Genomic DNA, 72089 nt, shown 5'->3' on the forward strand with positions numbered 1-72089 from the left:
ATGTTTTTCCTGGATTGGGAGAAAGGGAGGAAGGGAGTGAGTGTGGGGCCTGCTGATAATATGCTGTATGTGGGGGCGCGGGGGTGGGTGGCGGAATGAAGGGGTTTTCTGTGGGGGTCTGTCCACAGTGTTTTCCATCTACAGTGTTATTAATATAGGGGGTATACTGGAGGTGAGAGAAGTAGAGAGAGACAGAGAGAGGGAAGATGCTGCATGCAGTCGTGAGAGCGCTGGAGCATGAACCTTGTTCGGGGGTCGGTGCTATAACAAATATACAGTGACTGTGAGGGAACAGAGAGAATACACTGACCCTTATCCTGACAGGTTGGGAAAGGTTATTGATGTTTGTCCTTTATTGCTGGATATTTCTTCAGACTGCAGATACTGCACTGAGCTGGGTGGTGAACTCAGACCATGCTTGTTGGATCTAGTGGTGTGGCCCACTCTGGGAAGAAAATGGTCCTTCTCTGTGCTAGCCTACCCACCAGGACCTCAGTGCACCTGTCTCCAAACCGTGGGGTAATTGCCCCTTATCTGCCATGCTCTGTGTGAACTGTGCAGGGCAACTACAAACTGAGAAGGCTCAACCGTGTGCCCAACGGCCTTTTAAAGATGGCACCAGTGCCAGGGATCACGTAATATCCATGGGCATCTGGACGATGGTTGGTAGAATCGGGCTGGCATTGAATGAGAGGGACACCATGGGGTGGGTAGTTAATGAGGTGAGTTCAATAAGATAGCACCAGGAATCTAGCTCAGCCTCTTGTAGTCGATCCCTCTGTCACACTGAACGAAAATGACACAGATAAATTATTCTTAAATTCAGCCCAATGGGTCGAAGTCTGTGCTGACCCTACTCCAGTTACAAAGTTGCAGAACAAATGTTAATCTAAAGTTCTCCTGAAATCACACCATATCCTATTCACCCATCATTCCTGAAAGCACTGGCTCATGTTACAGGATACTGTCGAAATGTCGACTATTCAGCATTCTGGAACCTGTGATCACATCCTTCCATGACATTGTCTTTCATTCACGTCCTCTCTGTCTCCGCCACATGCCTCTCCCATGTATTGGTATTTAAACTGATTCCCCCGTCATCTCTTTTCACAGTGATTTTCACACCCACTGCACCCCTTGTCATGGCACAAGGGAGATATGGAGCTGTAAATAGATGGGAAACGCACATCCTGTCACTTTCGGCATAGGTTGCAAGTTTCCCCACACTGGGCAGGGATGCAATACAATGTTACTGAGAAATGCACTGGGGTGGTGGACACAGTTCCATACCCTGGTCACATATATCATCTGGGGTTATAGATCAATGCACTTCTGTGGTCTGCATATCTTTCCACTCTGGGTAGATTGGGAATTGTATTGTACAGTACACCAGTTCGTTCTGCATAGTACTCCCTGATGAACACATATCTCATCTGGGTTTATATATCAATGCACTACTGAGGTCAGCACAGTGTTCCACTCTGGACCGATTGCAGGGTTGTGTTCAGCAATACACGAGCCTGGTTTGCGTACTGCTCCATGCCGAATAGACATCTCGTCTGGGTTAATGTTGTCTTGGCTGGTTCTCTGAGGTGGATTGAGAATGTGATATCACGAATGATTTCAATTGATATGGGAATGGCTTTATTTTTGTTCTCAATTTTGTTATTGGACCCTCCAAATTCTGAATCCTCCAGCCAGTCCCATTCTTCAGTCGAACTACATAATTCAGTAACTTGAGTAATTGTGCAGTTCTAATGTGAGTAAAACTGTTCTGTCTATTTCCCTGGCCTTTACCATAGCTCACCCTGGAGCATCGAGATTCACCGTATTAAACGTAAGGTCACTCCGCAGACTCAGCACTCCAGGGAATATAGCCCCAGCCTATTCATATTCTCCGTGTAGCTCAACATCACCCCCTCCTATCATCAGCAGTATACTTGGAAAAACTTCCTGCACTCTTTCAAGTTTAAAAGCATCTTTCCTATAGCAGGCAGAACAGAATTCAAGGCGGTATTACAGAAGTCGCTGAATCTAGTGCGTAGGTGGAAATGACTATTGCAGATACTGAAGAATAGTGTCAATAATGTGGTGCTGGAAAAGCACAGTAGGTCAGGCAGTATCCGAGGAGCAGCAAAATCGATTTTTCAGGCAAAAGCGATTTTGGACGCTTTTCCAGCACCACATTCTGAACCCAGTGTTTATTCTAGATGGCCTTCTTCTTCAAAGACTGCAATTTCCCCTCCCACTTGGTTGACGATGCCCTCCAGTGCATCTTATCTACTTCCCGCACCTCTGTCCTTGAATCCCACCGCTCCAAACACAACAGATAAAGAACTCCCTGTTCCGCATCTTCCACATCACCAAACTTCCAGATATAATGCATTATTCTCCCCCATCTGTGCCATCTACAAACACACCCCACCACCAAAAATGTATTCCCCCCACCCCAATCTGTGCTCCATAAAGAACATTCCGAAAGCGACTCCCTTGTCAGGTCCATGCCACCCATCAACTAACCTTCCACTCCCAGCACCTTCCCCTGCCACGCAGGAGTTGTAAAACCTGCACCTTCACCTCCCCCTCACCTCCGTCCAAGACGCCAGAAGAACCTTCCACATCCATCGTATTTTTTCCTACACTTTCACACATGACACCTACTGTATCCATTGCTCCCGATTTAGTCTCCTCTACACTGGGGAGACAGGACGTCAACTTGTGGAACATTCCAGATATCATCTGTGGGACACCCGCACGAACCAATGGCTGAAAACTTTAACACCACCCCCCCCTCCCACTCAGCCAAGGACATGCAGGTCCTGGGCTTCCTCCATCACCACTCCCTAACCACCTGACGACTGAAGGAAGAAAGCTTCATCTTCCGCCTTGTGAGCCTGCAAGCACACGGGATCAATGTGGATTTCACCAGTTTTCTCATTTCCCGTCCCCCACGTAATTATAAATCTCACCTACCAACTATGCACAGCCCTGTTGATGTGTCCTACTCGTCCATCATCCTTCCCACCAATCCTTTGCACCCTCCTCTCCGACATATCACCTTCACACCTAATGTCATCTCGCTATCACATTCTCAGCTACCTTCCCCCAACCCCATCCAAACCCCATTTATCTCTCAGCCACCTGGGGCCACAAGCCTCATTCCTGATGAAGGGTATATGCACGAAATGTTGATTCTCCTGCTTCTCGGATGCTGCCTGACTGGCTGTGCTTGTCTAGCACCACATTCCCGACTCTGATCTCCATCATCTGCAGTCCTCACTTTCTCCCTTGAGTTAGTGTATCCAAAATTTTCCCCACCAGATATTTACACAGTTAGTCTGATATTTTCTCCCTGTCTCCTTTTATGAACAGAGTGAGACATATACGACCCTTCAGTTCTCTTACAATAACCACACATTCACGGAAAATTGTTTAAAAATTGGAAGACTTATAGTCCATGCATCAGTAGCCCTCATCCATTCTATCCATGCTGAGTAAATATTCCCTTTTATTGCGATATGAAATGTGATGTAAGGAAGTGGTTAACTGAACCTGTTTGTTCAGGGACTGTGATTAATGTCAGTCTCCATGGGTTGTAATTATCCAAGGGAGCGTTTCCATCGTTTAATCATAAATTGGTTCCGTTCAATGTGTCTTCACACAGTATCAGTGGGAGCATCACCAACAGCACGAACAGGGATCAGTGGCTCCAGAGAGAGGGTGAGGATAGATCAGAATCTGATAGCATTAGACTGGAAAGTTCCAGCAATGGATCAGAATCTGAGAATATTAGACGGGAATGTTCCAACAATGGACAGGGGCTTTCCCAATTTTGTTTTGTATCTTCCAACATTTTATGAACGGTTGCCATTATCACAGCAGATCTATTATGCACTTCGCATCATTCAATATTTTTATTATCCTTTCCTGGCTATCGTTGGTGTCCCTGGTAAGTCTCACTTTCCAGTTAAATTTTTTCAATAAACCAGTTACGACTTCGTTTCTGTTCCTTGATTTGGAGTACACCTCTTGCCACCAATAGTGTTCCTGTTGAGACTTTGAGTACAGTTCAATTCCTGTCTCCCTCCTTGCATCTGGCTGTATTACTTATGGGTCTCTATGTTGATCTACTCAGTTGCAGATGTGAACCATTTTTTCTCTATCCTTCTTATTTAAAAATTGGGAGCTTGGAGGTCATTGTCGTCCATTATGTTTACAAACTCCATTTCCTTCCTGGGATTCCATTCAATCCCTGGCCAATATATTTTATTTCCATTCATATCTGGGACTTGGGCATGGCTGGCTGGCCAGCATTGATAGCCCATCCCTATTTACTCTTGAGAAGGTGGTGGTGAGCTGCCATCTTAAATTACTGCAGTTCACATGCTGTTCGTTGACTCATAATGCCGGTCGGGAGGGAATTCCTCAATTTTGACCCAACGACTGTGAAGAACAGCAGTACATTTCCAAGGCACGGTAGTGAGTGGCTTGGAGGCGAACTTGCAGGTGGTGCTTGAAACAGACGAATTACAACTTTGCTGATCCCTTTGGCCATGAGCTGATTCCTGACACCATGCTCTGACAATTATTAACTTTAACTACTCACTGCTCCAGAATACCAATTTATGAGAGCGGTGAGGATAGAAGGAGAGGTGAAGCGTGCACTACCGGGAAGGGTATGTTTTCCCGCATTTAACGGGACTTACGTCGGGATACCGACCTCCATTTGCCGAGGGGTGCGGGAGAGGAGCGAAGGACTTCTGGGAAGTCATATATTTGTGTGGTTGCGTTACCCGAAACACTTTGGAAAATACCAGGAACTTGTCAGAGTAATTTGCCACATTGGAGAAGATGTCAGAATTGGAACTGCAATGAAACAGCTTCCTCAGGGACCCGGCTTGTTGTACATTGCCTTAATCGTATCTACTGTGTTCAGATATTTCTCCATGTCACATAGAGTGAATCAGATTGTTTGAAAACTGCCATTTGTGGTTCTGTGAGCATCCTGACGAATTGAAGATGATGATAGACTCAACACTTAAGGCTGAGTATGGTGTAGATATTACATCCTTGTCTTTTCCACTGATGTGCAGGTTTGTTCATTATTTAGGATGGGGACATGTGCATGACACTCTCCTGCAGTGAGTTGTTTAATCCATTTATGACTGAATGTGGCAGGACTGCATAGCTTCGAACTGATCTGTTGGTCTTGGGATCATTGCACCCTCTCTGTCAGATGTTAGTTCTGCAGTTTGGAATGTAACCAGTCACGTGCGGTAGCTTTGTGGTTTGCCATCAGTTTTAGGTTCTGACCCTGGCATGTTTACCCACACTCGTCATTGAACCACAGATCAGTTTACTGAAAATGGTACACAGAGGGATTATCCCGGGCAAGAAGTTGCATTTTACAGTTAAATATAATTCTGTTTCTGTTGTTGCTGTGGGTTACAGCACCACATGGAATACACAGTTTGAGCTACAATATCTCCAATACGGTTCTGCTGCCTGTCCCTCAGTTCACACCAAGTCAAATTCACCGATCAGCAGTGTACTCAGTGGCCCACTTTGGTTTCTGATGTGATACACGTCCAATTTTATATTCTCATTCCACTGAGGGGATCTATTTGGTGTCACAATTATCATTTGTCTCACTCCTCAACACCTTTAACATATTCATCTGAATCCTTTCCTTTCCAGCATGTGCTACCTTCTGTGTTTAGAGCGAATAACTTTCGCTCTGTTTCTCTCCCTGACTAAGAATAAGTGCTCTGTAGTGTCAGCTATACCAGCCTTATGTCATTTCAGAACCACGGAAACTGTGCATCTTGTGTTATCTTTCATTTCCCGGTATATGGCGCTCCAGGTTGGATTAGAGGTTTTAGCAACGTTGACATATGCTTTAGAAACGTGTTGCAAAACAGAAGATGCTGGAGAAGTTAAGCACGTCTGGCAACATCAGTGGAGTGAAAGTAGAATTAATCATTTGGGTGCAGTCATTATTCTTCAAGGTTCAGTTTCTTTTTTTGTTCTGTTTTCAGGTTTCCAGTATCCTCGGTTATTTGTTTAATTGAAAATGTGTTTTGTTCATTTCTGGAGAAATATAGCAGATCTGGCAGCATCTGCGGAGAAAGCGTTTCAAGTTCCATGTGGCACTTCTACAAAACATTAAAGGATTGTAAAATAAGCTTTTTAATCCCTTGACAGAGGTAGAGGAGGGGTGACGGGAAACAGACGGTGTGGAGGCGCAATGCCACTGACGAATGGACTTTTGGTTGTAGTAAAAGAGAAGCTAATGTAAAATGAGCATGAATTAGATTGTGAAGGGGGAATGGGTTCCTGAATTGAGATCAAGACCAGCGATTCACAAACAAGTCAAGTTCATTGGGATTCCAGGAGAAAGAATGCATGAAGATTGGAGAACAGCCATAATGGCATCAGGCTGTAAAGTTATGGAATTGAATATTAACTCCTTCAGGCTGGAACGCACCAAAATGTAAAATGATGTGTTACTCGAGCTTGGGTTGTGCTTCATTGGAACATTGCAGCAGCCCAGGACTGAAATGTTAGCATGTGAGCAAGTTAGGTTATTGAAATGGGAAGCAATGAGAGGATCAGGATCATTCCTACAGACAGAGTGGGAGTGTTGCTTAATTCCGTCTCTGTTTGGTCTCCCCACTGTAAACGAGACTGCATTGTGAACAGCAATGAAAATAGTTTGGATTGAAAGAGTACAAGTGAAATGCTGCTTCATCTGGAAGGTGTATGTTAGGTTGTTAAGAAATGGGGAATGAGTCCGCAATGGTTTCAAATGTCCAAATTTATTTCTTTTTATGTCTAGACTACACCGTTCCACAACTTGGAGGGAGTAAGTACTATAGGTGCGGGAGGACAGAGTTAATAAATTTGGAGCTGGATAAACACAGCAGACCAAACAGACTCAGAGGAGAAACAAAGGCAATATTTTGATCTTGGACCTTTCGTCAGGACTGGCGAGGGGGAGGGGAGACGAGAAATGGAGGGGATGGAATATGGAAGGGTGAAGGGTAGGTATGGTGGTGGTAGGTGCATGCAGGTATGAGGTTACTGTGATTGGACAGTGGGAAGGGTGGAACGGATATGATAGTGAGAAGATGGACAGGTGAGTCTGGTCTGGGAGTACGGAAATGGGTTAAGGCTGCAGATGGAGGGATTTTGAAGCTGCCCTTGTCAATATTGAGGCGATTGAGCTTTCAGCTCCAAAGGTACACGCTCAGGTGGTGTTCTTCTGACAGTGGACAGGCTTCGGATGGGGATGTCACCAGATGGGTTGGAGGAGAAATTAAAATGGATAGTAACTGGAATGTCGGTTTGGTTGTTGCGTGCAGAGCACTGATGTTCCGTACAGGAACTGATCCTAACCCCCCCCCCCCACCCCCACCACCACAACCACCCCCCCACCCCCCCGCCAGGCACGTTAAAACTGCCAATGTGGTCTCCTCTCTATCAGGTAGACCAAAGAGACACTAAGGGAAATATTCATGGAGCATCTGCTCTCTGCACGCATTACCCAACACAACATTCCAGTTGCCATTCATTTCAAATAACTCCCTCACCCGTCCCGTGCTCATCCGGTGATAGGTCCATCGTTGGCCTCCTCTACTGTCAGTGGGAGGCGAAACAGAAACTGGGCAACGCAACATGGTATTTCAGCTGGAGCGATGACAGCTCAATGGTCTCAATATTGACTTCAATGGTTTCAAAGTCTCTTCACCCACAGCCTTATCCTATGTCTACCTTCCCCGACTTAACAAATCTGACCATCTTCTCATTTGCATATCCGCTTCAACCTTCCCACTGACCAATCACAACATCCCCCTACTTTCATTCCCTCTCGCCATCACACCAACTCTTCCCCCAGCCCCACGCCCCTCCCTCTATTTACTTCCTTGCTCCCCTTTCCCAGCTCCATTCCTGATTAAGTCTTTCAGCCTAAAACGTTAATTTTCCTGTTCGTAGGATGCAGTCTGACCAGCAATGCTTTATCATATGTATTGGCTGCATCGTTGCATGTTGAGACCTCCGGAGCAACAGATTTTATTGTGCTTTCTGTGTATATTTTAGTCTGTTTGCTGACAAGTTCGTCTCAACATTCTCACTACAGGGTCAACGAAACAATATCTCTGTCACTAATGTTCCTGTCTGATTTGAACTGATTTCCTTTGTTTCAACCTTACTTTCAAGTCTGCTGTTCGCAATAGCATTGCAAATTTAACTCTCGTTATGCTGTAGCTTAATCACGCCATGCCCAATATACTTCACAACTTCCTTGTTCTTATACTCCACACATCTATTCATAAACCCAAGGATCCATTAAGTACTTCTACAACAGTAAGTACAACAGTTTCAACTTGCCCGACCATTTATAATTTCCTGTCTTCTCTCTCCTTAAAAGGGGTGGTTAAATTTACCAGTCCTCCCCCACTCCATAGTTTCCTGAAAGATCACCAGCAATGCCTCCACAATCACCTTGGGTATCACTTTAGAATGACGAGGTGTAGTCCAAGTGGTCTCGGTGATTGATCCAACTTCACCTTTGCCAGCACTTTCTTACTGAGGTCAGTATACTCACCTCTATACCCTGTCTCTCTTGAAGTTCGAACATTTTGCTGCTGTCTTCCACCGTGAAGACTGATGCAAAGTACCTATTCAATTCCTCTTTTCTTCCCATAAGTATTCAAGCCTCATTTGACAACAGTCCTTTATTTGTCTTCATTCCTTGTCTTCCTCTTGTTAGAAATCTAAAAAATCTCTTGCAACATTCTTTGACATGATTAACAAGCATAATATCATATTTCACCCTTTCCTCCCATTTGCTGCTTTAGTTATCCATAGTGGAATTTGTAGGTTTCGTCATCGTCTGGGTTTCCAAAATCTTCACCACATTGAGTGCATTTACTTTTGGTTTTATGCTGTCCCTGAATTTGTTATCACTCACAGCTGCCTTGTCTACCACTGAAAATCTTTCTTCTTACTTGGGATGAATTTCTGATGTGCTGCTGAATTATCTCCAGAAACTCCTGTCATTGCTGCTTCACCATCTTCCCGTGCTCAGCTCCCCTTCCAACAAACTCTGGCCAACTCCTGCCTCATATCGTTTTCGTCACATTACTCAATTACAAGCTATGTCCTCCAAAAGTGAGCAATAGATGGAAACTGAAGGAGGGAGGTTTGAGACATGGGACACGAATAATTATTGGAGCATTTATTAATTAGATGGAAAGACAGAGAGAGAGAGAGAATATAGACGTGGAGATGTAAAATTGGAGAGGTCTACTTAATTGATAGAATGAGATGTGCTTCTGTATTTGGTTTGACAATTCCTGTGTGCTGTGGTCCTTTGTACAATGTATGCGCAACAGATTAATATGTTGAAATGTTGGATCTGATGCCAAAACGTTTATCTCCATCAATATGACAAGCACCATCTGTTGACAGGACCCAGCAGGTCAATGTATATGTTTCCTGCATATGGAACACCAGAAGCAGGAATTTTTAACATACATCCCAATAAGAATGAGAGATTAGAGTAGGAAATGTCAGAAAGGGGCAGGAGGTAGAGGGTGCGTTGAGAGAAGGGGAACATAACATCTCAGCTGAAGAGTAAATAACATATTAATGTTTTATAAATTTTGTAATTCGCATGCATCATTTTTGTTAACTATGTCTCTCCTGTTCATTCTGAAGATGGTGCGCACATACGAACAATCTTACCAATCTGCGCACACACACATGTGTCAATCATTGTTCTACTATTCCATTTCAAATTATCCTGTTTTGCTTACACTATCACTTGCCATTCCTTCTTCCTAATATATTGTGTTTATTTCTCTACATTTTATTTTATTTTGTCTGTCAAAAAACACTAGGGACTGGGGGGATTTCACTTTACGCCTCATCAGTCTCTCCAGCCACTGTCTTCTATTCCTTTCAATTTTTAACCCTTGAAAAATACATATTGTGTCTGACCGTGAATCCTAATAAACAGGTCAATTTGGAAGAGAACAATTACTTTTGGGCGAAGGCTACAAAAAATGTTAAAAAGACAAGGCATACAAACTGTGCAATAAGATGTTTGCATCTTTACAAAAAAATTATTGAATTGCATTGTCTCAACGGTAAACAATTGACAGAAAGTGCTGTGAGAGTAAAATCCAGATAACTCCTTATTTTTTGTGTATGTTCAGGGCTGTTGTGCGCAGAGATAGTTTTTATATGGGAAGTTGTTGTGGTGGACGAGGCTTCAATATAGTAACAACATCTCGATTACTTCTGTGTACTGATGATTATTCAGGCAGGTGACTACCCCATCCTCGCTATTTTTGGTGCTCCTCGTGAGCCTCTCTCTGCCCATTTACTAATTCTCTAAAACGCTGTGAATGTCATCGCTTTCTCTGTCATGTATATTTGTCAAAGATCCAAACTATTGTCTTCGGTGTCAATCACAAAATCCATTTCCATTCCATGAATTTCATATCCTTCACTTGCAAACATCCGAGGATAAACAAGAGTGTTCATAACCACGATTACCATTTCGTCCTGACCTCATTTCTATCTCAATATTCCGTCGACCACAAAACCTGTCCTCTACCACCTTGGCAATATCCCCAAGTCTTTACTTTTGCCTCAACGCTGTTTCCGAATAAACCATTATTCACACCTTTCCAGTTGCAATTCTCTTCTGACACCTCTTCCCATTTCAGATATTTTGATCGCAAACGTTTTCTTACATCGTCCTGCACCCGGTGCAAAGTGTGAAGTCAGTTGGATTCTAAAATGAGGTGGTCACAGCTTTGTGTCAACTGTTTCAGCATAACCTGTAACCTCGCACAAGGGAGATGACTATGCTGTTAGTGACCAGGAAGTGAAAGTTTCATTGAACTCTTTTGATTCTAGAACTCTCTGAGCAGGAGTTGGTGTCACGTCCATCATCCCCCAATTGCAGTGCTCCAGTGTATTCACACAGTGATGGAATCCATATCAGTATCCTGCTTAGGGTAATACCTTCACGCTGTCTCCACAATGGAAGGTACCAAAAATCTTCCAGAAGTACTATGCGACAGACTGACTGGTGTAAATAAGAAACTATGCATGATTAGAATTAATAAAGAGAACTTACTCAAAAAATCTAATTGAATTGAAGGTTGGCAATTACTGCACCAAATGAGCTCCATCCCAGAGTTTTCAGGGAAGTGGCAATACAGCTCGTGAAAGTCTTTGTAGAGTCACATAGGACAGAAACAGACACTTCGGTCCAACCAAATATAGAGTCATAGAGATGTACAGCACAGAAAGAGACCCTTCAGTCCAACCCATCCATTCCGACCAGATCTCCCAACCCAATCTAGTCCAACCTGCCAGCACCCGGCCCATATCCCTCCAAACCTTTCCTATTCAGATACCCATCCAAATGCCTCTTAAATGTTGCAATTGTACCAGCCTCCAACACTTCCTCTAACAGCTCATTTCATACATGTATCACCTTGTGCATGAAAAGGTTGGGCCTTAGGTCTCTTTTATATCTTTCCCCTCTCACCCTAAATCTATGTCCTCTGGTTCTGGACATCCCGACTCTAGGGAAAAGATTTTGCCTATTTACCTATCCAAGCACCTCATAATTTTGTAAACCTCTATAAGGTCACCCTTCAGCCTCCGACGCTCCAGGGAAAACAGATCCAGCCTGTTCAACTTCTCCCTGTAGCTCAGATCCTCCAACCCCGGCAACATCTTTGCAAATCTTTTCTGATCCCTTTCATGTTTCACAACATCTTTCCGATAGGAAGAAGACCGGATTTGCATGCAATATTCCAACAGTGGCCTAACCAATGTCCTGTACAGCCGCAACATGACCTCCCAACTCCTGTACTCAATACCCTGACCAATAAAGGAAATCATACCAAACGCCTTCTTCACTATCCTATCTACCTGCGACTCCACTTTCAAGGAGCTATGAACCTGCACACTAAGGTCTCTTTGTTCAGCAACACTCCCTAGGATCTTACCATTAAACGTATAATTCCTACTGAGATTTCCTTTCAAAAAATGCAGTACCTTGCATTTATTTGAACCATATTCCATCTACCACTTCATAGCCCATTGGCACATCTGGTCCTGATCCTATTGTAATCTGAGGTAACCCTCTTCGCTATCCATTACTCCTCCAATTTTGGAGTCATTTGCAAACTTACCAACTGTACATCTTATGCTCGGATTGAAATCATTTATGTAAATGACAAAACGTAGAGGACCCAGCACTGATCCTTGTGGCACTCCACTGATCACAGTCTTCTAATCTGAAAAACAACCCGCCACCACCAGCCTCTGTCTTCTACCTTTGAGCCAGTTCTGTATCCAAGTGTCTTGTTCTCCCTGTATTCAGTGAGATCTGATCAATGAGGACTCAATGAGCTGAATTACCTGTTTCCAGGCATTCAAGGATGACAAATTGGAGATGCCTGGGCTGATGAATGTACACAAATGTTCTCCTGCAGTGATGTCCCACGGCTGGGATTATTGATGCACAGCGATGATAAACAACTTCCCTTGTGTTTTGAATGACTCCAACTAGTGGAGAGGTCATAATTGATTCTTATTAAGTGCAATTTTGCTTTGGCTCATTGATGTCATCCTCAGTCAAATATTGCCTTGAGTTCAGGAGCAGTCCCTCTGACCTGTGCACTGCGTTCCCTCTATTTTCATATCAATGGATGGTGCACAAGCAGAGAATGTTTTCTTCAAACAGAGTGTAATGAATGTCACGAACTCTCTTAAACAGAGCCTTGGGAGATCTAGATCACTGAAAGGGACCAGTGGTGTCCAACAGGGTTCGGTTCTGGGGCCTTTTTAAAATTTTTATAACTAATTTGGATGAGGAAATTAAAGAGTATGTTAGTAAGTTTGCCGATGACACGAAAGTTGGTGGAGTGGTAGATAGTGGGAAAGGTTGTTTTCGGTTACAAATCGACATTCATAGGATGAACAGCTGGGCTGAGAATTGCCAGATGGAGTTCAACCTGGAAAAGTGTGAAGTGATTCATTTTTCAAGCTCGAATGTGAATGCAGAATACAGAATTAATTGGAGGACTCTTGGCAACGTGGAGGAACAGAGGGATCTTTGGGTCCATGTCCAAAGATTCCTCAAGGTTACTATCCAAATTTGTAGGATTGTTAAAAATGGTGTGTTAGCTTTCATTAGCAGGGCGATTGGGGTAAAGAATCACGAGTTCCTGCTGCACCACCATAGAGTCCTGGTTAGACCGCACTTGGTATACACCCATTATAGGATCATGTGGAATGTTTAGAAAGGGTACAAAAAAAATTACCAAGATGGTGCCTGGACTGGTGGGCAGAGCTTATGAGGAAAGGTTAAGGGAACTAAAACTTTTATCATTAGAGCGAAGAAAGATTGGAGATGATTTAGTGGAGGTATGCAAAATGATGAGAGAACAGAGAGAGAGTGAATAGTCAAAGAATGTTTTACCCAAGGCAGAAATGGCAATCTCGAGAGGGCGTAAAATTCAGGTGATTGGAGGAAGGTTTAGGGGAGATGTCAGAGGCAGGTTCCTTACATAGAGAGTGCTAAGTGTGTGGAATACGCTGCCAGCAATGGTAGTCGAGTCAGATATGTGAGGGACATCTAAGCGACACTTGGATAAGCAAATGGGAGATTATGCGCAGAAATATGGACGTTTTCTGATCTCAGAGTAGTTTAAAATATGGGCACAACATTGAGGGGCGAAGGGCCTGTACTGTACTGTTCTATGTCCTATGCTCTATGTTCTAAGAAAGTATTTAGAGAGGCGGTAGATGTATTTTGACTTGTCATAGAGTTGAGGTCTATGACAATTGGAACATGAAAGAGGACTTGAGTCCTAGAGCAGACCAGCAATCATATTACTGAATGGCAAGTCATGCTTTGGTGGGGAGAGGGGCAGGTGAACGACCTGCCCTATTTCTGATGGTCTCACATTCTTTTATTGGAAATTTAGTGGACCTTATTTTCCTGGAAGGTGTTTTTATTGAATGTTGCAGTCAGAGTGTCCACAGGATTTTATGAGCCATCTTTGGGTGATGTTTGGGGGTTGTATTCACAGTGCATACGGGTCTACAACATGACCAACAAATGAAGTACAAGTTGCAGCGAGGGGTAGCCCTGTAAAGAGGGTTCTCTTTCATATCCAGCCTTGGTTTTAAATTAAATTTTTGAAATCTCATGAACAATGTGTGACAGTCTTGAGGGGCTGAATGGTCTCCTCTGTTTCTGTGCACCAGGTGATAGCAGTAAGTGACGTCTAGCAGGTTTGTGGTGTTGAAACTAACATAGGAACATGGGACTGAGGGACAAGAGTGGGTCATTAGATACATTGAGCAATCTCCACGAGGCACTAAGATTGTGTCTGATCAGGTTGTGGTCTCAGCCCTACTTTCCTGTCTGTATCCCATTACCCGTGACTCACTTCTGTGTCAAATATTTAACTAACTCAGCATTGAATACATGCACAGAGAGACACTGCAAACTTCTGGGGAAGAGAATTTCCACTCGCAAGGTTCCTTTAGAATTTCTCCTCACCCCTCTTTTGGCATCAGAGAGTCATATAAAATGGAAACAGACCATTTTGTCCAAATTGACCATGCCACCCAAACATCCTAATCTGTTCTAGACCCATTTGCCATCATTTGGGCCATATCCCTTTGAACCATTCCTATTTATGTACACATCCAGATATGTATTAACCCTGTAAGTGTACCCAATTTCACTACTTCCTCTGACAGCACTTTCCATACACGCATCAGCCTCTGCATGAAGAGATTGCCCCTAAGTCCCCTTCTAAAATTTTCTGCTCTCAACTTCAACCTATTCTGTCTCGTCTCAACTCCCAACCCTGGGAAAAAGACCTTGGGCATTCAGACTATCCATGCCCCTCAGGATTTTATAAACTTCTGCCATGTCACTCTCACCCAACGACAGTCAGGGGGAAAAGCCTCAACCAAGTCTCATTCTCCCTGTAGGCGAAACCCTCCAGTTGCAGAAAGTCCTTGTAAATTCTTTTTGCATATTCTCAACCTTAACAACATTCATCCTTCAGTCGAGCCAAATGACGTGGCATTACCAGCATCCTGTACAGGTGCAATTTGCCACCCTGACTCCAATATTCAATACTCTGAACGATTCAGGCAAGCACACTGTTCACCACCCTGACGACCTGCGGCTCCACTTTCAATAAACTATGAGCCTGCACCCGTATGTCTCTTTGTTCGGCAACATTCACCAGGGTACTGCTCTGCTTTAACTTACCAAAGTGCAAAACCTCACAAAGATCTACATTAAACATAATCTTCCAGTCGTTCGCCCTTTGATGGTCAATGGTGCCGTTGCAGTCTGAGATAATCTTCTTCACTCTCCGCTGCACCACTCTGTTGATGTTATCTGTAAACCTGCTAAGCTTGCCTCCAATATTCGCATCTAATTCGTATATATATATATATATATATATATATATATGAAAAGCCGTGAGCTCAACACTGATTCTTTCAGCACACCACCGGCCACAGTCCTCCAGTCTGGAAAACCGTCCGTTACCTTCAAGCCAATTTTGTAAGCAAATGGTTCGCTTTCCCTGGATTCCATGTGACATAACTTTCGTAATCTGTCTACGATGAGGAAACTTATCAAAAGTCTTGCTGAATTATGTGTAAACAATGCATATCACAGTGCTCTTCGTCAATCCTTTTTGTCACCTCTTCAAAATACTCAATCACATTAATGAGACATGATTTCCATCACACATAACCATGTTGATTATCCCTAATTAATCCTTGTCTTTCGAAATGCATGCAAATACTATCCCTCGGAATCCCCTCCAACAACCTACCCTACACTGACTTTAAGCTCAATGAGTCTATAATTCCCTATGTTTTTTGGCTCACTCTTCCCTTTTTCTACTCCCACTCCTCTACTGGCCACAAAAACAAAATAACGAGGTTGGAGTTATGTCCAATGATATAATTCTCAGAATGTGTCAGAGTAGGTGTTAGGAAAAAGACAGGCAGATTTCTTTAGTCTGCTAAAACAACACGTTTCTGACCAAAATAAAGTTACTCAAACCATGATGGAAAGAAGAATGATGAGAGGACATTGCAAACATGTACATTGATATTTCCCTTTGAAAAATACTGAGGAACACACACACACAGATTCATACACACGCAAATGCGTGCATACACGCGCGCACACAGACACACACAGACACGTAGGTTTGAAAACAGACTGAAAAGCAAAATCGCTGCTGTGATCAAATATTATTTGAACACACCACAAAAGGAAAAAAAAAATCAGAGTTTGGCTCAAGTATTGTTCTACTTAGAGAGGCATAGAGACCTGCAGGGTGGAAACAGTCCTTTTGGCCTAAATTGGTTTATGCTGATCAAAACACGCATCTACACTTACCACACTATCCTGCACTTGGCCGATATCTTTCTAAACCTTTCTGATCGCAAGATCTTGTCCAAATGCCATTTATACTTTATTAATGTACCTGCTTCAACCACTTCTGCTGTTAGCTCATTCCATATGCATAACACACTCTGTGTAAAAAAGCTGCCCCTGAGGTTCCATATTATTCCTTGCCCACTCACCCTAAACTGCTGTCCTGTAGTCTTCGATCGACCAACTCTGCGAAATAGACTGAGTCCATTCACCCTATTCAGACAATTGATTTGTGGCAACATCCTTGTCAATTTCGTTGCTCCCTTTCCAGTTTAATAACTTTCTTCCTAAAGCAAAGTGATCAAAACTGAACACAACACAGTTTGCTGCCTCACTAAATCATGTATAACAACAACATGACTTCCCAACTCTATACTCAATTCCCTGATTGATGAAGGCCAGTGTGCCAATAGCCTTCTTCACTGCCCTGTCAACCTGTGACTCCACTTTCAGAGAACCATGATCCTGAAATCAAGGGTCCCTCCCTTCCACTGCACCCCTTAAGGACCTGCCATTCACCATGAAGCTTCTACCTTGATTTGACGTTCCAAAATGCAAGACCACGCACTTACCTATATTAAACTCCATTTTCCATTTCTCGTCCCAGTTCCCCAACAGATCAAGGTCCTGCTTCAATTTCTAAGATCCTTCCTCACTGTCCACGATAACGCATATTTTAGTTTCATCAGCAAACTTACGAATCATGCCTTGGACATTCTCATCCAATTCATTGATATCGACTCCATACAGCAATGGTCCCAGCACGGACCCCTGAGGCACTTCACTTGGCCCCCGTCCAACAATCATTCTTCGACTATTACTCTGCTTCTTACCATGAAGCCAATTGTACATCTAATTTGTTGGTTCGCCTGAATTGCATGCGATTTAACGTTTCAAAGTAGCCTACCATGTGGAAACTTACCAAAGACCTTACCAAATCCGTACAGATACATCTACCAACCTGCACTCGCCAACCTTCCCGGCCACTTCATCAAAGCACTCTTAACAAATTTATGAGGTATGATCTCCCATTCGCCATGTTGACTATTCCAATTCAAATCCTGTCTTTCCAAATGCATATATATCTTATCGCTCAGAAACTTCTCAAGTTACCTATCTACAACAGATGTTAGGCTGACTGGTCGACAGAAACGAGGCTTTTCTTTACTTCCCTTCTTGAATAAGGGCACAGCATTCGCTCCCTGCCCAGCTTCTCGGACCTCACCAGTCGGAAATGGAGTTTAACTTGGATACATGTGAGGTATTGTATTTTAGAAAAACATACAAAGGCAGGGTTTATCCATTTACCGATAGTACGTTGGAAGCGTTATAGAAAAGAGGGAACCGGGATGCAAATATCACTCTTTGACATTGTGGCACACAGAGACAGGGTGTTTAAGGTGCCTTCATTGCTCACACTTTTGAGTTTAGAAGTTGGGACGTCATGCTGAGATTGTGCAGGACATTGATAAAGCCACATCTGAAGTATTGTGTGCAGTCCTGTTATTAGAAGGATATTATTAAGCTGGAGAGGGTTCAAAAGAGATTTACCAGGATGTTGCTGAGAACAACACATCTTCCGCCTCAGGACCCTACAAACACACGGCATGAACATTGGATTCAGCAGTTTTCAAATCTCCCCACGTCCACCCAGATCCCAGATCCAACCCTCTGAATCGGATCCACCCTCTTGAGGGAACCTACCTGTCCATCTTCCTTCGTACCTATCCGCTCCACTCTCCCCACTGACCCATCACTATCACCTCCCACCTTCACCCATCTGTCGCCTACTTTTTCCACAGACCCACCCCCACTACCTATTTATTTCTCATCCACCTTCCCCCTCCTCAGTTCTGAACAAGTGTCTTGTCTGAAACGTTGACTCGCTTGCTCCTCGGATGCCGCCTGTCCTACACTGCCCTTTCCACCAAAACACTTTATCCAAACTGAATTCTTCATCATTTGCAGTCCCCATTGTCTCTGAGGTACAATTACCTGTTAACATATCCACGCTGTCTGTCTGTGATAACCTTAAGCTGTCTGCGGCACATTCTCTCTTCAGATCATGGACTGTAACAAGTCTCTCAATGTCTTTTGATATTGTAATGCCTGAGCAGTATTCACAAGATGTATGTTTCAATTTTTAAACAGGGAAGCACACTTACGTTCCAATAAACTCTAGCATTACTCCCATATCCAAGGCAGAATGAAAGGTTTCACACAACAGATCTCCCAGCTCCAACATTCGTTCCCTCAGGCAGCCTCACATATCCCATCCAGGATGCATAACTCTTAATCATTATTTTGAATTTTAATCAAACAGTGTTCAATTGAAAGATGTTGGCTGGGGTTATTTGTTCAGGAACTGTGATTACTATTACTTTCCATGGATTGTAATTATACCAGTGGAAGGTTTCCATCTGTTAATGATAAATGGGCTCTGTTCATTACGTTATCCCATAGTATGGGCAGGAGTATCACGGACAGCACTAACAGGGATCAGCAAATCCAAAGAGAGGGGGAGAAGTGATCAGAAAATGAGGACATTAGACTGGACTGATCCAACAATCGATCAGGATCTGCGAACAATAGATTGAAATGTTCCAACAATGGATCAGAACCTTAGAACATTAGACTGGAATGTCCCAGCAATGAATCAGAATCTGACAACATTAGACTAGAATGTTCTAACAATGGACAGGGCTTTATCCCATGGTCTTCACTGGTTTTCCCAGCCTTGGAAATCATTAGCTTGGCGGATCTACAATGTACTGCTGGTTATTCAAGCTTGTTACTATTCCATCTCGCTGTAGTTGGTATTCCTGGTGAATAATTCTAAATGTCTATTAAAGAAGTTCTACCTGAATTGCTCAACATTTTATTTAAAATTTGGAAAGTTGGAAGTCAACGTTTTCAGTTCCAATCAATAATTGCAATCCAGAGAAATTGTAATTAGCAAATTACTATTTACGACATACTGATCAATATCTGTGTAGAACACAGACCATTCTACAACTCTATAATCCATCTAACCCTTCACAGATTTACATTTCAATATCCTCCCCCAATCACTAATCTTGTCCAATACCACCATCATGACATCCCAGTTTCCTACTCAGCCTCAGTGTAACTTCCGAGTAAACCATCATTTGTGCCTTTGTTAAGTCTGGGTTCACCTGCTTCAAGTCCCTTCCAAGCATGTGCCCAGTAACAAATAATTGCACTTGAGATGTTTAAAATGTTCTCTGCACAGAGTCTGACAGAAGAGAAGACAGTGCATGGTGCTCAAGTCATTCACTCATAATCTAGAGCCACAGAATAATAATCAGTGGAGTCTCATGAAGAAAATTGGTGGCAATGATCTGAAACCATCATCGTTATTTATAGAAATCCCATCAGCTTGCCTCATGTTCTTCAGAGAAAGCAATGGGTCATCCTTCCCTCGTCAGTTCTCTCTGTGGGACTGCGAACCCACAGCGATGAGTTTTACTCTTTACTGTCCTGTGGAACATCTGAACCAGCCACTCAGTTCAAGATCGGCATAACATGCTGCCCTGGCCAGGGCTGTACACGTCCAGTGAAGGAAGAGCAAAAGTAAAGATAGCTCCCGTTATCTGTCTGTTTCCCATATTCCTTCAGCTCATTTCCATTCAGGTAGGTGTCTATTCCTTATTTCGAGTACTTTCTTTCTTAGGCCCTCCCTAAGAATGATGTTCATCTCCATTGGCACCTCTGGTATCGGCTTTATTGATGCTGACATAAAAATGTAAAGAACTTCAAACTTCCACATCACACGCAGTTTTTTTTAGAAAAGGAATGACTTTTTATAGCACAAAAAAGAAACGGAGATGTCTCGTGAGGGAAAATGATTATTGTGATCAACTCTGAGAGTGTTGTTGAGGCAGTATGTCGGGTACTGGGGACAACATTTCTCTCCTTTATAAGGAATGATCTGCTTTCCACAGAGAGAATGCAATGGAATTTCACCAGACTAATCCCAGGGATGATGGGACCACGAAGAGTGAGTGAAGATTAATCTGTAGGGCTGGGACAGAAGAAACGTTTATTGCATTGAGGAGGATGGATAGCCACTCATGTTGTTCTCAACAGACACTGATACGGTGGTAAATTCCATGGCTTGCTTTTTCTTAACTCAGGTTACATGATTCTAGATAGTTTAAGAGCCTCTGAGGACACTTCCCTACCGAATCGACACTCCCCATGTCGATTTAAAGAGAGAGAGTACCAGTCTTTGAATAAACTCTCCCAACATTATTACAGTGCATTTGATGTGTGATCATCCTCTGAACGTCATGATATGTACAATCCCAACAGGAGCCATAATACCTCCATTCCAAAACAGTTAACTATTCCCACCAGCTTCTGCATTCTATGGAGAACATGCGGTTGTCTTCTCAGAGATGGAAATGCATCTTTGCGACTTGACACAAAACATTTGGATGTCTTTCTCACTGTCAGCAAACCACGTTAAAGTGTCATGTGCCCCACAGGCAATGGAGCCACGAACAACATCGTGTAGCCGTCTATGAGTGCAGTCTCTCCACGGTTGATTTTTCAGGTTAGAGCAACAATATCAACCTGCTGTTCATGTATAAGTGCCTCGAGGGGACGAATGGCCTCCTCCACGTCCTATGGAACAGGTTCAAGGGTCTGATTTAGCTCTGTATGTTCCTGTTTAACAGTTTGATATACTGACCAGACCCCACCTCTTCCTGTGAAACATGCAGGAGAATTGAATGGGCTGTCCCTCTTCTTGTTCCATAGTTTCCATGGGCTGAATGGTTTTGATATATCACAGTGTAACCAGGTTGAGATGCTGAATGAGCTCCTCTTTTAACTGTGGAAATGTGCAGTAACAGACAGCACTGTTACATGAACGTTACTGACACTTTCACAGCACAAACCGGAATACTGTCCTGGTCTTGCTGCACATGGACCCAGAATGGTTCAGGAGCTGATGTGGGACCAAATGTTCTGAACATTGTGTGATCTTCAGTCATCATCCCCACTTCAGATCTTATGATGGGGAAAGACATTGATGGAGAAGCTGAATATATTTGTGCTGAGGAAGCTATTCTGAGGATCTCCTGAAGAGATGTCCCGGGACTGAGAATATTGTCAGTCACCGACTACAAAGTATTTTTCTTTATGCTCTGAAAGACCCAGACAGGTTACACCTGATTCCCATTCAGCTCAAATAAGTAGGTGGTCCCAAAGAGATTCTCAGTCAATTACTGCTTTGATATCAAGGCGATCCACTCTGTCCTGAGCTCCTGTGTTCATCTCTTGTTCATATCAATTTGTGATGGTGTCTGTATAGGGAGTGTTTTCCTCTCACAGAGGGGAATCAATGTCAGGAATTATCTGGTCTGGAGAGTTCGGAGAGCTAGATCACTGAAAGTATTGAAGAAGGAGTTAGATGGATATTTGACTTGTCAGAGAGTTTCACAACTGGTAAAGAAGACCCAAGGTTTTTTTGATCTACGACTTTGCTATCGGGTGGAACAAAGTAGAGAGGGGGTTCAATCAACTGCTGCTTCTCAGGCAGGGAACATTTTTCTTCCACTTTGTGTTGGAGCGTAAGATAATGTCAATTGAACATCAAACTGTACCATGAGCGCTCTCCATGAACATTCTCTGAAATGGATGATTCTAGACTATATGCAGGGGCATCATTGCTGTGGTTGTACATAGCACCTTTCATGAACAAAAAAAAGTCCCAGCTTTATAATTTGATGATATGCTTATATGCGTCTGTGTAATTTGCAAATATTGATCGATGTCCGTTCTAATATGTGTGTTATTATCAATGCATTTCATTCTTAAAATATATTACCTAGCTTTACTCTCCTTAACAAGAGAAAACATGCATTCAGCTGATACACTTTTCAGAAAGTCATGGATGGTTCAATAAGATTTCTCATCCAAGATCAAAACAGATAAACCCCCATAACAGATCCAGGAATGAATAGAGGGAAACACCTTTAAAAATATCCTAAAAGAATTTTGTTTTAGTTTAGAGGATCAGAACTGCACACAGTGTATCAGATGTGGTATCAGCAATATCACCTGTACAGATGCAGTAAAACATTCCTGCGATTAAACCGGATACCCTTTGCTAGAAACAGCATCATTCCACTAACCTTCAAAATCACTTGTTGCATCTGCAGACTGACTTCATATGATTCATGTCCCAGGAGCATGAAAACCGCCTGTATCACAGAGTTCTGACATCTCTCTCCATTTAAGTTGATTACCATTGTTTTATCATCCTGCCAAAAATAGACAACTTAAATTATGTTATTTCTGCTGATGACTTGCTCACTAAACTTCCCAGTCTATATCACAATGCAGATTCACTACCTCCAGTTGATGACATATTGAAAGACCATCTTGGTGATGAGCTAGTTGAGCTTCAAGCCATTCAGTCCCCTTTCTCCAAATCTTTGATACAGAGTATTGATCATTGATGACCCCACAGGGATCTCTGAGGCACTACAATAGTTACCGCTTTGAAACTTGAAAATAAACGTTTATATCTATCCTCTATTCCCTGTTAGCCACAATTTCCCTGTTCCTGTGTAGAAACTCAGGCAGGTTGAATGGCCTCCTATTGGGCTGTTAAATGTACTCAACGAGATCAATGACTTAATCCTATATTCCCGAGTAACTCCTTCGAATGGCAGAATGATCTTCTCCTGTCTCATTGTTCCGGTCCTGTGTGTCAAGATGGGATGCTTCCCTACCCTGTAAAAGCCTCGCGAGGTGTATTGAGGGAACAGCACGTGCGATACGGTCAGAAGTAAATCTCTGTAACAGCCTTGAGGGTGTATTGAAGCAACACATGGGGTAGGGGCAGCAGTATATCGCTGCAACAGCCTGGGGGGTGGGGGTTGAGGTATAACACATGGGGTAGAGGTAATAGTACATCTCTGTAACAGCATTGTGGGTGAATTGAGGCACAGTAGATGTTGTAGGGGCAGCAGTTGGCCTTTTGGCTGCATCATTCAGAATGCTCATGGCTGATCCTCGTGTGTCTGACCATCCTTCTCCTGTCTGTTCCCAATAAGCGTTGAATCTCCTGTCGAGCAATGATCAGTCAAGTTCAGGCTTGAATATCTTCAATAACCGAGTCTTCACTGCTCCCTGATGATGAGGACACCGGAGATAGCACAACATTAAAGTGAAAGGGACATCCTTATTTCATTGTGCGACCCGTTATTTTAAACCGTGTTAACCTAACATCAAATCACCACTTCTTTTCAGACATAAGGATACAATAATTAGGAATAAACATAAACCATTCCATCCTCCAACCCTGTCCCACATTCCCACTGACTCTTTCCAATCTCGTATGTTTCAAACCCAGTCTTTGCCGCTGCCTCATGAAGAGAATACCTGAGAGCGTTGCACCACAAAAACATTTAAAAAGGAGCAAAATTAGGCCATTCGGTCCATCCAGTCTGAAATGCAATTCAATAATTTCTTACATGTTCCTCAACCTCATTGTCCTGCTTTCAGCCGAGAATCCTTGTTGGTATATATGGTTGTTTAACAATACTTCTTTGTATTTCTATGCCTGAATCTCTGTGCAATGGAGTATCTGTTATTTTGGGAGTGAGAGAGCTGATGTTGAGATTGACAATGGGTTTAAAGTGAGAATTGTCCTTCACTGATCATTGTTCCTTCCTCGGTTGGTGGGATGTCGATGTTTCAGAATCTCCACACGAGGCGTCCCGGTCCTCTCCTGCTTGTACCAGGATCCACCCCACATGGCAGGTGATGGGGGTGAGTGAACGGTTACCGGGCACTCCACCACCCGGCATTGCCCTTTCTGTCCTATTCCAGGCTGTTTCTCTTGGAATGGCAGAAAGGGAGGGTGCAGGGAGTGGGTGTTCCTGCTGTTAGCGCTGGTGTAGATGGGGGGCAGTGTGAAGTGTCTAAAGGGAGTTTGTCCACAGAGTTGTATCCGTAAGGTGTGAACTGTTTGTGAATTATTGCGTCGGTGACAGAAAAATAAAGAGGGGAAGGAAGGTGCTGAACTCAAAAGTGAGAGAGATAGTTGTTGAGCGTTATTTGGAGATAGAACGTGAGCTTTGTTCGGGGTATTAACTATATTTAGTGAGTGTGAGGCAGCAGAGAGAATATGGTGACTCTTATCCTGAGAGAGCAGGGAATCTAGTGATGCTTCTCCTGTATTGCTGGCCATTTCTACAGATCATCTTAGCGTCGAGGTGAGCCTCCCTGAACGTCTTGACCAAGTCTATCACTAATAACGCCACAGACCCTGTCACTCAGATTCCACAGAATCAGTTTTGGTGGATCTTGTAATTAACAAGGAGAAGCAAACAGTGGTGTGTTTCACACCTGAACCAAACCTGGCGTGCAAATATTTTGCATCATATGCTCTTGAAATTAGATATGCAGGTATATGCAAGGGAAAACAATGGCTCGTGGTATTATCCCTGGACTCTTAACCCAGAGACACATGTAATATTCCGGGGCCCAAGGTTCAAATCCTGCAATGGCAAAAATTGGAATTTGATTTCAGTAAGTATCTGGAATCAAGGGTTTATAGATGACCAGGAATCCATTATCGATTGTTGGAAAAACACATTTGGTTTACTAATATCCTTTAGGGAAGGAAAACTGCTGTCCTTACCTGGTCTGGCCCTCCTGTGACTCCAGACCTCGAACAAAGCTGTTAACTCTAAATTTCCGTCTGGCAGCGGTGGTAAATGCTGGCTATCCAACGACGCCCTCAGCCTGTGAATAAGTGACAAATAATCGTGGGTTCTCCAGCAATAATGGATGGTCTCAAGTTGCATCGAAACTGCATTCATTAAGTGACTATGAATGTTGTGAAAATAATTTCTATACCTGCATATCAGGTAGATAGAAGGGCATGTTGTGAACCAAACTAGAGAGCAGGTTATTTCGGATGTGGTGTCGTGTGGTCAGCAGGACTAATTAGTAACCTTGTTCTGAAGCAGTTTTTGAAATATAGTGACTTTAATATGTTGCATTTTACATGGTGTCTGCATGCAATATCGACTGTTTGAACACTCTGGTCAGACATCATGGAAGCCCGGCGGCTCGAGGATCAGGTTCACTCCAATTAATGGGAATCTACAATATTACATTCAGTGGGAGATAAGCAGTGGTTCTTAGAGTCTAGAGTCCTGCAGCACAGAGAGAGGCCCTTCTGCCAAAACTGGTCCATTCCGCCAAAATGTCCATCCACGCTCGCCCCAATCCCTTGCCATTGTCACTTAATCTTCGAATCATTTCCTATCCGTGTATATGTCCAAATTCCTTCTAAATCTTGTGAATGTAGCCAACTCAACCATTTCCTTCGACAGCTCATTCCATACCGGTACCACCCTCTATGTAAAAAAAAAGCGCCTCAAGATCCCTTTTATTCTTTGCCCTTTGATCTTAAACTGATGCTCTCTCGGCCGGGATTGCCCAACGCCCTTCAGCAAGATCACATTCCCCCCCCCCCCCCCCGCCCCCAGTCTCATACATGCTAAAGTAAAAAGTCCTAGTTTGTTTAACCTCTCCCTATAACTCAGACCATTGAGTCCAGGCAACATCCTTGCAAATTTCTTCTGCACCCTTTCCAGTTTAATAACATCCTTCCTATAGCAAAGTCAACAAAACTGAACGTAGTACTTGAACGTGCCGCTGCATGGAGTATTGCTAAGTCTGAAGAAACAGATGTACTTCATATCAAAATGTCAGAAATAAATGAGCAACATAAGTGTTAATTGCACTGTCGATGTCTGTGTTTTATTTTCCTTCACATTCTGCAGGGACTGGAAGCAATTGTAGATAAATGGAAGGTAGTAAACTTTATCCAAACATTGTAGATGAATGGATTGGATCTAAGTATCCATAAAAGGAAAAAGAGATAGTGTGGAGAACTGCAGATCAATTAACTTAACATCTATAAGGAAACTGTTGGAATCTATTACATAGGGTGTGATATTGGATATTTAGAAATTAACAGCAGCATTTGTGAGAATCAGTTTGAATTTCTGAAAGGGAAATCATACTTCATAAATTTGGGAATGGTTTGAAGGTTATTTGAAGGAATATATGTAAGTGGAAAGTTAAAGTTCGATTTGCTTTCATTAAATGGAATCAGAATATAGATGGAAGGGCATGTTGAAGCAGTTTCACTGCATGTACATGAGACTGTATCTGGAATATTGCATACAGTTTTGGTGAGACTGTACCTGGAGAATTGTGTACAGCTTTGATGACCCAATATGAGAAAGAATATACTGACCACAGAGGATGTGCAATGGACATTGTGCAGATTCATCCATCAAATGGCGAGATTGCCTGTTGAGAAAACGCGGCCTGTGTTCTCCAAAGTTTCAAAGAATGAGAGGTGGGCCACCGTGAAATTTAGAAAATTCAGTAAACATATAACAAGATGGAAATAAACAGGATGTTTCTCTGGCTGTTTACCCTACATTTAAGGCAAATACTGGCAGGATTTGGGACAGGACATTTCAGACCGCAGTAAGGAGGAATTCTTCACTTGAAGGGGACTGACGAACACAGGGGCATGGAAAACTGCTGATAGGGCAAGGTTAGGGAGAATCCTCAAATATTCTGCAAGTGTGGAAAACAGGAAAGAATAACTAGGACCTAATGGTGACTTGCCAAGTTGCATCCAAATCAACTTTAGTGGTTGGAGACAGAGGCTGGTTGTGTGACTTTTTATTTGTGATTCGGAGGTGCTGGTGATGGATTGGGGTTGACAAAGTTAAAATTCACACAACACCAGGGTATAGTCCACCAGGTCAATTCGGAGGCACAAGCTTTCAAATCGTACAACCACCTGATGAACAAGCAGCACTTCGAAAGATGTAACTTGGAATAAATCTGTTGGACTATAACCTGGTTCTATGTGATTTTTAACATTATCATTTGTAGTATTCATAAACTATGTAGATGTGAATGTGGAGGGAATGAGGGGGGAATGTGATAAGTAAATTTGTGTTGGACACAAAAAATGGCCGGGTGGTTAACAGTAATGAGGAAGACCCAATGCTACAGGAAGATACAGATGGAATGATCAGATAGTCAGATTAAAGGCAGAAGGAATGTAACCCGGACAAATATGAGGTGATGAACTTTGGAAGAAGGAACCAGACAGCGGAGGACTCGATGAATGACAGCACACTAGGAAGGTTAGAGGGTGTTTCTCCACACATCCCTGAAAGTGACTGGACAGGGAAATGCACAAATTCACAAAGCATAGCGTCTGTAAACATAGTCTTTATTAATCGAGGCACATATTATAAGAGCTATGTGGAACTTTGGTTAGGCCAAAATGGTTTATTGACGTTCCGGGAGCCACAATGCAGGAAGGATGTCATTTCACTGGGCAAGGTGCAGAGGAGATTCCCCAGGATGTTCCCTGGAATGGAGTTTTTTCAGCTGTGGAGAGCGGCTGGACAATATCGGGTTGTTTACTTTGGAGCAGAGGAGGCTGATGGGGATGTAATTCAGAAGGACAATATTAGGAGGAGCATGGACATGGGTGGATAGGCAGCAGTTGTTCCTTTTACTCAGAGGGCCAAACACAAGGGAGCACACTTTTAAAGTGAAGGTTTTGAGGATTAAAGAGGAGCTTAGGATTGTTCTTCACCCAGAGGGTGTTGGGGTCTAGAATGTAGTTCCTGAGAAGGGAGTTGCCACCGGTAACCTCGCAGCCATTACAAAGTACTTGGACGAGCAGTTGAAGTGTCATGACATACACGGTTATGGGCCTAATGTCAGAAAGTGGGACTAATGTAGACCATGGTGCATTTCTGCCAGTACAGAGTCTATGCTTCTGTGATTGTACGGCTGTGGAAGGTCAATCACTGAGCACCTTCAGACAAGCATTGACGTGTTTCATAACTGTATATTCACAAGGGTTATAAAAGTGAACTTCTGTGACAGCTTCAAAAAGTATGTCAATGGCAAATTTAAGGGGAAAAGGGAGAGAATGGAGAATGGAGAACAGGGAAAAGGCAGAATAATGGAGCAAATATTTCAGTTATGTCTTCACAGAAGAAAGCAAAACCAAAAAGCAATCTTCCCAGCAATACTGGAAAACTTTAGTCTGGTGCAGAAAAAGGGAATAGAATGAAAGTAGTAAATAAACGTTTCAGAGAAAGTGTTGGTACTGAAAGTAATGGGCATGGACAAAATCAACTGAGATTTATGAAATGGGAATCATATTTGAGAAACGAACTTTTAGCAAAATTATGGAGAAGCAATCAATGCAATACAATTTTTGTAAATCCCCAAGCCTGGTATGCAAATTCGAATCTTATGGGACTGGGCTTAATATATGGTCATAGTTTTAGAATGGGAGAGCTGGCAGGTAACAGTGAGTAGGAATAAAACCATGTTTTTTAGAGTGGAAGGCTTGGGGGTTATTGCAGGAATCGGGGCCTGGGACCGATCTGCTCCAAATGGAATCAAATGCAGCATCTCCGAGCCTGCGGATGGCACTGAACAAAGTGAGATTGTGAGTGGGTGAGCAAGATGTGACAAAGCTCCAAAATGCCGGAGGCAAGTGGAGTGTCTGGACAAATACGTGGCAATGAAGAGCAATGTGGGTAGATGTGACGTTGTGCCCATGGATGGGAAAAAGGCAACGGCAGCCTACCTTTCGAAAAAGTTGGAAACTGATACTCTATCATGGGAATTCTCCTCCTTTTCCTTGTTTCCTTCTGCACATCCCTCCGGGATGCATGCTGGGGAGTGAGTTCTGAATCCAGGAGTCAATAATGGGAATAGCATTGACACGCTGCCCAGTGTACATAGGCCCACCAAATGGGGAGCTGTAACATTGAAAAGTATCTGAGATGTCCCTATACACCAGTCACTGAAGGCACTATTGAGAGTATGGAAACTAGTTAGAACGATAAATGAGATGTTGACCTTCATTTGAGGGGGATTTGAGTCCAGGAGTAAGGGTGCCTTACTGCAGATGTACCGGGCCTTGGTGAGACCCCGCCTCGAACATTGTGCAGTATTCTGTGCAGTTTTAGTCTCCTTACCTAATAAAGGGCAAACCTGACATTGAGGGAGAGCAGCGAAGGATGACCATACTGATCTCTGGGATGACAGGCCTTTTTGTGGGAGCAGATTTTGTGGTGACTGGGCCTGAATTCCATGGGATTTAGGAAAATGAGGGGAGATCTCAGTGAAATATATAAAACACTTACAGGACGAGACAGATTAGTAGCAGGAATGATACTTCCCTTGACTGGGATGTCTAAAACAAGGGGCCTCAGTATTAGTTACAGACAGATCACTCTGCTTTGAGATGGATAGGTGTCTGAATTCCGAGACTGGTGGAGCTGGGGAATTCTCTCCCACATAATGTCATGGAAGTCAAGGTGGTGACAGGTAGTTCTCCAATAATGTGGTAGCCGTGATCCTGTGGAATACAGTTGTTCAAAATCGTACAATATCAATTATGTGCCCTGTAGGAAAAAAATGTCAGAGGCAAACCACCAACAATATAAGTAAAAGTCAAACCAAAAATATTAGTTAGTCAAATACAAATCATAGCACAGGCTAAGTAAATCTTTAAATCATATATATTGTAATGAAATAGTGCAGGAAAACTAACATCTCAACACTACAATCACTGACTACAGCACTGTGGTGTTACTCAGTTTAGGTTGTGCTTCATTGGAACAGTTGTACAGCCCAGGACTGCAATGTTAGCATGGGAGCAAAGTTAGTTATTGAAATGGGAAGCAACGAGAAAGTCAGGGTTATTCCTGCAGACAGAGTGGCAGTGTTCCTCAATGCAGTCTCTGGTTGTTCTCGCCAATGTGAAGGAGACTGCATTGTGAGCAGCAATGACAGGAGACTGGATTGAAAGAGTATAAGTGAAATGTTGCTTCACCGGAAACCCAATACAGTTAGAAATAAGGAAGTTTTTCTATGGTTTAAAGATTAATGGTGAAACCACATTTACTTTATAAACGTGTCTCCTTGTTACTGAGCCTTTGAGTAAGGGGAAGGGCTGTTCCCTGATCACCCTGTACAGAACCTCCCCCCACCCCCACTATGCTGTTCAACACCTCCATCAGGAAAACCTCTCAACCTTCTTTGATTAAAAGTGAAATAAAGCAAATGTAACCTCTCTTCAGTTTGAGTTCTTTCTTGTCTTGTTACTTCTGAAATGTATCACCTTTATCGGTGTTAAATTTCATAAGAGATTGATATGTCCACCTGAACAACCGGTTTATACCCTCCTATGCAATCATATGTTCTTTCTCACTGTGAACCACCAGCTTATCTTTGTGTCATCCACAACATTGTTTATCACTTCCCCCCCAAACTCCATCCCTCCAATTCTCATCGTCCTCATTTATGTAGTTCACAACTAAGCCTTGATTTTCTTCCTGTTCTTTAAATGCTATTCACAAGGAAAGTATTGAGAATCCCAGTCTCTTGTTTTTCCTGTTTCGATGAATTTACGGCGTGATACAGTTGAGATCATTTTATGAAGGAAGAACAGATTTTATTTTAGACAACAAGCTGAATTCTCCTTTTATACTAGCTCCTCTGTATGTTTTATTCATTGGGCTTGGACAAATTTACTATTGGATTCGGTTTAGGTGGCTGTCACCGCAATATTTGTGTTTTACGTGGTCCCTGGATCATGTTCCTCTGTAATGTGGATATTTTGAAAGGTGTCATCATCTATTTCCCGACATGTTATATCTTCCAAATCCTTTTCCACAGTAAATACTGATGCAAAATACTCGTTTAGTATCTCCCCATACTTCCTGTGCCAGGAAATATATTCTGTTGTGTTGGATTTCTGAAAACACCCGCAGGTCTGTTGGGTGGTCGTAAGCTCGTCATGGAGAATATCCCTTTGGACTTTCTCACCAGTATGGTGCACCAAAAAGCAGAGATTTATATAAGATATGACAGCCTTTTTGGATTAGCGCGATGCAGGCTTATCTGCCACTCTAAAAAGGGCTTTTATATAGCCATGACGATATTGTCTAATGAATCAAATATGAAGAATTGTGAACATATTAATGCGTATCAGTTAATGCTCCCGAAGAACAAGAGCTATCGTTTTGATATTCTGAGCTGTATTATTTATTGTTTATTTTGTTTTTCATCTCACCGTTAAAAGACTTTAACTTGCTTTGTATGTACATGGAGGAGAAAGTGTTGACTGCAGATGCTGGCGATCAGAGCTGAAAATCAGAGCTGATGCCCAAAACGTCGATTCTCCTGCTCCTTGGATGTTGTATATACATGCACATTTGTTTAATTTTGTTCAGTTATTTGTTCGTGTTTTGTTATTGGTTTAATATAATAATAAAAATCTATTTTGCAATTTGTTATAAAAATTAAAATGCTAACATTGATAGAATAGAGTCCCAAAGACCTCTCATTAGATAGACCACTCATGGTGGTTTATGTTGAATATCACCACACTTCGGGTGATGGGGTGAGGTTGAGAGAACATCACCTTCTTGGTATTCTCTGTCAATGTGGGGAATTGAACATGCACTAGTGGCCTCCCTCAGCATCACAAACCAACCACCCAGCCAACTGAGTGGGAGACTGTGTAACTGTTACACACAGAATCAGTCACAGACAAAGGGCAAGAGAAACATTCATGACAAGGTAAAGGGTATATTTGAGATAACGGTCCTGATAACGGCTGAGGATAAAAACGTTCTCTGCTGGGATTGCGATAGGTAGATGAAGGTGGGGTTGAAAGTGATAGGTGACGAAGGGAGACAGAATGCCACATTTACTGCATCCATTAAACCAATGTGGTCTTCTCTACATTGGCGAGGCAGGAGGTCAACTTGTGGATCATTTCAGAGAACATCTCTCGAGAACTGCTAATACGATTCCACTGCACAGTAAGGGTGGAAGAGATAGACCAGGCAACATTTCTAACAATATTGGAAAAACAAGTCTGGTGTGGGTAAATGATGTAGTACATGGAACATAGAACTTAGAAAGTAAGTGGTTTAGGATAAATTATTGGGACTGAAAGCAATGGTCAAAGACAACTAACAGATTTATGAAATGGGAATTATGATTCAGAAACAGACTGGGAGACAAACGAAAGAGAAGCAATGGATGTAATACATTTGCATTTTCAGAAAAACATTGGTAAAACTCCAAGCCTAGTTTGCAAAATCAAATCTTTGTGGATTAATTCGAATATATGGCCATGTTTCTAGAATGGGGCAGCGGGCAGGAAACAGTGATTAGAAATAAACAGACGCATCAAGCAACAGCCAGACATTGTCTGTAAGGTATGATTCTGTGAGTATGAGTATGTTCCAGACACCCCATCACTTTCCCCAGATATCTCCTGTCTCACCAACGGGACAAACACAGCAGAAGTGGCTGAACAGTGGGATACAATTGGAAGTAAATTGCTCTGGGAGTCCTCAAAAGTGACTCCGTATCCCATGAAGTCTCATGGCGTTAGTTAACACATGGGAAAGGAAATCTCCTGCAGATTGTCATGTACCAGCCTCTCTTAACCAATGAATCAGTACTCCTCCATGCTGAACAACACTTGGAGGAAGCACTGAGGGTGACTGGGATGCAAAATGTCGTCTGGGTGGGGGATTTCAATGTCCACCACCAAGAGTAGCTCAGCTGCAGTATTACTGACTGAACTAGTCGGGTCCTAATGGATATAACTGCTAGGCTGGTTCTGTGGCATGTGGGAAAGGAGACAACAAGAAGAAAATTCATAAATGACCACATCCTCACTAATTTGCAATGTGCAGAAGTGTCTGCCCACACCAGTATCGGTAAGAGTAACCACTACACAGTCATTATGGAGACAAAGTCCCACCTTCACATTGAGAATAATCTCCATCATTTTGAGTGTTACTATTACTGTGCTAAATCAGACCAACTTCAAACACATATAGCAGCTCAAGTTTGGGTTTTTATAAGGTGCTGTGGGTCAACAGAAGCAGCAGAATTGTACTCCACTGCAACCTCATGGCCTGGCATATCCCCCTCACAGCAATTACCGTCAAGGAAAAGGATCAACCTTGGATCAATGGAGTGTGCAGGATGGCAGGATCAGCACCGGATATACCTGACAATGAGGTGTCAGTCTGGTGAAACTACCAAACAGGAGAATGTGTGCGCCAAACAGCTTAAGCAGTAAGTCGTAGACAGAGCTTAGTAATCCCACAAGCAACGGTTCAGATCTAAGCTCTACAGTCCATCCACTTCTAGTCGAGAACAGTTATGGAAAACTAAACAAGTCATTGGAGGAGGAGATTCCAAAAGTATCCACATCCTTAATGATGGAATAGCCCAGCACTTTAGTGCAAAATATAAGTTTGATGCATTCTTCAGTCAAAAGAACATCTTCAGTCAGAAGTGCTGAGTGGATGATCTATCTCATCCTCCTTCAGTGATCCTCAGTAGTTCAGTTACCAGACATAAACCAATTCGATTCAGTACACGTGATATCCAGAAACAGTTTGAGACACTGGATACTCCAAAGGGTACATACCCTGACAATATTCTGTTAATAGTACTGAAATTTGTATTGCCGAAGTTGTCACTGACCTAGCTAAACTGTTCCAGTATCGTTGCAACAACATTTCCCTGATTACGTGGAAAGTTACCCAACTATCTCCTATACATAAAAAGCAGAGCAAATCCAATCCGACCAATTACCACCCCATCAGTCTACTCTCTAACATCAGTAAAGTGATGGAAGGTGTCAGTGCTTTCAAGCAACACTTGCTCAGCAATAACCTGGTCAATTACGCTCAGTTTGGGCTCCACCAGGGCCACTCAGCCTCTGGTTTCATTACCTTGTTTCAAACATGGACAAAAGAGCTTACTTCCAGAGGTGGGGTGAGAGTGACAGCCCTTTAAATCAACGCTGTCTTTGACCAAGTGAGGTATCAGGGTGTGTTAATAAAACTGGAATCAAAAGGTATCAGGGGCAAACTCCCCGTTGGTTAGAATCATAACTGACACATAGGAAGATTGTCATGGTTGATAAAAGTCAGTCAACCCAGCTCCAGGACAAGTCTGAAGGAATCCCTCGGGCAGTGGCCTAGGCCAAAACATCTTCAGGCCTGCTTGGTCAATGATCTTGCCTCTATTATAATGTCAGAAGTGGGGATGGTCGCCAATTATTTCACCATGTTCAGCAACATTAGTGGCTCCTCAGATACTGAAGCAGTCCATGTCCAAATGCGACAATTTCTGGACAGTATCCAGGCTGACAAATGGCAAGTAATATTGATGCCAGACCGTGACCATCATCACTAAAATACAATCTAAACACAGCCCCTTGGCATTCAATGGTGTTACCGTCACTTAATCCACAGTGAACTGCAGCAGTTCAACAAGGGGCAACCAGGGACAGGCAATAAACGCTGGCCTAGCCAGTCACATCCAGATTCAGGAATTTAAATATTATTTAACAAAAAATAACAGAGGAAGGTTGCTGAGATATCACAGAGATCGGTGCTCATGCCTCAACTGTTCACTATACCCATTAAACATTTGGTTGTGGGAATCAAATGCAATGTGGGTGGCACGGTGGCACAATGGTTAGCACTGCTGCCTCAAAGTGCCAGAGACCCGGGTTCAATTCCCGACTCAGGCGACTGACTGTGTGGAGTTGCACATTCTCCCCGTGTCTGCGTTGGTTTCCTCCCATAGTCGATGATTTTCATCGAAAGATGTGCAGGTTAGGTGAATTGACCATGTTAAATTGCCCATAGTGTTAGGTGAAGGAGTAAATATATGGATGGGTTGCGGGTCGGTGTGGACTTGTTTGGCCGAAGAGCCTGTTCCCACACTGTAAGTTATCTAATGATAAATATATCCCAACCTGCTGACTGAACTAAAGGATGTTGGTTTATGAGTGGGTGAGGAGATTGCACAAAAGCAAGGGGAGTGAATGGGCAAATATGTGGCAAACGAAGAGCAAGGTGACAATGTGCCCTTTGTTTGGAACAATAGATTGGAAGCCTTTCATTGGAAAAGGGATTGTTTCAAACGTGTTGATCGACAAAGGGTCACATGCTCCTTTTTGTTGTTTCCTTCTGTGCAGCCCTCCGATGTCCCTGCAGCGCAGTGAGTTCTGATCCCAGAAGGCAATACAGGGAATGGCATTGGCACGCTGCCCAGTGTACATAGACCCACGAAGTAGGGAGCTGTAACATTGCAAAGGATCTGGATTTCCCTGGAGACCAGTCACTGAAATTAATGTTGCAGGAGCAGAAAGCAGTTCGGAAGGTAAATGGGGTGTTGACCTGCATTTCAGGGGGACTTGTGTCCAGGAGTAAGGGTGTCTTACTGCAGATGTACAGGGCTTTAGTGAGACCCCATCTTGAACATTGTGCAATACTGTGTGCAGTTTTGGTCTCTGGACCTAACAGAGGACAAACCTGATATTGAGGGAGAGCAGGGAAGGATGACCAGACCGATCTTTGTGATGACAGGCTTGTTGTGGGAGCAGAGTTTGGGGCGAGAGGGCCTGCATTCCATGGGATTTAGAAAAACGGGTGGAGATCTCAGTGAGATATATAAAACTCTGTCAGGGTGAGACAGATTGGAAGCAGGGATGATAATTCCCCCGGCTGTGGTGTTTAAAACAACGGGTCCCAGTATTAGGCACACACAGGCAATTCTACATTGAGATGGTAATAAATGTCTGCCCTCAGAGACTGGGGAACCTGGAGGATGAACTTGAATCTGGAAGCCAAGACATTGATGTAAATAAGGATTTAGAGACAGTAAAGTGATGGTGGGAGAGCAGGAGAACGATTTGAAAGTAAAGGGCAAGCCAGCATTATATTGAATTGTGTAGCAAACTCGATGGACCAAAGGGACTACTGTACTTCCTAATTTATAGCTTCCCAAGGGTACTCACATTAAGGGATATATTGACTGTGTGGGATAAGTGCATTGCGGAGATGTTTGAACATGAACGACAATGAGGAAGGCTCAATGCATTTGTATGGCCCATTCCATTCCTGTTGTTTCTGTGCAGTCTGTGGGAAAACTCTGTAAGTGCTGTCACAAGCTCTCAGATGTTAGGAAGGAGGTCTCTGCAGGGTCAACAGAACTGTGTTTCCCGTTCCCTTTTTCCGATACAGAGGCTGGGGCCGGATGTTCTGTCTGGGTTTGTCCTTTAAGACGTCGGAGCAGTTTCATACAATAGAGTGTCTTGCTTGAACGATTCAGAGACCATTGAAAAGTTTTATCACATGTCTATGTATCTGCAGTCATAGACAATCATAGATAATCATAGATAACAGCCTCCAGTCTGACAAGGATCCTTCCACTAAACGTCTGCTTCCTACCATCAAGCCAACTGTGTATCCAATTGGCCTGTTCCCCCAGCATTTCACGTGATGTAACCTTCCAGATCAGCCTGCCATGTGGAACCTTATCAAATGCCTTACTGAAATCCATGGAGACTACGTTTACCACTCTGTACTCGTCAAACTTCCTGATCACTTCATCAAAGAGCTCTAACAAATTTGGGAAGCATGATCGCCCACTCACATTGACAGCTCCGAATCAAACCCTTTGTAAATAATGGGTGCAGACAATGGTATGCTGCCCTTTATGTAAGATGATTGGAGGACATAAGTAAAGCCATCTTCCTGCTGTTGTAGAGCCTTGCTGAGAGAACATTAAGGCTACTCTGTACAGATCTGATCTCTTTTTTAAGGAGTGATCACGGGTGATGGTAACATGAGGATACAGTGAAGAAATTGAGTGTTTAATCTGTGGAGCTGTGAGAGACGAAGAAATGATGACGCTGAAACACGAGAAGTGGCAGCGATCACTTATTCCCAAAAGAGACATTGATAGGGTGAGAAATTCCATTCTTTACCCAGGATTGATTCGTTTGATTTATTGCCACATGTACCTCAGTAAAGGGAAGCACTTTCTTTATGTGCAGTTGAGGAAGATCATAGTAATCATGGCCAGACAGTTCATAGGGTAGAAATAGACTTGGACAGAGTAAGGCATACAGGGTACACTGAGCAGCACAGGTTACACTGAGACTTCACACAAGACATATGGCTTCCCTCCTCACCGCGAGAAAATCACGTTGAAGTCCCACGTGTGTATCATAAGCAATGGAGCCAGGAGGAACAAAGTGGAGCAGTCTGTCTGTGCAGCCACTGCTCTACTTGTTCATCATATTAGAGCATCGATTAGGGAGACAGTGAGGACTGCCGATGTTGGAGATCAGAGTAGAGAGTCGATTGCTGGAAAATCACAGCAGGTCAGGCAGCATCCTTGAAGCAGGAGAATCGACGTTCTGGACATAAGACATTCATCAGGAATCAGCATCAATTACCTCATTCTGCCCCCGTGTAAGTGCAATGAAATGGGAATGGCCTCTTACTGTTCCTGTATAAGTGACTCAAGGGACTGACTGGCTTCTTCCGCGTCCGATTGGACAGAGCCAAGGGCCTGATTGGGTTACTCCTGGTTGCTGTTTGACAGGTCGATGTGCTGATAAGTGTGGCGATGCTGCAGTTTTAAGAGGTTATTTTGTCCTGGTTTATCTTAACAGAGGGATTGAATGATCGTTACCAAGCTGGCTAGTTAAGACCACTTGAGTAAACAGCTCGGGAAGCCTTCTGTTTATTTTAATGCAGCCCTAATGGGTGTAGCCAGGTTTCAAAAATTAGGATCTTTAGGTTTTGGTTTCTCAGTAACATCAAAAACTATAGGGGTCTCCACAGAGTTGGAAGAATCAGTGGATGTCTCCTGGCTGCCACCGTCTCTGAAATTTCTCTTGTTGCTGTTTGCAATTCCTGGAGTGGACATTCGGTGACACTAGTGACATTCTGTGTCTGAATTTTCCTTTTTGCCAAGGGTTGTGTTTATGGGAGAGTCCTATGTTGGAATATTTCATTAATAATAACTCCTAGTTCCATTATTCTGTACAATCGAATTATGTCATTCTAAATTCCTCTTTCTTTGGTTTTGTTTCATCTTTCGTGTTGAAATAAATGGTGTTTTGCTTCACACCAAGTAGTTTGACCAGTCACATTGCATCTGGAGAAGACATTTTACATTTCCTTTAAAATAAGAAAACATTGGAGTCTCGGCTACTGCCTTCAAAAGACTTCGAGGCGCTCTGGTGTGGACCATCACACTAGACTCCCTCTCTTCCTGAGAACTAGGCTGGAGGCACTGAATGGGCTGTCCCTGTACTTCTCCAATAGTGTCAATGGGCTGAATGGCTTCCTTATATTCCTATGAAACCAGCGTGAGGTGCTGAATGAACTCTTGCTTTACTGTGGCATTGTGCAGTGTCAGGCAGTGCTGTAACATAAATGTTACGGACCATTTAACAGCACACGCCTGAATGGAGACCGGGTCTTGCTGCACAAGGACATAGACCAGTTCAGGAGCTAAGGGGGGACAAAACTGTGGAATCTTCAGTGACCAACCCCACTTCTGATCTTATGGTGGGGAGGGTGGATCGGAGAGACATTGATGAAGCAGCTGAAGATGTTTGTGAAGAGGAAGCTACCCTGAGGATCTCCCACAGAGGTGACCCTGGACTGAGATGATGAACAACTTTCTTTGTGCCATCTTTGACCCCAAACACTGGAGAGGTTACTCTGATTCCCATTAATTCCAGCTTTGTTAAGCTCCTTGATGTCAACAGAAGGCAACCACTGTTTGATATCAGGGCCAGACATTTTTACCTGAACCCTTGTGTCAATCTCTTTTGTTCATATCAATAGGCCATGACATCGGAGCAGCAAGTGATTTCTTCAAACAGATGGTACTGAATGTCAGGGTTTCTCTTCTCAAGAGTGTTCGGGAAGCTCGATGACTGAAAGTATTTGAACAGGGGGTAGATGGATATTGACCTTTCAGAGAGTTGAGGGCTATGAAGAATTGGGTATGAAAGAGGATTTGAGATCAAGAGCACATCAGACATGATCTTAGTAGAGGGCAAGGCAGGCTTGGGGAGTGAACGACCTGCCCCTGTTTCTGATGTTCTCACATTCTGTTATTGGAAAGTTAGTGGATGTTATTTTCATGGTTGTTCTGTTATTGAATGTTGCAGTCAGGGAGACCAGAGAATTCTGTGAGGCATCTCTGGGTGAAGTATGGGCTGTATTCACAGTGACTCTGGGTCTACAACATGACCAACAAATGGAACACAAGTTGCAGAGAGGGGAAGCTCTGTAAAGAGAGATGAAGGACTTCTTTCATACCCAGCCTGGGTTTTCCGATTATATTTCCCAAATCACCTCAAAGCGTGTGGGACAGTCTTGAAAGGCCTGCTCTGTTTCTGTGCACCAGGTTATACTAGTAAGTGGCCTCCAACTGTTCCTGTCTAGTAGGTTTGAGGGGCTGAATGGAACACAGGAACATGGGACTGAGGAGCGGGAGTGGGTCATCAGCTACTTTTAGCCTTCTCCACCAGGCACTAAGATTGTGGCTGATCAGGTTGTGGACTCAGCCCCACTTCCCTGTCTATATCCCATTATGCATGACTCACTTCTCTGTCAAATATTTACCTCACGCAGCTTTCAATCAATGTGACCAGAGAGGCACGATAAACATCCAGTGAAGAGAATTCTGACTTGAAAGGTCGTTTCAGAATTTTTCATCATCCCTCTTATAGAATCAGAGAGTCATGCAGAATGGAAACTGACCCGTTAGTCCAATCTGTTCACTCTGATCAGATATCAAATCTGATCCAGTCCCATTTGCCAGCATTTGGCCAATATCCCTCCTCTTTCCGATACTTTTTAAATGTGCGATTGTAACCACCTTCACCACGTCCTCTGACAGCAGTTTCTGTACACACACCACTTTCTGTGTGAAACATTTATCTTCAGGTCCTTCTAAATCATTCGCCCTCTCCCCTTCAAACTATGCCCTCTTTTTCTGGACTCCCATATCCTGGGGATCAGAGCGTGACTGTTCAAAATAACCATGCCCCGATGGTTTTTTAAACCTCTATAAAGTCACCCCTCAACCTCTGAAACGCCAGGGGGAAACACTTGAACCTAGTCAGCCTCTCCGTAAAGCTCAAACCTCCTGACCTGGAACATCTGTGTAAGTCATTACTGCAGAAAACCGAGTTGTACACAGTACTCTTAAAGTGGCCTCACCAACATCCTGTACAGATGCAACATGACTATTCAGTAAAATTAGGAAGGGTGGTAAAAAAGGAGGGGGGATGTTGGCGATGCTAATTCAAAATGGTATAACGGTTGCAGAAAGGCACATCGAGGGGGATCAGCCTTTGGAGTTGGAAGTCAGAAATAGGAAAGGAGCAGTCACCTTGATGGGTGTTTACTATAGAACCCCCAATAGCAGCAGAGATATGGAGAAACAGATTGGGAAACAGATTTTGGAAAGGTGCAGAAGCCACAGGGTAGTAGTCAGGGAGATTTCATCTTCCCAAATATTGATTGGAAGCTCTTTAGATCAAGTAGATTGGACGGGGCGGTGGGGTTTGTGCAGTGTGTCCAGGAAGCTTTTCTAACTCAGTATGTAGATTGTCCGACCAGAGGGGAGGCCATATTGGACCTGGTACTTGGTAACGAACCGGGAAAAGTGATGGGCTTGTTAGTGGGTGAGCATTTTGGTGATGGTGACCACAATTCTGTGATTTTCACTTTGGTTATTGAGAGAGATAGGTGCGTGCAACAGGGTAGGTTTTACATTTGGGTGAAGGGTAAATATGATGCTGTAAGACAGGATCTGAGGAGCATAAGTGGGGACCATAGGCTTTCAGAGAAGGATGTCATTGAAATGTGGAACTTTTTCAAACAACAGATGCGATGTGTCCTTGATATGTATGTACCTGTCAGGCAGGAAAGAGATGGTCGTGTGAGGGCACGTTGGTTGACGAGGGAGGTTGAAAGTCTTGTAAAGAGGAAGAAGGAGGCTTACATAAGGTCGAGGAAACAAGGTTCAGACAGAGCGTTGGAGGGATACAGGATAGCCAGAAGTGAGCTGAAGAAACGGATTAGGAGAGCTAAGAGAGGGCATGAAAAATCTTTGGCGGGTAGGATCAAGGATAACCACAAGGCATTTTTGGGAATGTTAGAAACATGAGAATGACGAGAACGAGGGTAGGTCCGATCAAGGAGAGGATTGGCAGACTGTGTATTGAGTCGGTAGAGATGGGAGAGTTCTTGAATGAGTTCTTTTCTTCAGTATTTACAAATGGGAGGGATCGTATTGTTGAAGAGGAGAGTATGAAACTGACTGGTAAGCTTGAGAAGATACTTGTTAGGAAGGAAGATGTGTTGGGCATTTTGAAAAACTTGAGGATAGACAAGTCCCCCGGGCCTGACTGGATATATCCTAGGATTATGTGGGAAGCAAGAGAAGAAATTGCAGAGCCGTTGGCAATTATCTTTTCGTCTCCACTGTCAAACGGGGTGGTTCCAGAGGACTGGAGAGTAGCAAATGATGTGCCCCTTTTCAAAAAAGGGAATTGGGATAACCCCAAGAATTACAGGCCAGTTAGTCTTACTTCGGTGTTAGGCAAAGCAATGGAAAGGGTACTGAGGGATAGGATTTATGAGTATCTGGAAAGACACTGCTTGATTAGGGACAGCCAGCACAGATTTATGAGGGGTAGGTCTTGCCTTACAAGTCTTATTGAATTGTTTGAGGAGGTGACCAAGCATGTGGATGAGGGTAGAGCAGTGGATGCAGTGCATATGGATTTTAGTAAGGCATTTGATAAGGTTCCCCATGATAGGCTTATGCGGAACCTCAGGAGGCATGGGATCGTGGGTAATTTGGCCGGTTTGAAAGAGAACTGGCTCACCAGTCGAAGTCAGAGAGTGGTGGTAGATGGTAAATATTCAGCCTGGAGTCCAGTTACAAGTGGAGTTCTGCAGGGATCAGTTCTGGGTCCTCTGCTGTTGTAATTTTTATTAATAACTTGGAAGAGGGAGGCGAAGTGTGGTCAGTAAATTTGCAGACGATACGAAGGTTGGTGAAGTTGTGGATAGTGAGGAGGGCATTTGTCGTTTGCAAATGGACTTAGATATGATGCAGAGCTGGGCTGAGGAGTGGCAGATAGAGTTCAACCCTGTCAAGTGTGAGGTTGTCCATTTTGGAAGGACAGAAAAGAATGCGGAATACAGGGTTCACGGTAGGGTTCTTAGTAAGGTGGAGGAGCAGAGGGATCTTGGGGTCTATGTTCATAGATCTTTGAAAGTTGCCACTCGGATGGATAGATCTTGTAAGAAGGCCTATGGCGTATTAGTGTTCATTAGCAGAGGGATTGAATTCAAGAGTCGTGAGGTGATGTTGCAGCTGTACAGGACTTGGTAAGGCCACATTTGGAGAATTGTGTGCAGTTCTGGTCGCCTCACTTTAGAAAAGATGTGGAAGCTTTGTAGAGGGTGCAGAGGAGATTTACCAGGATGTTGACTGGAATGGAGAATAGGTCGTACGAGGATAGGTTGAGAGTGCTCGGCCTTTTCTCATTTGAACAGCAAAGGATGAGAGGTGACTTGATACAGGTTTATAAGATGGTCAGGGGAATAGATAGAGTAGACAGTCAGAGACTTTTTCCCCGGGTACAACAGAGTGTTACAAGGGGACATAAATTTAAGGTGAAGGGTGGAAGGTATAGGGGGGATGTCAGGGGTTGGTTCTTTACCCAGAGTGTGGTGGGGGCATGGAATGCGCTGCCTGGGGGAGTGGCAGAGTCAGAATCATTGGTGACCTTTAAGCAGCAATTGGATACGTACATGGATAGGTACTTAAGCTAGAACAAATTTTCGACACAAGATCGTGGGCCGAAGGGCCTGTTCTGTGCTGTATTGTTCTATGTTCTATGTTCTATGTTATATGTTCTATGTTCTATGCCACCACAATTCCTATACTCAATGCTCTGACTGATTCAGGCAAGTGCGCCAAATGTATTCTGTCCCATACTGTTTACCTGCGACTCCACATTCAAGGAACAATGCACCTGCAGCTCTATGTCCCTTTGTTCCACAACACTCCCCAGGACCTTTCCATTAAGTGTACAATTTCTGCGCTGATTTGCCTTCCCAGAATACAAAACCTCGTATTTATCTAAACTAAACTTCTTCTGTCACTCCTTGCTCCTTTGTCCCATCTATTTGTTGTCTCGTTGTACTCTGAGATAATCTACTACACCACCTTTCTGATGTAATCTGTAAACTTACTAAGTATGACCCCAATATTCACATTTAAATCATTTACATAAATGATGAAGTGCATTGAACTCAGTACTGATTCTTACAACACACTGCTACTCACAAGCCTCCAGTCAGAAAAATACCCCTCTTTCTTCCAGCCAATTGTGACTAGCTTCTTCTGTATCCATGTGACCGAAACTTCCTAATTGGTCTACCAATCTGAATGAAATACTAGCTATGAAGAGAGGCTGAGTAGGTTAGGTTTATTTTCACTAGAAATAAGGAGATTGAGGGGGCAAGTGTTTGAGGTTTGCAAAATCATGAAGGGTATATACAGGGTGGACAGAGACAAGCATTTCCCAGGGTGTAGAATTCAATAACGAGAGGTCGTGTTTTCAAAGTGAGAGGTGGAATGCTTAAGGGGATACACGCGGTAAGTATGGCACACAGAGGGTGGTGGGCGTTTGGAATTCGTTGCTGGCAGAGGTGGTCGAGGCAGGCACATTAGATTCATTTAAGATGCATATGCACAGATGCATGAGTAGGTTAGGGACCAGAGGGATACAGATGCTTAGGAATTGACCGACAGATTTATAAAGTACATTTGGATCGGCTCAGGCTTGGAGGGCGAAGCGCCTGTTCCTGGGTTGTAAATGTTCTTTGCTGTTTCTTCTGGAAATGAACACCTTTCTTGAAGTCCATATACATAATGTCTACCAAACTGCCTTCATCAATCTTCTGTGTCACCTCTTCAAAAAAACTCAACCAAATTAATGAGACATGATTTCCCATGCAGAAAGCCATGCTGTCTACCCCGATCAGCCCTTGCCTTCCCAAATGTATGTAATGTATGCTATCCCTCAGAATCCCCTCTAACAACTTATCCACCACTGACATCTGGCTCACTGGTCTATAGTTTCCCGGCTTTTTGGGTAACTGTCTCCTTTTCTAGTCCCACTCCTCCACTGCTCACAACAAATATTAAATGTAACCAGGTCTGTGATATGGCCGATGATATCAGTCTCAGACTGGGTCAGGGTCAGCTTTAGGAACAAGTCAGTCTAATTTGTTTAATCTGCTGAAACAAGATGTTTAAGATCCAGAGCAGTGTTATCCCAACTATGGTGGAAAGATGAATGGCAAACTATTTGGGTATTGTAAATATATAATCAATATTTCCCTATCTAAACACACACACACACACACACACACACACACACACACAGTCTCTCTCTCTCTCTCTCCGATAAAGGAAATCTTTGCAATCTTAACTTGAAAGAACTTTGTCCAGGTATTATTGGAACGCATGACAAAAGGAAAAATTGCGATGTTGTCCAAAAGGTTATTCTGCTTCTGAAGATGTTGCATTCACACAGCTGCTAGCAATGGGATTTCATCCTGGGAGAGTTGGATTTGGCTGAATTCCCTTTGCTTTAGGCAGTGAGGAGATTCCAATGAATTCTAGTCAGGGATCACCCAAAGGGTAGCACGGTGGTTAGCACTGCTGCCTCACAGCAACAGGGGCCTGGGTTCGCTTCCAGTCTTGGGTGACTGTCTGTGTGGAGCTTGCACATTCTCCCCCTGTCTGTGTGAGCTTCTAATGGGTGATCCAGTTTCCTACCACAGCTCAAACTGTGTAAGTTCGGTGGATTGTTCACGCTAACTTGTCGTGATTCAGACATCCCATTCCTGAAGAAGGGCTCATGCCCGAAACGTCGATTCTCCTGCTCCTTGGATGCTGCCTGACCTGCTGCGCTTTTCCAGCAGCACATTTTCAGCTCTGATCTCCAGCATCTGCAGTCCTCACTTTCTCCACGCTAAATTGTCAGTAGTATTGAGGGATGTCTAGGTTAGGTGAATTAGTCAGGGGTGAATATAGTGGAATGGTTGGGAAGGTTGGTATGGACTTGTTGGGCCGAAGGGCCTGTTTCAACACTGCAGGGATTCTATAAAAATAAGAATGGTAACGACGACTGTAGCTTTGTTTTTAGCTCGCACACATTGCTGTGATGAGTAACAATGAATGAGAGAGAGAGAGCAATAGGCCATTCCTTCCCTGGCAGTTTACATTTTCTCCCTGTTTGAGCTGAATCACACAGTAATGTCATCCTCTCCCAAACTGGACCATGTGAGGTCTCCTTGTACATTGTCCAAACTATGTCTCCATCACATTCCCTGTTCCATGTAGGTGCATCATTGCCGCTGTCATGCACAGAGCCAGACCCTGAGCAGAAAATGGTCTTGGTCGATTTGAAGATATGTTTACATGCCCCTGCGTCATTAAAAATAAAATGTTTAATTATTCAGAATACCTGTGTTAATATGAATGCACTTTTTAAAGAAATACAGAAATTGCTGGAAAAGCTCGACAGGTCTGTAAGCATCCAGATGCCTTTTACATGCTGTAGTTGTACCAACCTGCACCACTTCCTCTGGTAGCTCATTCTATATGCACACCACCCTCTGTGTGAAGAGATGCTCTTTAGGCCTCATCGAAACCTTTCCCCTCTCAGTTTCAACCAATGCCCTCTAGTTTTGGATGCCCCTAACCTGGGGAAAAACCCTGACTACTCACCCTATCCATGACCATTCTGATTTTATAAACCTTTACTGATGCGAAATGTGACTCCAATCAATACGAATAGCTGTGCTTTCAGTCATCCCGGGCCTAAATTCTGAAGTGCAATACTGACACCTCTTCTTTCTCCATCAGGTCACAATTCTAACTCCGTTTCAATCAGTTTGTTCAGATGTATCATGAGACACTACTGTGGGCTTTACACCGAGACCTTTGTACCCAGAGGTAGTGAGACTATCATCACTCGGCAATACCCATAAAACTGGAACAGTATTCTCCTATGTGTTTGCTCATCAACCTGTTCTGACATGCTGTGACATACCTCTGCAACAGGAAGGACTTGAATTCAGGCCTTCTCGTCCAGAGCTGGGACCACTACCATACAAGTTCAGGAATTGGAATCAAATCCAGAGTTCTGGCTCAGAGGCAGTACACTACCCACTAGAACAACCATACCCACATTTTGGGTCATATTTTAAGTGCCCGCTTTCAGCTCGGTGTTAATTTATTATAATCAGGTTACCATTACTGAATTACAAAAAAACACTTTGTATTGTTAAACAAATGCAAGATATATGTTTCAACTGAAGGATATTGAGTGTACGTGCTACGCTATCGAAATTAACTATGAACATCTTTAATCGCTGTGAACTGTAGTCTTCAATATTAGGGAAAGAAATCCTGCAAACACACTCTGCCCAATGAAGGGTCTCAAATAGATATATATTACTGGACACTAGAGACGGAGAAAGACCATAATTTCTGGTCCCAAAACACAGATCAATATTACCCAACTCTCACGTGTGTCTGCCCTCTGCCGAAAACCATGAAATGATACCAGGCCGCTGATTACTGTCCAGCCTCTCCCCCCCACGGACTGTGTCTGCATTCTGTCCCTCCTCCCCCTAACCACACAAGGCAACCCAAGCTCAGGGTCTTTGTGAAAATCAAAGCCAGAGTGTGCAAGTCTCCTGTAGAGGGGATGGCCATTCGAAAATTAAATGGGGAAGGTGAAGAGGTGGTAATATCATTCACTGTGCTGAGGAGGGGCAGATGGAGTTTAGTTTGGATTAATGCGAGATGTTGGATTTGATGAATCAAACAAGAGCAAGACATATACAATTAAGTGTAGGGACTTTGGCAGTGTTGTACAACAGAGACCTCGGCCGTCAGGTAGAATTCTTTAAAATTTCAATTTCATATAGATAGTATGGTTATGAAGGTGTTTAACATACTTGTCTTCATCGGTCAGACCTTTGAGTATCGGAATTGGGACGTCATGTTGAGGTTGTACAGGACATTGGTGAGACTACTTCTTGAATACTTCTGGAATACTGTGTCCAGTCTGGTCATCCTGTCCGCTCATTCCATTGGCACACCACCCTCTGGGTGAAAAAGCTGCCCCTTAGGTCACTTTTAATTTCTTCCCCTCTTACCTTACAACTATGTCCTCTAGTTTTGGTCTCCCCACCATTAGAAAATGCCTTGACTATTCACTTTAATATTACTGACCTTGATATTATTAAGCTGAAGAGCGTTCAGAAGAGATTAACCAGGATGTTGCTGGGAAGGGAGGGATTGGATAGCCTGGGATTTGTTTCACTGGAAAGTATGAGATTAACGGGTAACTTTAGAAGGTTTATAAAATAATGAGGGGTACAGATAAACTGAAGGGCTGATGTATTTTCCCTGGGGTTAGGGATTTAAACCTGAATGATATTTTAAGGTGCGAGGAAAAAGATTTACAAAAGTCAGGAGAGGGAATTATTTTAGACAGAAGCTGGCTTGTGTGTGGAATGAACTTGCAGAGCAAGTGGTGAAAACAGAGAAAGTTACAACGTTTCAAGGACATTTAGATCAGTCCATGGATAAGACATCCGTTTGGATGGTGCTGTGAGCAGCTGTCCTCTCCCTCCCCCTCTCTGTATGAATCCCTGTTGATGTTCATCCTCTGCTGATGCCTGTGCAGTGGCGTGTGGAGGCCAGCAGAGGGTGGCATTGCATCACTTTAAGCACCATAGAGAATGCTAGCCCTGCCCCACAGAGAGTCACACAGACGCAGACACAGAAATTGTTAGGACACGGCATTAAGCTCATCTGGTAATTTAAACTAAACATAAAAAATGCTTAATTCGCCTCGTAAACTGTTATAATAGGAGTGACAGAGAACTCCCAAATTCCACTGTTTAAATAAAAACAACAATGTATTTTTTTAACACTGAAAGTGAACTTAAAGAGACCCTCTATTTCTTAACTGCTTATTGTCCGACTCCAGCTCTATAGAAATATAGTGTTTTTGTGTCTGCCATACTCTCATATCATAGGCGCTTGTAAGCTCTCAGTTCAGAACAGCATTCCTTCTCTCTTAAAGGTACAGTAGACGTTTTCAACTTCATCACATTATACCCTGATGAATATAGATAAGTGGAACCTATCCTGATTTCTCTTGCTCTGTGGTTTGTCAATATTTCATTCGCTCTGTCTGGTCTGTGTCAGGACTTTTGTTGCTCCATTGACAGTATTCGACTCCGTCCATGGGAATATATCAGTATTTCACTTGCTCACACTCGTGAGTGTGGGAGGATTCCAGTTGTTTCATTGGGACTGTGATGCTATGACAATGTCAGTGTTTGTAGATGGCACCGAACCTGGAAGAATTGTAAAGTCTATGGAGGCCAGGACAGTGACATGTTGTTGTAGTGTTCAGGTGTAAGGCAGATGAGGATCAATGCAGAGCAGTGTGAGGTGATGCACTTTGGTAGGAAAGACAATGAACGACAATATAAAACAGGCTGTGCCGTTATAAAAGGGGTGCAGGAGCAGAGGGCGCTGGGTGTATATGAGCACAGAATGTTGAAGATGTCACGACAAGTGAGGAGAGCAGTAACTATCACAGATTAGTTTCAGTATTGGAACTGTTTACAGGGAAAGGTGTACGAGGGAGTCTCCGTGCTCCCTTCCTGGGAGGCGGTGGTGATGATGTGTTATGAGCCCACACTCCTGCCCACCGAGACCGGGGGTATACTATTTGTACCAACTCGACACAAAAGGGAGATGGCATCAGGGCCAAGACTTCAAGTCGTGCCGGGGGGAAGCGGAGCTGCTAGTGGGTGTAAAGTGAGATTTGCCCTTCACTGAACGTTGCTCCTTACTCGTTCAGTGGGACGTGGATGTCTCAGAACTCCACATGACGTGTCCTGGCCCCTCCGGCTCCTACCAGGGTCCTCCCCATATGGCTGGGGGTGGGGGGAACCGATATTGGGCACTCTACCACTCGGCTTTGCCCTTTCTGTCCTATTCCAAGTTGTTTCTCCTGAAATAGGAGAAAGGGAGGGAGTGAGGGTGGGGGTGGGTGGCCCTGCTGGTAGTGCTGGTATAGGTGGGGGTTAATGGCAAATGGTGAGGTATTCAGTGGGAGTCTGTCGACAGTGTTGTATCCCTGCACTGTAATTAATGTGGGGGGTAAAGTGGACGGGGTGACAGAGAGAGAGAGGTGGGGGGAAGGTGCTGCATGCAGCAGTGAGAGTCGTGGAGCATGAGCCTTGTTCGGGGGTCGGTGTAGGGAGTGTGAGAGAGCAGAGAGAATACAGTGATACTTATCCTGACAGAGCGGGAAAGGTTATTGATGCTTGTCCTGTATTGCTGGACATTTCTACAGACCACAAATACTACACTAGGATGGGTGGTGAGCTCACACCATGCTCGGTGTGTCTAGTGATGTGGTCCCCTCTGGGAAAAGAATGGTCGTCCTCTGTACTAGCCCATCCACCAGGACCTCCGTGCATCTGTTAATCCATCGTGGTGTAATTGCCCCTTATCTGCCATGCTCGGGTTAAACTGTGCAGGGCAGCTCCAATCTGAGAAAGCTCAACCGTGTGCCCATTGACCTTTTAAAGATGGCACCAGTGCCAGGGATCACGGAATATCCAGGGGCATCCGGGCGATGGTGAGTACCTCCAGCATTGATGAGTGGGAGAATCTGGTTGGCATTGAATGAGAGGGACACCGTGTGGTGGGGTGGGTAGTTAATTAAGTGAGTTCAATAGGATAGCACCTGGAAACTAGCTCAGCCTCGTGAGCACGATCCCTCTGTCACACTCAATGAAAGTTGCACTGAGACAAATTATTGTTAGAATCTGCCCAATGAGTCATAGATTCTGTTGCAACCACATCCAGTTACAAATTTGTAGAACAAATGCTCATCCACAACTTTCCACCATCTCACCTTACACCAATCTCCCTCTTGCCCATCTTTCCTGGGAAGACTGACTCATGTTACAGGATGCTATCGAAGTGTCTACATTTCAGCTTTCTGATGCCTGGGAACACATCCTTTCATGACACTGTCTCTCAGTGTCCCCCTCACTGTCTACACCCCAAACCCATCCCATGCGGTGATATTTAAACTCATTCCCCCGCCATATCTCTCTGGCAATGATGTTCACAACCGCGGTACACCCTTGTCATGGCACAGTATAGATATGGGGCTGTAAATGGATGGGAGCTGCACATCCTGTCACTTCCAGCCTGGGCTGCAAGTTACCCCTGGCTGGGCAGTGATCTAACACAGTGTTACTGAGCAATGTACTGGGGTGGGATACACTGTCGACATGCAGGGAGGTTAACTGCTCCTGGTTTACAGATCAATGCACTGGAGTGGGGTACACAGTCCTACATGCTGGGAGGGTAACTGCTCCTCGGTTACAGATCAATGCAGTGGGGTGGTGTACACAGGAGAAAGTGAGGACTGCAGATGCTGTAGATCAAGCTGAAAATGTGTTGCTGGAAAAGCGCAGCAGGTTAGGCAGCGGAGTGCGGTACACAGTCCTTCATGCTGGGACAGCAACTGCTCCTGGGTTACAGGTCAATGCAATGGGTTGGTGTACACAGTCCTACATGCTGGGAGGGTAACTGCTCCTGTGTTTCAGATCAATGCACTGGGGTAGTGTACACAGTCCGACATGCTGGGAGGGTAACTGCTCCTGGGTTACAGATCAATGCACTGGGGTAGTGTACACAGTCCGACATGCTGGGAGGGTAACTGCTCCTGTGTTTCAGATCAATGCACTGGGGTAGTGTACACAGTCCTACATGCTGGGAGGGTAACTGCTCCTGGGTTACAGATCAATGTACTGGGGTGGTGTACACAGTCCTACATGCTGGGAGGGTAACTGCTCCTGGTTTACAGATCAATGCACTGGGGTGGTGTACACAGTCCTACATGCTGGGAGGGTAACTGCTCCTGGTTTACAGATCAAGGCACTGGGGTGGTGTACACAGTCCTACATGCTGGGAGGGTAACTGCTCCAGTTTTACAGATCAATGCACTGGATGGTGTACACAGTCCTACTTGCTAGGAGGGTTACTGCTCCTGGGTTACAGATCAATGCATTGGGGTGGTGTACACAATCCTACATGCTGGGAGGGTAACTGCTCCTGGTTTACAGATCAATGCACTGGGGTGGTGTACACAGTCCTACATGCTGGGAGGGTAACTGCTCCTGGTTTACAGATCAAGGCACTGGGGTGGTGTACACAGTCCTACATGCTGGGAGGGTAACTGCTCCAGTTTTACAGATCAATGCACTGGATGGTGTACACAGTCCTACTTGCTAGGAGGGTTACTGCTCCTGGGTTAGAGATCAATGCACTAGGAGGTGTACACAGTCCTACTTGCTGGGAGGGCAACTGCTCCTGGGTTACAGATCAATGCATTGGGGTGGTGTACACAATCCTACATGCTGGGAGGGTGAGTGCTCCTGTTTACTGATTAATTCACGAAGGAGCACTGCACAGGTCGCTGTGCAGGTCAGACTATCTGGTTGAAGTTTATAGATAATGCAATGATGTAGTTTGTGTAGCTCCTTATGCTGGATGGATATTTGTTTCAGGTTCACACATTCGTGTCCTGCTGTGGTCTGCACAGCTACCCGTGCTGGGCAGAAATCTAGTCCGGGTTTATGGATCTATACACTGCTGTGGTCTGCACAGCTCACTGCGATGGACAGATTTATGGTCTGGGTTTGCAGATCAATGCACTGCTGTGGTCTGCGCAGTATTGCACTCTGGCCAGATTTCTGGATTGTATTGACCAGTGCAACGGATGAATCTGGACAGATTACTGGGTTGTACTGAGCAGTACATTGGCCAGGTCTGCACAGTGTGCCACGGTGAACAGATATCTCCTCTGGGTATATAATGTCAGGGCTGTTTCTGTGAGGTGGATTGAGAATGTGGTATATCTAACAATTTTAGCTGATCTGGCAATGCCTTTTATTCCCATTCCTGTGATTGGACCCTCCGTCTCTCACCCCATTGATGTTACATTGTGCCCAAGCACAGTACATCATGTTCGTGGGGTGGATAGTTGGGGAAGGTGTTGGACAGGTCAAGGAGTTCTCCGGAACGTTCCGTCCCCAACATTCTATAACTGACATTCCCCGGAACGTTCTGTCCCAAACACTCTATAACTGACATTCCCCGGAACGTTCTGTCCCCAACATTCTATAACTGACGATCCCCAGAACGTTCTGTCATCAACATTCTATAACTGACATTCCCCAGAATATTCAGTCCCCAACATTCTACAACTGATATTCCCCGGAATGTTTTGTCACCAACACTCTAAAATTGATGTTCCCCGGAAAATACTGTCCCCAACATTCTATAACTGACATTCCCCAGAACATTCAGTCCCTGAAATTAAATAACTGACACTCCATAACTGACATTCCACAGAAAATTCTGTCCCTGACATTGTTTGTGAACGGCCGGACGTCAGTGAATTGAACAATCGATAAGATCCCGAGGGAATAGATCCCGCTCCAGGGAGAAGGAGGCACTGTTCCGAAGGCCCCTCAGGCAGTTCCAGGGGAGAATACTTTTTCCCTGCGATTACATTTCTTCACAACACAGGATTGACCACAATTTAGTCCAAAATACAGAGATTCCTAAACTCCGTTTTTCTTCAGGAAACTGTGAGGGAATCCTATAGGACAGCAACGTTTCCACCCTCGGTATTAGGAACTGGGAAGGAGTGACCTGTGTCTGCTCTCGAGTGATTGAGTGTGAGGGAATGTTCTAGAAACCAGCTGTCCTTATGGCTGTGTTCTGTGTGTGTTGGGGAGGGAAGGGTTTCTTGTGGTTTCTGTCACATTTTTGTCAGTAATTCAGACCTTCTCATTTGTTATTCCAGCTCCAATTATTTTAATAAATCCCTGAATACAGGGACACATTTGAAAATCTCACTGGGTCCCCAGTCAAACGGGAACTTTTGCCTCCAGTCTGATGAATAATGGGTTTGATTTCCTTCCTCACAGTTAACGTAGTGACCATCTACGTCCTGCTTTATAAAGATTGTGGATTGTCTCCATGTGTCAGACGTTACCTGGGGGCCATGGCAGCGGCGGATCTCCTGGTCATTATCCTCGACCTGATCCTGAGACACATTCCCATTATTTATCGGGAACAGTTTTATTTCCTGAGGGACTCCGTCCCCGTGTGTAATATCCACGCTGTCCTGCTTTATGCAGCCACTGACTGCTCTGTCTGGTTCACCGTCACTTTCACCTTTGATCGGTTTGTCGCCATTTGTTGCCAGAAGCTGAAAAGTAAATATTGCAGTGAGAAAACGGCGGCTGTGGTTCTGGGAGCAGTGACTGTGCTGAGCTGTTTAAAGAACATTTTCTGGTATTTTATGCTCACGGCTCGGTATTGGCTGGAGAACACCCCTTGGTTTTGTGATGTTACAGAAGCTGTTCGATTCTCCAGTGTCTGGGTCACAATCGAGTTCCTCCACCACATTCTAACCCCGTTTGTCCCATTTCTCCTGATTCTGCTGCTCAATGTTCTCACCGTCAGACACATTTTAGTGACCAGCAGAGCCCGCAGGAGACTCCGCGCTCACACCAATGGGGACGCTCAGTCTGACACTGAAATGAGAAACCGAAAAAAATCCATCATTTTACTGTTTGTGATCTCGGCCAATTTCATCCTATTATGGTCAACGTTAATGTTGTATTCTATATGGGGCCGGTTGTGGTTTATTTTGGATACCCCTGTGTATCTCCATGAGATTGTGGGGGAATTGGGCTTCATGCTGCAGCTCCCTAGTTGCTGCACAAACACCGCGATTTATGCCGTGACCCAGACTAAGTTCAGGCAGCAGCTGAAGAATGTGCTGAAAAAACCCTTCACCAAAATCTATGGATCAATCAAATGTCCACATTAATCAATCCATCCGGGATTTTCTCATTTCAGTTCAGTGTTTCAGCGATGGAGCAGCCTGTCGATGTGGTAACAGACTGAGGGTAGCGCTAGTTTGTCCATCCTTACCCCATAGGGGTTAACAGAGAAACATTTCAATGTTTCTCACAACTCAGGGGTCAGTGAGAAAGGGCACCATCCCACTGACTGTATCCATCACTTCCATTTGTAAACAATAAAAATGTTCATTAAAGCGTGTCGAGCAGCAGAGTGACCAATGCTGTTGTGTGTCTTTGTGTTGGAGAAGCTGAGCTGGAGAAAGATAGACTCAGCCCCAAGATCTGGTCCTCATAGAAAGGGAGGGCACATGGCCCTGAGCTCAGGAGCTGGGTTTAACTCCTTCTGTGCCCCCGACTGCAAACTGGCCTCCCCATTTCCTTTCCTATCACCCTCTCTCTCTGCACACTCACTCTTTCTCACCACCTCTCCCTTTCACTCTCCCTCGTCCCCCTCTCTCTCTCACACTCTTCCAACCCCGGTTTCTCCACCTGCCTCCACTCTTCCCTCTGTCCCTCGCCCCATTCTTTCTCACTCACTGCCATCTCTGTCTCCCTCCCGTCTCTATGCCATTTTCCCCTCCTCCTTACTCCCACATCTCTCTTTCCTCTCACCCCCACACTCCCCATACGAAGCCTCAACATCAACACCCCCCCCACCAGTCTCTGAGTCAGAGTGAGAGGGAAAGATGAAAGAGACAGAATGTCCAAGATAGAGAGGGAGGGCGGGAAAGAGATTGAGTCAAAGTGAAACGGAGGCATGTTGGGGGAAAGAGACACCGAGGGAGGGGGATCGAGAGTGAGAGAAGGTGGAGAGAGAGTGAAGGAGCAGGGAGAGCGAGGAGCAAGGGAGAGATAGGGTGAGGGAGAGAAAGAGAGACGGGGAGGAGATAATGAGGGAGAGGGGTGAGAAAGGGGGTGAGAGAGAGGGGAGAGAGACGGGGGCGAGAGAGAAAGGTGAGCGAGAAGGGTTGAGAGTGAGGGGGCGATTGAGAGGGGGAGCGAGAGAGAGCGGACGGCGATGAAATAGAGAGGGGGACGGGAGAGAGAGGGGGCGAGAGGAGGGGGGACGAGCGAGAGGGGGGCGAGAGACAGGGGAGTGTGATGCGAGAGAGTGGGGGATGAGAGAGGGGGCGAGAGATTGTGTGGGCGAGAGAAAGGGGGTGAGAGAAAGGGGGTTAGAGAGAGGGGACGAGAGGGAGGGGGCGAGAGAGAGGGGCGGGAAAAACGGGGGCGAGAGAAAGGGGCGAGAGAGAGGGGGCGAAAGAGGGGGGCGAGAGAGAGCGGGGCAAGAGAGACGGGGTGAGAGAGTGGGGCGAGAGAGAGCAGAGATGCAGAGAGAGGGGAAAGAGAGAGAGCGGAGAGAGTGTGTGGGAGAGAGAGACAGGGGAGAGAGAGAGAGGGAAGACATAGAGAGTGGTAGAGAGAGAGTGGGGGAGAGAGAGGAGAGAGAGGGAGAGAGAAAGAGTGAGGGGAGAGCGCAGAGACAGAGGGAAGACAGAGCAGAGATAGAGAGAGGGAAAAGAGAGAAGGGTTAGAGAGAGTGGGAGAGAGATAGATAGGGAAAGGGGAGAGATGGGAGCGAGAGAGGGGAGAGAAAGCAGAGAGATAGAGAGAAAAGAGAGAGAAGGGAGAGGGGGAAGGCGAGAGAGAGGAAGCGCGAGAGAGGGGGTGAGCGAAGGAATGGGAGAGAGAGACAACGGAGAGAGAGGGGAAGAGCGCGCGGAGAGAGAGTGGGAGAGAAAGTGGGAGATAGAGTGGGGAAGAAAGGGGGGCTCGAGAAAGTGGGGTTAGAGAGTACGGGGGAGAGAGGGCAAGAGAGGGGGGCGAGAGAAAGGGGCTGAGAGAAAGTGGGTAAGAGTGTGCGAGGGAGAGGGAGCGAGAAAAATCGGTGTGAGAAAGGGGGACAGAAAGGGGGGCAAGAAAGAGGGGGGTCAGAGAGAGGGGGAGAGAGAGGGGAAGAGAGAGACGGGGCGAGTGAGAGGGTTTTGAGAGAGTCGAAGGCGAGAGAGGGTGAGAAGAGAGAGATCAGGAGAGGGGGAGAGAGAGGGGAGGGTGAGAGATAGTGGGAAGAGAGAGGAGAGAGAGGGGTAGAATGAGGAGAGAGAGTGTGGGGGCAGAGAGCGGAGAGAGAGGTGTGAAGAGAGAGCAGAGATAGAGTGAGAAAGAGAGTGAAAAGAGAGAGGGGGAGAGAAAATGGGAGAGAGAAAGAAAGGGGAAGTGAGAGGTGAGAGAGAGAGGGGAGCGAAACAGAAGAGAGAGAGAGTGAGAGAGATAGTGGGAGAAAGAGTGGGAGAGAGAGTTGGAGAGAGAGTTGGAGAGAGAGGGAGAGAGAGGGGAGAGAGAGACGAGGGGAGAGACAGGAGGGACGAGAGAGGAGGGAGCAGAGAACAGGGAAGACAGAGGAGGGTGGAGAGAGGAGTGGGAGAGAGGAGGGGAGAGACAAGAATTGGGAGAGGAGGGCATGAGAGAGGGGATGGGTTGAGAGAGGAGAGAGGAGTTAGACAGAACGAAGTAGAGAGAGGGAGGTAGAGAAAGGGAGAGGAGACAGGGGGATAGAGAGAGGGGAAAGGGGGTTCAGAGTGAGGGGTTCAGAGAGGGGGGTTTGAGAGCAAGTAGAAGACGGGGGAAAAGAGAGGGGAAGAGAGGGGAGAAGAGATAGGGGAGGAGAGAGGGGGATAGATGGCGAGAGTAGGGGAGAGAAGGGGAGTGGAGGTGGGAGAGAAGGGGAGAGAGAGAAGGTGGGATAGAGAGGGTGGGTGAGAGAGAGGGTCTTTGAGAGAGAGATAGAGTATCTGATAGAGAGAGGGTGGGAGACAGAGAGGGTGAGAGGGAGAGGGGATGGGGGTGGAGAGTGTGGGAGGTGAGCGAGGCTGGGGGAGAGAGGGAGAAGGGGAGAGAGGGGGCAGAGAGAGGGAGTGGAGAGGGGGAGCGAGTGGGGAGAGAGGGGAGTACAAGAGACGGCAGGGCGAGAGATTGGGGTGAGAGTGGGGAGGGCAAGAGAGGTGAGAGCGAGTAAGGTGAGGGCGAGAGAGATGAGGGGGCCAGAGAGGGAATGGCGAGAGAGGGGAGAGGGCGGGGAGAGGAGAGGGTGGGAGAGGGGAGGCGGGAGGGGAATTGCGAATGGTGTATACTGTCATTACCAGTATTGGGAAGATGGGAGCTAGTTCAGTCACAGGTCAATCGGTTGGTTGTCACACAATGGATCAACCACTGACTGGGAAATGACTGTTTCTCTTCACTTTTCACCAATCCACAGCGGTGATAGTGCTGCATTTTAACCACTAGCTGACATTTAGGACGGCAGGTGCAATTGCATCTTCTCTTAACAGCATCGTTTTTTTTCCTGCGATGAGACGTTTCTTCCAAAATACTATTCGTGACTCCGAGCTTTTACAGCACAGAATAATGCATTATATGTCAATGCCAGTCCATCAAACATCCATGCATTCTCATTTCCAGCTTCCAGTAGCCCGCAGCCTGACTTCTGAAGTGTTCATCTTAAAGAGACGTTCCCTGCAAAGGTTTAACCTCAAATGAAGAAGCGAATGAGACTGAAGTCAGATACCCTTAAATTTGATCATGAGCTGCGGGAGAACTGAACCGCATTTTCAACCAAAGAGGGAAATATACAGACACATCTTGTGAGAATGACAAAGGCCTTAGGAGAGGCCAACATTCAGAAAATGAGGAACTGAACTGTTTGCCTCTTCTTTCTTCACTTCGGGCTTTAAAACCCGATTCTGTTTGCATAAGCAAAGGGGTAAACAGGCAGGCGACTGTCCTTCGAGGACTGGCACAGTCGTGAATAATTGGGACATGCTAATCGTTGAATTCTCCACCTGTTGAGGTAGCCTGGCTAGCCGTGCTCTTCCAGCCTCCTACCTGTTTCATTTGGATTCCAGCAGATTCCTGCCTCTACATAAGGAATGGAAGCATTCAGCCGCCTCGCTGTATGTTTTCCTTCCCCACTATTACATTGTTACTTTACTGTTTCGACTGTATCACGTTGTTCTTCCGGCTAAACGAGAGCATTCTTGGCATCAGACGCTTGTCGTCCTTGTGTTCCTCGAAGTAGAAACACAGAGGGGGATTTCGAAAGTCAAGCAGATGAGGCCTGGCCCGTGGGGAAAATCACTTCACGATGTTCCCTCAGAAATAATTCCAAGCAGCATGGAAAATGCTTCTGTGAATGTTTGTTGCAACAGTTGTAAACAAATTCAGCAAGGCCCAAGCGAGATTCGAAAACACGACCAATGGTTGATAAGACCTCTGAGCTATGGAGCCACCAGCGTGGAAAGTGTTTTTTCTGACTAACAGAAAATGATGAACTCTAGCACTGCAAATTCCGTCGTCCGAGGTTCGTGATGCAAGCTTCGTTTTCTGTTTTAAAATACAACTTGAAACCCATTTCTTTGATCACTTGTTTGATATAACACTTTGTCAGCTTCCCAATATCTCATAATGTGACCGGGATCAAAATTTGTTTAAACTCCCTCCAGAGGAACAGCTTTGAAGTTTCCATTATGTGAAAGGCACGAAGTAGTATTTATGGCAATTAATTGCCCTTCATTTCAACAAAGATTACAGTTTTTCTTCTTCTGTTGTTGACTAATTCGTTTCCTATAGCACTGTGCGATTTACGTCATGAAACGATTTCACAATTTATGACCTTGGTTGATGAAGTTGAGGTACCAAACGTGGAACAGTTCAAATCGAACATACTCCGGAGATTGGAATTCCAGGCTATGCAGGTATCTGAGAATGCGTTTTAAAACAAAATCTTGGGTGTCGTGTTCACTGGCTGGGTTGGCATTTATTGAACAACACTAATTGCTCTTGAGTGGGCTGGAGGACATGACAGTGATAGACAGAGCGAAGACAGTCAAGAGATTTGCAGAAATGATAAAAACGTTGGTACTTAGCTGCCCGGTAATGGGTGAACAGCCCTTGTTGTTAATACTCCCACGCGCAGCAGAGTTGTTGAAAGATCTCAGGACTACATCTTTGGATGAATAACCCGCAATCCTTGCCCTTCCAGCATGTTGGAGCCCGTGTGGAAAGATAAAGCTGCGAAGGCCGCAGTTCACGTTTGGGAAAATGTGCTGTGGTGGAAATATCATTCAGGAAAGGAACAATGAAAGGAACGGAAGTACACCCTTGAATAGAGGCAGAGGGAGTTAGGCCAGAGCAGAGGGGGAATTTGAGAGGATGGATGGAAGTGTGTTACCACCGTTTAATTCAAATGAATGGATGAGAGTTTGAGCTGCAGAAGAGCGGAGACGTGGAAGAGTTAATGATGTTAATGTGGTGCAAGTAGGCTGACATGGTGACGATGGCGATATGTGGTTGAAAGCACAAAACACGGTGAAGGATGTCACTATGGTTATGACGTGACTCGTTCAGACTCAGACAGTTGTGAGGGAGAAGATTGAGTCAGTGGCGAGGCATTTTCTCCTTGCACCTGGTCAATGATGCTTTCCAGCTCATCTCATCCATTTGCCGAAACTCCACTCTCAAAACCCATCCCTCCAACAAGGACAGAGCTTATTCATCACTTTAAATTACAGCAACCTCCGCAGACATCATGTCATTCTCCGACATTTCCACCACCTGAAAATGAAACCCGCCAGCTAAGATGTGTTTCCCTCCCCACCGCTATCCACTTTCTATAAAGATCATTCCCTCTACGAATCCCTTGTCAAGTGTACGCCCCTCACCAAACCACCCTCCCCTACCGCTTATTCTCATTCCAACGCGGGATTTGCAAAACCTCCACCCACACCTCCACTCTATCGCAGGCCCCAAAGGAGCCTTCCACATCCATTAGAGTTTTACCTGCACTTCCACACATGTCATTGAATGTATCAATTGCTCCTGATGCAGTCTACCTATATTGCGGAAACAGGATGCCTAATAACAGTTCGCTTCAGAAAACATCCTCGGACACCCTTAACAAACAACATCACTGACCCGTGGCCGAAAACTTCAACTCTCCCTCCCAATTAGCCCAATTCATGCAGGTCCTGGGCTTCTATCGCTCTCATGAACTGTCCTATATCTTAAACATTCCTTCCCACCTACCGCTCCGCACTGCTCTGCGACCAATCACCACTACACCCACCTCCATCCACCTATCACACTCTCAGCTACCTTGACCCAGCCCCATCCAATCAAATTTGTCTCTCTACCCCCTCGGTTTACAAGCTTATTTCCTGATGATGCCTCTTTCCCGAAACGTCGATTCTCCTATTCCTTGAATGCTGCCTGCCTTGCTTTGCTTTTCCAGCAGCACACTTTCGACCCAGGAGCGAGTCAGCGGATTTTGATTTGGGGACTGAAGACAGAGTCCTCAGCTTTGCCATGATGCAATACCAAGAAATGTCTGCTCCAACAGAACTGCATGTCAGACAAGGCAGGACAGCGTTTGACCTGGAAGGAACAGGGAGGTGATCGTGTTTATATCCACCTGCAGATCTATTTGCTCTCTGTGGTGAATGCTGTGTGCATGAAAGATTCTGACGAAATTCTGGTCACATTCTAAGTGTCGAAAATCCCTCACCCTCCGACCATATCTTCGAAAGTATCCAGAGTCTTGTGAAAGTTGCTTTCCCACTCTCATGTTTGGATAACATCAATTTTGCAGGATATTAGAAGGGGAAGATTTACAAACCAATCTCTCCACCGTGATCTGATAAAGTCGCACATTTTATCACAAGTAGAACTTGATCAGGGAGAGAACATGAAAGGGAAAAAAAACACCTCTGGTTACAGTGAGAGAGTTTTCGTTCTCTTATTGTGTGTGTGGACAATGGTTCTACCCATCATCAGAGCTCACAAACCACAAATGCAGTCATACTAAAGAAAGTCTATGGAAATGTGCGTATTCATTTCCTTGTCTGAGCTGAATTCCCATGGAGGCAAAGATTCCAGGAAAAAGCAATTCACCTGCTAAGAGTGTGGAAAGGGATTCACTCTGTCTCTGACCTGCTGCAGCACCTGCACGTTCAAAATGAGGAGAAACCATTTCAAAGTCTGGACTGCCGAAAATGCTTTAAAACGTCCAGCACAACGCTCATACTAATTAGAAACCTTTCATCTCGCCAGACTTTGGAAAATGTTATCAAACCTCTGTGTGCTTCATCTCTGAGAAATACGCTCACATGAATGAGAGACCTTTTAAGAATTCTGGAGACGTGCCGTCTGAACTACGTGCTCACCCGGGAGGAGAGACATCTTCGTTTTCAAATCGATGGGACCTGCTGTAAAAGTCCGAGTGACCGGATGGCTCATCACCTTTCTCACAATATTAACGTGTCTTTCTAAATGCCCTGACTGCAGGAAGTGCTGCACAAGTTCCTGGAGACGAACATGTCATCAACGTGTTCACACTGTGGAAAGACATTATTCACTCTAAAAGGTCCAGGGGGCAGTTTATCATTAAGGTCTTCACATTGAACACAGACCTATCAAATGTATAGTTCGCGGTATGTGCTTAACAGTCTCTGTAGAACTGATGTCCCTTCCACATTTTCACAATGTGTGAGACGTTTCAAGAGGAGTTATTCTAGGAATCGGCTCAAGCGTTCATCTCAACTCTCAGTACACCAGCAAGTTTGCAGTGGGCAGAAAGCATTTAATTGCTCCATGTGAGAAACACAGTTAACTCACTCATCGACCCTGCTGAGACAAAAGAGGGATCCCACTAAGGGAAAGAATTCACTCACTCATCGACCCCGCTCAACTGCGATTTAACCTTGTTGTTCATCATTTTCAGATCTGTAAGAAAAGATTTGATATTCTGGATAAAAATCAAATAAATCAGCTTTATATTAAATTCATTGTCAAATGTCATTGGAAGGATGGGTTTACCGAGTACTTGAAGCATCAGCACAGGTTCTCAAGGGGAAGTAATTTCTGAAAAATATATTAGACATCTGTGAGGAGATAATGAGCAAGTAAGACTAAGTCGACGCTGTAGAGGTGACCAGCTGGAATTTCCAAAAGGCTTTTGGCGAGGTGCAGTATGACAAACTGCTCAATAATGGACAACTTCTACTTTAGACGATGGTGTGTTTGGAGTTTCCACATCCTCTCCGTTTCTGCCTGGATTTCCTCCCCAGACGAAAGATGTGTCGGTGACCTTCTTTGGCCATGGGGAATGCAGAGTTACAGGAATTGGGTAGAGGTGTGAGTTTGAGTGGGATGTCTATTGCAGGATTAAAGGAATCTTCCTGGGCCGACTGGCCTGTTTCCACATGGCAGGTATTATATTCGGACAAGATTGATCGCAGGGATTAAGGCTTTTGTCATATGAATTTCTTTTTCAAAAAAACGGTCACAATTTCCATGTAAACATATGATTTCAATTGAATCTGTTGAATGATATAAGGAGGGGATCGGCATTCTTAAAGAGGAATCATAAAGGTCAAGCGAGAATGTCAGATCACCTTCGCACGTAACGTTAAGAATATAATCTAAAGAGATTCCACAAGTACATTAAGAACTAGAGACGAAATAGGACCAAATAAGTTGAAAGAGCTCACTTTTGTTATTAACCTCAGCAGATGGAGAGGTATATAATGTTCACTTCGTGGAGAAGGAAATCAACCCGAAAACTAAATATTGATGTTTATAAAGTCGTTTCCATTGTAAAGGGCAAGTGCTGGAGGACTTGGAAAATATGAAGAAGGATATTTGTCTGGGATTTGATCTCATGTATCCCAGAACTTTGTGGCAAGTTAGGGAATGAAACTGTAGGGCCTTTCATAGAAATAATTGTGTAAGCTATTACTATGAGTGAGGCGCCGAAAAAATTGGGAGTTGCTAATTTTGTGCTTCTGTTAAGAAAGGGTGACATGGACAATCCTGGGCACGATAGACCTGTGTTTCTGAAGGTGGTCTTATGTAAATTATTGGATGCAATTATAAACGATTGAATTTAAATGTATTTGGAGATACAAGGAATAAATGGGAATAACCAGAATGTTTTTGCGCGAGGAAAGTTGTATCTCACAAACATGACTGAGTTTTCGAGGGCATAACTAATATGATTGATCCGGACAAGGTGGTAGGTATTGCTCACTTGAACTTTAATAAAACATTTTTCAAGGTTCCACATGTTTTCCTGATTCAAAAAGTGAGATCACAGAGAGTTCGGTGAGACTTCAAATTCAATATCAAATTAGATTAACAGCAGGAAGCTGGAAATACCCGTGGAAAGTAGCTTTCAGATTGGAGGACTATTACTGATGGTGTCCCACAAGAATCGATGCTTAGCCCACATTCATTTTTAAATTTTAAATAAATGATTTAGGTGAGAAGATAAAAAGCATGGTAAGTAATTTGCAAAATTTGTCTGAAAAGGAACAATAAGAAGCTGATGGAAGATTGTGAAGAGGTTTTCTCATCAGATCAATTCCTCTCTCTGTCCTCGAGTTTTTAAAGCGTGGAGGAGTGGGGTTGGGGCGGGACAGTGAAGGGCCATCAGTCCATCGTATAGACCAGGTTATCAGACGGCCATCTATTCTCGTCCCTGTTTGCAGCATTTGCCCCATAACTTTGAGTGTTCTGACTTTCCAGGGAAAATGTCAATGAGATTCGCTCTGTGAGCTTAAATGACACAACAATGGTACTGACGGTTGACTGGGTTGCAACACCTTTGAGGAACGTATTCTCATGTTCAATCACAGAGGCAGACACGCCGGCACATTCCCCGACAGTGACAAAGTCCTCATCGTTATACCCAATCCATGCGCTTTACGTCCGCAAGTTTCCCTGGTGAAAGGCGGTTTTAAGTGGAATACAAGCCATTTCTCGAAAAATTATGAACCGTTGCTGTGAGCTGCGATATGAAGAGGAAACTGAGCTGAAATTGTCCCACACGCTTCGCATGTGCAACTTTCAGTGACACAAATCCCACCAAATCAAGGCATCTTGCTCCTGGGATCTGACAGGATAGCGCCCAGCAAATATTCCTCACTAAAACTACTGACACACGGCAAACTCTAGACACTTTCACGTCTCGTCTCGTCTCGTTCTGTTTCTGTCCCTGTCACACCTCCAGATTCCTCTTCATGTCTAGTCCCGAGATCAATGAGCTCTTTGATACAAATACAGACACATTGAGAAAGTGATCTTTATTTCAAAAGCAGAATCAGGGAATGTAAGCTGCGAGGGCTTGCTCACGGCAAGGCAATAAGGCACCACGGGTTCATGTCCTGATTATCGTATAGACTGATTCCACCAATGGGCACCGTACCAGTTATTACCAATTAAAATCTTCCAATGAATACCGTGACTGACAGAAAGTAGCTTCGACCCCTTCCTCGCCGAGGGGAATTTTGCAAACAATATCCTATTCCTTCACAAACTGAGTTTTTCTCAGCTGGCCATGGATGCGTCGAGCACAGAAAATGCCCTTTGGCCCACTAAGTCTGCACATTCCAATACAATCCCCTGAACTGTTCTTACCTCATTTGGCAGCACTTTGCTCAAAGGCTCAAACGAATTCAGCACTGTAAGTGTTCGACTATATGGGTCTTTCATGCTTTGGAGGTTTCTGCCTTTTCAATCTTGACAGGCGGTTGGTTGCAGTTTCCCAAGCTTCCTTATCTGGTTTATCTGCATTTTACTTCATCCTGCGATTTGAATTTCAAACAAAAAAGCAGAGAACAAACACACTTCTAGTTCACTCTCGACTCTCAATTACAGTCAGCAAAATGCTTAACTGCATGAGGAACTCACAGTGGATTTAACGCCCATCGCCTCAATCACTTGGCCACACCTGCAGAAGTACGCTACTAAACTGGTTTCAAGTTCTTCTCCCTGTGGAGCTGGGGGACAGGCAATCATTGTTAGGTTTGTTTGAACTGAATCACAACAGCTTCGAAAGGGTAAAATGTCAAGATATGTTTGGTCTGTGTAATCAATCTCGATATTTCAAATTATCATTCATTTAGAAGCAAAGGCAGAGATTGCAAGATAAACTAAGCATGTCTGGCAGCATCTGGAAATAGAGAAACAGAGACAATGATTCAGAGCTTCTTCAGGAGTTTCTCAGAACTCTGTTTTTCTCACAGGGTCTTCCATTCCTGCCGAGTTCCTTGAGCAGTTTTTGTTTTTGTCAGAGATTCCCAGCATCCGCAGCACTTTACTAGCCATTAAACACTAAAGAAACGCATTTGTCGTTCTTCATTGGATAGGTTTTCCGATTTGGAGCATATTCCCGAACCTACTAAAGGATTCGGATGGATAAGAACAGCGACCTCTCCATGTGTGGCAACACCCTATCGGTTAACAGCTGAACGAGAGAATTAATTGGTCCCCAGAGACTGGGGAGTTCCTTGTCGCAAGCCCCTTGCGGGATCTCATAAAGAAGACTGTTAGTGAATTCAAGAATTCACCTGACCTTCGTAGAATGACAATTGCCCACGATTGGTTTGACGTTTCCAAGATGAATCCTGGGACATTCGTTGTGGAAAATGGGAACAGTCTGATCCCACGCCTTGCTGACACAGTCATGTCACCGGGAACCAGCTCTCCTAAAACCGGGACCAACTCCCTTCGTGCCTCATGACGAACATATTCCTGACCACGGTAAAACCCCGGAAATGTGCAGCTGAAGAAAAAAGAATGGTGTGATTGTCGCTCCCTTCCTGGGTTGTGGGAGCACAGCACCTGTTAGTGAAGAGCCGAACGCACTGACTAACATCGCCACATAGACTGATGAGCCAACGGCGTCAATGATCTCCGAATGCAATCTTTAGTCTGCTCCTCCCCCATAGAAAATACTCCTTAATTAGCTTTACCTTTCGAAAATAAATCTTTGGAAATTCATTCTGAAGACATGGGAATAGTGTGATCCCACCATCTAAAGTCATAACCATGACACCAGGAACCAGTTCTCCTCCAACCGGGACCGGGACTCTTCCAACCTTTCAGTGTCTTGTCTGTGACCGTGTTTTCTCATTATCCCGGAGCTGAAATGAGATTTAACGTCTTGACGTGCAGGAACGAGAATCTTTTCAATGTCACAAATCAGTTCATGTCCCGAGAGCATCAGAGTGAAAGCACTGGCCTCCGCAAGCACAGAAAGATTTCTAACCTGTCTCTGCACAGTCGAACAATTCATCGTTTATTCACCTCTGGATCCGCTTCCCAAGGATAATATAAAGATTCAAAAAACTCGAGACTAGGATTCTGCTTTGCTTCTTCACAGTTTCCCCACCTGCCAATTGGCAAAACTTTCCAAGAATCTGTTCACAACCCTCTGCTTTGCACTATGTCCAGAGATAAATGAATCTCACTTTGTGGTGAGGTTCCCGACTCTGGGAATGTTTTGTTTGGAGCAAGGAAGTTTAATGGGAGATTTCTTGGGAATGTTTACAATGATGTGGGCGCAAGTGGTGTGGATGGGCCGTTGATGGTCAGGAGGAACACACAACTTGTATCAAATAAACTCAGTGAAACCTACATACACACCATGTGTTTGTTATTATCTGTGGATTGAGGAACAGAGCTCACGTTTTGAGTCAGATCCGTTTCTCCTTCAGAACACTAGTTTCCTTCATGTCAACAATTGAGCAGACCTGAGAAAATGTCGAGTTGTTGAGACGGGTTTTCTGGAGTTGCAGGGATAACTCATCCAACAGGAAATCATTTAAAATCAACAGTTAGGGGAACATGTTCTGTATTGATGAGAGATAGAGTGGATGGGAAGGATCCATTTCCATGAGCAGAGAGATTAACAATACGGCAATGGTCGAGTAACAAAGATGTTCTTGCATTTTTACAGCACCTTTCAGCACCATTTCAGTCACAGACACTGAAGTAACTTTGAAGTAGATGTGTCATTGCCAAAACTAAAGTGCTACTCAGGGCAGTTTGTTCAACCAGAGGTCAACAAAGACCACTCAGAAGTGGCCCTGGAGACGCCAGTGAGATTATGCTTTTCGTTAAGCGTTTGTTCCTCTCCAGTTTATATCCAGAATAGTGCAGGACTGGAGGTTCTAATCTCAGGGGAAGGTGTTACCCACTAAGACACAGATGAGGAGGATGTTCTCACGTTCAGAGGGTAGCAAGTATGTAGAAGTATTTACAGTAGATGTCTGGCAAGACTCAGTATATTTAAGCCTTCAATTTTCTCTCTATTAATAGCATGGAGCAAGTGGTAGAATGAAATGTGCACAAATGTGCTGACAATTCACACTCGTGGGAGCGCATATTATGTTGAGAACGTGGCATTTCGCACAGGCATATAGATAGATTGAATGAATGGGGAATGACTTGTCAGATGCAGTTTCATGTCGGCATTATCAGTTCATGTACTTTGGTCGGAGAATTGAAAAGAAAGAACACTATTAAAATCGAGAGAATGTAAAAGAAACGTGTAAGACAGAGGAATCTCATGCCTGACACTAACATGTTTAGTATCATATTATTTCCCTGACAAAAAGGATGGCTTCCTTTCCGAATGATCACAATGAAAGAGATGGTTTCCAAGGAAAGTAAAAAAACCATGAAACAAATAGCCTAATCGAAAACAAAGGAATGAATTGAGTCGTTCCAATGGACAACTTTGATGCTTATGGCTCTCTAAAATTTGTTTATAATGGAGCTGGAAGTGGGAATTGGGGGAGCTGGGGAGTGAAAGTTAGGTCATCCATGTTTACTGTCATCCTTCGTCTGCTTTCCTCATTTTTTGTATGTTTTATTTCGCATTGTGGTTACTGTGAGTGCGCTTGTAAACCACACCGCTGGTGACTTGTTTCCCAGACGGTTCTTCAACACGACTCGTAAGAATTCAACTTTCTTTTCTCCTGAATCTAGGTAATTTCTAAACACTATGCAAATATCACCAGAACCTCGACATTTTCCACGCCTGTCTGCCTTCTTGCAATATCAATTGATTCATCACTGTGCTCCTGTTGCACAAATCAAGAACGAACCAAACCGCATCAATTGCATCTAGGCTGCGAACGCAGCTAACTGCAGCCGCTCCCCAGAGTACTGGCACCTGTGTGATCACAGAATCACACATCGAACAGCCAGGAAACTCAAAATAATTACAGTGCCAGAGGCCGTGCCAGGAACGGCACCTGAGAAACAACAGAAACACTCTTTTGAGCTGTGGACTTGGTTATATTTCTCAATCAGCAATCGAAGTTTACATTGGTTATATCAACTGATCCCTCACTCAAGGAACCAACAACTGCTGCAAACGGAGGCGAAAATGAGGACTTTAGATACTGGACATCAGAGTCCAGAGAGCGGTGCTGGAAAACACAACAGCTCAGGCAGTATCTGAGGAGCAGGAGAATCGATGTTTTGGGTATGTGTCTGATGACTTGCTCTTGCCAGAAATGTCAATTCTCCTGCTTCTTGGATGCTGCCTAACGTGCTGTACTTTTCCAACAACACCGTCTCCATTCCTGCAGACTGTCATACAATTCAAGCTTCCAGCCACAGAATCAGCAACACTCAGTGTAATGAGTCAACCTATTGAGGACACCAGGCAGTGGTGTTTAGTGTCAAGTAGATCTTCATGAATGCGTGTCATGAATTGTCTGTCCTGAATAATGTTCCCTGCTCTCACTATGTGCAACATTGTTTGACCATATTTGTATTGTACATGATGGGTATTGAGTCCATTGTTCTGGTGTGTTGTTGTCTAAATGTGGCTTTCGGTTTATATTCTCTCATAGGTCCGAGTCCTCAAAGGCTGTCCGTTCCGAGACATTTTTGCTTGATGCGTTGGGTGCCCTCCTAACGTTGTTTGTCTGCAAGGAATTTGCGGGAATATCTATTGTTGCAAAGGATTTCTGGAGGATCCAGGAAACACCACAATCAGTTGTTCAGAGTGGCAATGCACAGACATGACGAGGTCAACAAATTCGACCAGAACAACACAACAATATTTGGACAATAGTGGGCAGCCAGAGATTTTCTAGAATGACGAGACTCATCCAATGACTCCATCAAAGAACATGTTGACCTGGACGTAACACACCGGGACCTGCAAGGAACGACAAGAAGCAGCAACTGAAAGCAGTGGGAAGGAAATCACACCAATTCGAAACGCTACAGGACAGTAGAGCTTCATAAGATTCTCATCAGCCTTGAGGATGTCACCGAGAACGGGCAGGAAACTGCTGCAAAACAACTTCCCAACACTAACGAACATCCCCACACCATCTGCAAACTTCACTGGAACTACATATCTTTACGCAAACCTTGAAACCCTGAAACAGTCAGGGCCGCCCCAGCGGGAAAATAGAACATAGAACATAGAAGAATACAGCGCAGTACATGCCCTTCAGCCCTCGATGTTGCGCCGATCAAAGCCCACCTAACCTACACTAACCCACTATCCTCCATATACCTATCCAATGCCCGCTTAAATACCCATAAAGAGGGAGAGTCCACTACTGCTACTGGCAGGGCATTCCATGAACTTACGACTCGCTGAGTGAAGAACCTACCCCTAACATCAGTCCTATATCTACCCCCCCCCTTAATTTAGAGCTATGCCCCCTTGTAATAGCTGACTCCATACGTGGAAAAAGGTTCTCACTGTCAACCCTATCTAACCCCCTAATGAACCCTTGCATCCCACATGACAGCTGAACATATGAAATGCTATATTCCAGTGGACGTCAGAGCGAACTGCTCTTGCAAGCTACTTGTGCGTGCTCTTGACAAAATAACTGCTTGATTATCCTCATCCAATTTCTTATCGTTTGACGTTGTGTGCTGTTAACATTACAAATTTACACCTGAATATCTCTGAATTTTCTGAGCATTTCTGCCGTTCCAACACTTAGAGACAGTGAGTTCCAGATTCCAACCACTCGTTGTCTGATAACGATTTTTATGTGCAGCTACCCAAACCTTTTTACCCTTATCTTAAATCTATGGGTCCTTGGTGATTGATCCCTCCATCAAATGTTTCGTTAACTGTACATAATCCAAACTGCTCATCATTTCGTACATCTCAATACTGTCTCATCTCAATTTCCCCTGCTTTCAGAAAAACAACGCATGTCTGTCTAAACTCTTTAATAGTTGAAGTTCTTCAATACAGATAATATATTGGTAAATCACTTCTGCATCGTTTCCACAGTTGTCATGTGGCTTAATGGTCCTGATGCTGATATTGGGTCACGTTCACCTGACAAGAGTGACAACTGCAGCACAGACTTAACGGTGTCAATGTGAAAGTGAATGTTAATTTTTCCACTGCCCCAGTCACATGGGAGGAGGGATGAAAAGGGAGAATAGTGATTGTTAAAGGGAGAAAAATCTCCGAGATTGGGTGCTGGGAGTGGCGGCTTGAAGCATTAAAACCAACACCTGAGTGAGTATTTTCATCTTAAAATTGATCGTGTCCTTTCTACGTTTGTTTTGCACAGGTTATGTGGAGTAACATGGAACAAATGCTCATTACAGATACTCGGATCTAAATGGAGGTTGCTTGACCACAACGCAGAGGACGAACCACTATTCGATTACATGAAAAAGCACAATACAAAAAGCCTTTAATGCAATGGCAGAGATAGTCGAGTAACCGCATCACATGCACAACAGGTAAGCCCACTGAGTCTGGATTGAATCGTCACCTTGGATATCCCCAGTGACTGTGGAGATTCCATCATTGAGAATGTTGAAGACGCTGAATTCGATAGATTTCAATAAAAGATTACATGTACAGGCGAGAGTTCACAAATATTGTTGAAATATCCGTTTCAATAAACATGAAGTTTCACACCGTAACAAGGAAGAAACTATTATTGCACGCTCACATCACACCGGTTCCCAGGTCTGGACTCAGTGAAACTGTGTACGCAGTGGCGAAGATCCGATTGGAAATTGAGAGTGGAATGAACGAGTGGATATCTACTTTGCCTGTCAGTGACAAACACCATGAGCATGCAGTCCTACTGTGAAGGTAGAGAGGCGCGTGAAACGCCGAGGCTGGGAGCTCCAAACTCGCTCGGTGAAACTTATGTTGGCATGGCACAGAGGGCATTGGGTCGTGGGAAAAGATCCTGAGCTATTTTAATCTGAATTGAAATGATTAGATTAGATTCCCTGCAGGATGAAAACAGACCCTTCGGACGAACATGTTCTCTACAACCCTTCCGAAGATCAACCCATCCCAACCCTATGTTTATCCCTGCCTAATGCACCTAACATTATGCACAATTTAGCATGGAAAATTCACGTGATGTGCATATCTTTTAGATTGTGGGGGGTACCGGAGTACACGGAGGAAACACATACAGACACAGGGAGAACGTGTAAACTCCACACAGACAGTCGCCTGAGGTTGGAATCGGACCTGGGACCCGGGTGCTATCAGGCAGCCGTGTGAACCAATGAACCACCGTGCCACACATTTGCTCATTGAATTGGGGCCCGCAGCCCTCTACAGTAACTATCTCCAAAGAATCCCCACTCTCTGAATGAAGATATTCCTCCACGTCTCATTTCCA

This window comes from Chiloscyllium punctatum, chromosome 7 (genome assembly GCF_047496795.1).
Source record: "Chiloscyllium punctatum isolate Juve2018m chromosome 7, sChiPun1.3, whole genome shotgun sequence".
NCBI lineage: Eukaryota > Metazoa > Chordata > Chondrichthyes > Orectolobiformes > Hemiscylliidae > Chiloscyllium > Chiloscyllium punctatum.